This window comes from Anolis sagrei, chromosome Y (genome assembly GCF_037176765.1).
Source record: "Anolis sagrei isolate rAnoSag1 chromosome Y, rAnoSag1.mat, whole genome shotgun sequence".
NCBI classification, from domain to species: Eukaryota; Metazoa; Chordata; class Lepidosauria; order Squamata; family Dactyloidae; genus Anolis; species Anolis sagrei.
This window is the reverse complement of record NC_090035.1, coordinates 76,447,652-76,519,492: the sequence shown is the minus strand read 5'-3', so window position 1 is coordinate 76,519,492 and position 71,841 is coordinate 76,447,652. Positions and strand designations below refer to the sequence as shown.

General features: G+C 42.9%; 2 protein-coding genes and 1 pseudogene across 2 annotated transcripts; 1 reads left to right on the top strand and 2 right to left on the bottom strand.

Annotated features, from left to right (window-relative positions):
• Positions 1 to 6,954: 6,954 nt before the first annotated feature.
• LOC132780549 (adenosine receptor A1 pseudogene) lies at positions 6,955 to 8,007 on the bottom strand (annotated as a pseudogene).
• Positions 8,008 to 21,668: 13,661 nt separating this feature from the next.
• Positions 21,669 to 55,569, top strand: LOC137095193 (meiosis initiator protein-like). Its single transcript, XM_067461571.1, has 13 exons — positions 21,669 to 21,748; positions 22,569 to 22,659; positions 25,508 to 25,607; positions 26,532 to 26,663; positions 30,414 to 30,578; positions 32,479 to 32,590; positions 37,815 to 37,918; positions 40,480 to 40,620; positions 46,568 to 46,644; positions 46,732 to 46,851; positions 47,109 to 47,368; positions 52,754 to 52,843; positions 55,398 to 55,569. The coding sequence occupies exons 1-13, from the start codon at positions 21,669 to 21,671 to the stop codon at positions 55,567 to 55,569; spliced, it is 1,644 nt and encodes a 547-aa protein (XP_067317672.1).
• A 4,595-nt stretch (positions 55,570 to 60,164) lies between these two features.
• Positions 60,165 to 69,059, bottom strand: LOC132780690 (homeobox protein SIX2-like). The gene is made up of 3 exons (XM_060784423.2): positions 68,625 to 69,059; positions 62,918 to 63,081; positions 60,165 to 60,625 (listed from the first exon to the last, which is right to left on the bottom strand). Exons 1-3 carry the CDS (start codon positions 69,006 to 69,008, stop codon positions 60,349 to 60,351), a joined length of 825 nt encoding a protein of 274 aa, XP_060640406.2. The 5' UTR covers positions 69,009 to 69,059; the 3' UTR covers positions 60,165 to 60,348.
• Between the last annotated feature and the right edge of the window lie 2,782 nt (positions 69,060 to 71,841).

Genomic DNA, 71,841 nt, shown 5'->3' with positions numbered 1-71,841 from the left:
ACTAGAGACTTCAGCCAAAGTTCCCCATTGTTCCCATATCTCCGCACTGGAAAAATCCGGATCTTGGCAGGATCGCCAAACATCAATGCTTATTGCAGCCACTCAATGACAATATTTATTTATTTTTATTTTATTTACTTTACTTATATACCGCTGTTCTCAGCCCGAAGGTGACTCACAGCGGTTCACAACAAATAAGAACAGCAAAAATTCAATGCTATAGTGTAAAAACAGTTAACAACCTCACATATTACATAATTAATAAACAATTACTACAATAGCCATTCACTATTCACTGTCGTCTCATTATCAAAAGCATGATCCAGATTCGTCATCCATTATTCCGTTCCAATGTTCATTAACCAATCATTGCACTAATTATTCGAACGCCTGCTCAAACAGCCAGATCTTCACTTTCCTGCCGAATACCATTAGAGATGGTGCTAGTCTAATGTCCGTAGGAAAGGCGTTCCACAGCCGAGGAGCCACCACCGAGAAGGCCCTATCTCTCGTCCCCGCCAGCCGTGCTTGAAAAGCAGGCGGGATCGAGAGCAGGGCCTCCCCGGAAGATCTCAAAGTCCTGGTGGGTTCATTGGCAGAGATGCAGTCGGATAGGTAGCTTGGGCCGGAACCGTTTAGGGCTTTAAAGGCCAACGCCAGCACTTTAAATTGAGCCCGGTAGCAAATCGGTAGCCAGTGGAGTTGCCGCAACAGGGAGGTTATATGCTCCCTGCGCTCCGCTCCTGTTAAAATCATGGCTGCCGAGCGTTGGACTAGTTGGAGCTTCCAACTAGTCCAACGACTAGTCCAATAGAAATGGCTGGCTCGCAGGCCCCAGGACTCGCTGGCCGCATGGACATTTCCTACCTCCATAATCCTGTCAAGAATCCATTGTTTCCCTCTCGTCCCGCCTCCCTCTTTCCTGATTCGTCAGGACGCCGAGGCGGCAGAAGCCCAGTGATTGGCCCAGGTGCTTAGGAGGTGGCCAAGCCTCCTCCCAGCTGTAGAGCGCCAGCCAATCATGGTCGAGCCGGCAGAGGGGCGGGGAATGGGAGATTCAAACCTGGCAACTTTGTTTCTGTATTAAAAAGGCTTTTATTTGTACACATGTTATGCTTAGCTTGGCGAAATATTGCTGTTCTGCATCATTTTCAGCTGAATCGCTAATAAATCATCTCGGTGGCGCTTCTTTCAACCTTGGTGAGATTCTTTTTGGGAACCTAGGGAAAAACAATTATTTTAAAATTGGGCTTCTCTTTGCTCACCATTGTAGCAATCCCTCTTTGGTGGGGCCGCAGGGTCTCTCCTTCAGGGCCAGACCCTTTTAAATTCCTCCATTATTTCAATGGGAGATATCCATGTCTCCAGAACAAAGCGATTGGTCTGCTTCCGTCTCGAAATATGGAGTTTATTTATTTACTACATTTATATACTGCCCCTCTCAGCCCACAGTCAACTCGGAGCGGTTTACAGTCAATATCAAAGACACAAACTACCATTTAAAAACAACCAATTTAAATATAAAACCAAGTAAAACAATCAGTATCAATAGAAACAATGATGGATCTGGACCCAAACTCAATATGCCCAAATGTGAACACCGGTGGAGTTTGGGGAAAATAGACCTTGGCATTTGGGAGTTGTGGTTGCTGGGATTTGTAGTTCACCTGCAATCAAAGAGCATTCTGAACTCCACCAACGATAGAATTGGGGCAAACATCCCACACAGACCCCTATGACCAACAGAAAATACTGTGTTTTCTGACGGTCTTTGGCAATGATGGATCCGGGCCAAACTTGGCATGAATATTCGATATGCCCAAATGTGAACAATAGTGCAGTTTGGGGAAAATAGACCTTGACATTGATTGGCAATGTATGGCCTTGCAGCTTCAAAGCCTGGCTGGTTGCTGCCGGGGGAGTTCCTGCTATATACCTGCGAAACGTGGACTCTCTACAGACATCATACTCAACTCCTGGAATGATTCCATCAGTGTTGCCTCCGAAAAATCCTACAAATCTCTTGGGAAGACAGGCGGACACATTTCAGTGTGCTGGAAGAAGCAAACGCCACCAGCATTGAAGCGATGCTCCTGAGCCACCAACTCTGCTCGACTGGCCACGTTTTTTGAATGCCCCAAGATCACTGTCTCCCAAAACAGTTACTATACTCTAAACTCAAGAATGGGAAACGTAATGTTGGTGGACAGGAAAAGAGATTTAAAGATGGGCTTAAAGCCAATCTTTAAAACTGTGGCAAAGACACCAAGAACTGGGAAGCCCTGGCTCTTGAGTGCTCGAACTGGAGATCAGCTGTGACCAGCAGTGCTGTGGAATTGGAAGAGGCATGAATGGAGGGTGAAAGGGAGAAACGTGCCAAGAGGAAGCCAACCCTCTTGACCGGGACTGTCTTCACGGTGGAAAAACATGCAGATCAAGAATAAGTTTCCACAGCCACCTTTGAACCCACTGCCAAGACACTACAGTTGGAAGACCATCATCCTTGAGCTACAAGGGATCGCCTAAGTAAGTAAGGTTGCCATCCAGGGGGATTCTTTGTTGGGAGGTGTTAGCTGACCCTGATTGATACTTGTCTGGAATTGCCCTGGTTTTTTTAGTGTTGCTCTTTATTTACAGACCTCACAATCTCTGAGGGTGCCTGCCATAGATGTGGGTGAAACGTCAGGAGAGAATGCTGCTGGAAAATGGACAGACAGCTCTGAAAACTCACAGCAACCCAGTGATTCCAGCCATGAAAGCCTTCTAAAACACATGAAACTTTGAATGTTTGGAAAGCCTTGCAGTGACCTCTTGTGGGGAATCTCCGCACAGTTGGTCATGTCGACACCAGTTTAGAAAATTAGTGAGAGGCAAGGGGAGAGTGATAACGATTTATTACTACACTTTCCTACCTCTCAAAAGCAGATTTGGTCCAAACAGTGTCAGATTGTCATTGGAGATCGGGGTGGGATCATTTCATAAAAACATGCCTGCACATATTCAAAATGAGTAATGGACACCCTGCTATTTATTTATCGTGTCAGGGGCAACCAGACAATTGCATTACATTTCTAACAGAACAAAACAAACAAACAGATTAAAAAAAAACACAAAGTTTGCAAGCTTGGTAGTTGATTAAATGTCCTTTGACCAGTATCTAGCCACTTGGAGTGCCCCTGGTGTTGCTGCAAGAAGGTCCTCCATTGTGCATGTTGCAGGGCTCAGGTTGCATTGCAGCAGGTGGCCAGTGGTTTGCTCTTCTCTGCACTCGCATGTTGTGGATTCCACTTTGTGGCCCCATTTCTTAAGGTTGGCTCTGCATCTCGTGGTGCCAGAGCGCAGTCTGTTCAGCGCCTTCCAAGTTGCCCAGTCTTCTGTGTGCCCAGGGGGGAGTCTCTCATTTGGTATCAGCCATGGATTGAGGTTCTGGGTTTGAGCCTGCCACTTTTGGACTCTCGCTTGCTGAGGTGTTCCATCGAGTGTCTCTGTAGATCTTAGAAAACTATTTCTTGATTTAAGTAGTTGACGTGCTGGCTGATACCCAAACAAGGGATGAGCTGGAGATGTCACTGCCTTGGTCCTTTCACTATTGGCTGCTACTTGCTGGTGGATGTCAGGTGGTGCAATGCCGGCTAGACCGTGTAGTGTAGGGCACAGACACCTCGTGATAATGCGGCATGTCTCATTAAGAGCCACATCCACTGTTTTAGCGTGGTGAGATGTGTTCCACACTGGGCATGCGTACTCAGCAGCAAAGTAGCATAGCACAAGGGCAGATGTCTTCACTGTGTCTGGTTGTGATTCCCAGGTTGTGCCAATCAGCTTTCGTATGATATTTTTTCTAGCACCCACTTTTTGCTTGATGTTCAGGCAGTGCTTCTTGTAGGTCAGAGCACCGTCCAGAGTGACTCCCAGGTATTTGGGTGCGCTACAATGCTCCAGTGGGATTCCTTCCCAGGTAATCTTCAGAGCTCGGGATGCTTGTCTGTTCTTAAGGTGAAAAGCACATGTCTGTGTTTTAGATGGATTAGGGATCAGCTGGATTTCCCTGTAATAGGCAGTAAGAGCACCTAGAGCTTCGGAGAGCTTCTGTTCAACCATCTCAAAGCTCCCTGCTTGAGTGGTAATGGCACCCTGCTGATATTGAACCTCTTCTCCAACTTAAACAAATCCCATATTGAAGATGAAACAGAAGGATTTTCCCCAGAACCTGATCCTGCAGCCAATTCATAAGTAAACAGTTATAACCAGTAGTAAAGGACAGCTGAATTTCACAATATGCAGGCTTGGCAATCAGGAAATATCTGTTAAGTCTGTAATCTACCTAAATAGCAAATGCATGTACAGAATTAGCATACTGGCCACATTTATAAATGACATGATGCACACACGATAACAAAGGGGCTTTTCAAAGCAGTTGTTCCCAACCTGTGGTCCGTCGACCGCCAGTGGTCCGCAATAACTAAAATATGGCCTCACCTGTTGCACCTCAGCAGGAGTTCACCTTGCACAAGCACTCACCAGGAAGCCAAACGTAGTAATAAACAGTTTATTGATAGAACACACAGTAAAAGAGAAAAAAATCCAAATATGTGAAGAAAGAAGTAAAAACAAGAGAGAGATAAATCTCCAGTGCAACGGTTAAAACATGAACATGAGTCCAAGATAGATGGAACAAAACATGAGCTTGATTAATCTATGAAACAAGGAACAAAACGTGAGCTTGAATCCGTGGGTAAAATCCCCAAGACTGGTAGCAAAACTTGACTAAGAAACTTGGCTTGAATCCATAACAGGATCAGGAACAAGGCAGGAGCTTTTCACTCTATTTGTGACGTTGCTTGATCTGAAATCTATGAGTTTCCTTTCCCTAATTAAGGATAGCAATGCATGAAGGCATCCCGTTGGCCTTGAGAAGCCTGTCTGTGCCTCTCTTTTCCAGGAATCAGCTTGGATCCCCCACAGGAATCAGCTTGGATTCTCTGTCTAACCCCACTCCCTTATGTCAGGAGTCAATTTCTGACGGCATGAAGACATCACAAATTCCCTCCGTGACATCCTGACTGAATCATCCTGGCTGACTCAATTCTCTCTCTGTGACATTTTGAAGTCAGCAGAGGGCGCTGGAAACCTTGTATTGGAACTTCGTGAAGCAACAAGCTCTAATAAGGAAACTGAGAAGAGGGGGGAGATGGGCAGGAAAGGTGTATAAAAGGAAGTGGTGGTGGGAAAAAGTCAGTAGTGTCTTTCTTTGCTGCAGAGATATAAGCAATATATCAATTTCAAAGCAAAACCGGCTTGTGAGTGGTTATTTAATATTGCTATATAGATCCTACAGTCTTACACCTTCATCGGGTGAACTCATGTCCTCCTCCCTTCTCTGCCTGTCAGCTTCTAAAACAGTTTCATTTTCACAGAGAATTAACATCTAATTCCAAATCCCCCTCCATTCCCCCAACTGGGGAATCACCATCCTGTTCCAACATCCCCTCTGTCTGAGCACCTCCAAAAGCATCAGGACTTGCAGGCTCTGCACCCCCAAACCCCACATTATCATCATCATCAGCTGGCTGAACTACAACATAACTGTTACTACACCGTTGCAATAGTCGCAACTGGTCTCACAAAACCCTCATATAGTGCCAAGGATTATCAAATATGGTTTTCTGTGGGCAAGCAGATAGCGACTATTGGATCGCATATGTTCTGTATCGGAAACTAGAGCTGATGTGGTCTATCCAATACAATTTTCTGAATCGGCATCCCAAATAACCAAACTGAATCTAAAGTTAACCAAAAACTGATTCATAACCTTTTTGGTACTAATGTTGGAGAGTGGTCCCTTGTCAAAGTGGCTCCTGGACAAAGTAGTCCCTGTTCAAGTGGTCCTTAAACAAACTGGTCCCTGGTCAAAGTGGTCCTTGGTCAAGTGGTCCCTGGTCAAGTGGTCCCTGGTCAAGTGGTCCCTGGACAAAGTGGTCCCTGGTCAAGTGGTCCCTGGACAAAGTGGGACCTGGTCAATGTGGTCCCTGGACAAAGTGGACCCTGGTCAAGTGGTCCCTGGACAAAATAGTCCCTGGACAAACTGGTCCCTAGTCAAAGTGGTTCCTGGTCAAGTGGGCCCTGGTCAAAGTGGGCCCTGGACAAAGTGGGCCCTGGACAAAGTGGTCCCTGTTCAAAGTGGTCCCTGGTCAAAGTGGTCCCTGGTGAAGTGGTCCCTGGTCAAAGTGGTCCCTGGTCAAGTGGTCCCTGGACAAAGTGGTCCCTGGTCAAATGGTCCCTGGTCAAAGTGGTCCCTGGTCAAGTGGGCCCTGAACAAAGTGGGCTCTGGTCATGTGGTCCCTGGACATGTGGTCCCTGTTCAAAGTGGTTCCTGGTCAAAGTGGACCCTGGTCAAGTGCTGCCTGGACAAAGTAGTACCTGGTTAAGTGGTCCCTGGTCTAGTCGTCCCTGGACAAAGTGGGCCCTGGTCAAAGTGGGCCCTGGAGAAAGTGGGCCCTTTTCAAGTGGTCCTTGGTCAAAGTGGTCCCTGGTCAATGGGCCCCTGATTTAAAAAAATGTTGGAACTACTCTTTTGAAGCATCTTATCCAGTCTATATAAAAGGAAAAAGCTTTCCAACCCTCAACAAGGCAACATCCCAAAGAAGTAATACCAGGCTACCTAAATGAGGAAGGAGAGAGTCCTTCCATAGGAAATTGACCTTTCCACGTGTGCAGGAAATTGACCTTTCCACGTGTGCAGAAGCAAAATCAAATTTTCAAGAACACGAGGGAAGCGTGCAGATTCACTCAAGGCACCCGGCCTTACTTGTTGCAGATTTGGGATTATCTATCTGTCTGTTGCATTTTAACAATATCTTGATGAGCTCCATTTGACCTCCAGTGAAGTCCATCCCCACTGTTAGGACTTTGGGTTCCCTCAACTGGAAACTTACATCCAGACATCATGGAAAGTCAGTTTCCCGGCAGAGAGGTATTCCGAAAGATTGGGCTCTCTGATGCGTTGGACGGGATGGTCTCGGATCCCGAAAGCACCCCCACGGTGGTGGACAGACAGATGCAAGACCAGGCGCTTTCGAAGGCTTTCCGGAAGGATCTCATGCGGAAGACGTAGATCACGGGGTTGATGGTAGAATTGACGTGGGAGAGAATGATGGTGGCCAACACAACCTGGCTGGGGATGTAGCAGGAGGGACAGACGAGCATGATGGTGTTGAGGATGTGGACTGGGAACCAACAGGCGATGAAGCAGAAGACCACAATGAAGAGCGAGGTGGCCGTCTGCAGCTCCTTGCGGACGATGATGCGCCGCCGCTCTTGAGCGCTGACGTCCACCTCTCCTTCGGCCACCTTCCGGATCTGGCGCTTGACCTCCAAGAAGATCCGTCCATACAGCACCATCATGACCGACAAAGGGGCCAGCATGCAGGCCATGAAGTTGAAGTAGACCATGTACGTGTTCTTGATGATGCTGTTGAATAAGCATTCCCCACTGGCCGGCAATGGGTTGTGCCACCCCATCAGGGGCAGGAGACCAATCACGATGGCCAGGACCCAGCAAGCCAAGATCACCAAAAGAGAGTTGCGAGGACTCATCAAGGACTTGTACTGGAAAGGCCTCAGGATAGAGATGTACCTCTCCACGGCGATGGCCAACAGGCCAAAGACGGAGGCTTGCGTGAACACCAACAGCGTGCAGAGCATCCAGAGGCACAGTTGTGGCCTGTGGCGCGGCAAACCCAACTCAGTGAACTGAGCGCAAGGGATGGCTACGGCCCCCACCAGTAAGTCCGCCATGGCCAAGGAGACTAGGAAGTAGTTGGTGACGACGGCACGTAGCTTCCGGTTCTGCAAGATGACGCCGCAGATGAAAAGATTGCCCACAATGGAGAGCAGGGACGTCAAGTTCTCGCAGAGGAAGTAGGGGATGTTGAGGACCGGAGACGAAGTCACGTTGGACGCTTGGAAGCAGAGGTTCTTGGAGGATGAATTGTCAAAGTCTTCCATTATGGGATGTTGGCCATCTTGTTAGGAGGAACCTTCTTCTCCTGTGGGCTTCATTCCTTTGGAGATTGCCAACACATTATCCCCTGATCGTGGGGATGTTCCAGAATCTGTGGAATAAGATGGGACAATTTCATGGTTGTATAGAAGAGATTTCAGCAGGTTAGCTAGTTGCATGGCAAGTAGTTCCTGCTACAATTTCCACTAATGTACAACTCTTCAAATTGCAAGAATAGCCTCCAGTTCTCTGTTTAGAAATACTACTTTTTTAGCTTCATAAGAAGATAGAAAATGGGTCTTAATGTAAAATAAAACAACTGTAGTTCACATTTGATCAGCCCACACACTGCCTTGCCAGAGAAAGAAAATATGCCACGCAGGTGAACAATAAAGAACAAGTAGTTTACTCTTTGTCATTCAGAACAACATATGTACAATGTGATCAGTTGCATCCACTCACATAATGTCCTGTTATGGGAGATCTAAAATATCTTCCTTTGTCCATGTGGATAAATTCATTCAGCAGCTCATGAAGCAAGAGTACACCTGAATAATAATAATAATAATAATAATAATAATAATAATAATAATAATAATAAATTTTATTTATACCCCACCAACATCTCCCCAAGGGGACTCCGGGCAGCCAAGCCCAGCAGTTACAACAAAGCACCCAACCCATCTAAAACACAGACATGTGCATTTCATCTCAAGAACAGACAAGCATCCCGAGCTCTGAAGATCGCCTGGGAAGGAATCCCACTGGAGCATTGCAGCACACCCAAATACCTGGGAGTCACTCTGGACCGTGCTCTGACCTACAAGAAGCACTGCCTGAACATCAAGCAAAAAGTGGGTGCTAGAAACAATATCATACAAAAGCTGACTGGCACAACCTGGGGATCACAACCAGACACAGTGGAGACATCTGCCCTTGCGCTATGCTGCTCTGCTGCTAAGTATGCATGCCCAGTGTGGAACACATCTCACCACACTAAAACAGTGGATGTGGCTCTTAATGAGACATGCTGCATTATCACGGGGTGCCTGCACCCTACACCACTGGAGAAATTACACTGCTTAGCTGGTATTGCACCACCTGACATCCGCCGGGAAGTAGCAGTAGTGAAAGGACCAAGGCAGAGACATCTCCAGCTCATCCCCTGTTTGGGTATCAGCCAGCACATCAACGACTTAAATCTAGAAATAGTTTTCTAAGATCTACAGAGACACTCGCCGGAACACCTCAGCAACTGAGAGTCCAAAAGTGGCAGGCTCAAACCCAGAACCTCAACCAATGGCTGATACCAAATGATAGACTCTCCGCTGGGCGACTTGGAAGGTGCTGAACAGACTGCGCTCTGGCACCATGAGATGCAGAGCCAACCTTCTGAAATGGGACCACAAAGTCGAATCCTCGACATGCGAGTGCGGAGAAGAGCAAACCACTGACCACCTGCTGCAATGCAACCTGAGCCCTGCCACGTGCACAAGGGAGGACCTCTTTGCAGCAACACCAGAAGGACTCCAAGTGGCCAGATACTGGTCAAAGGACATTTAATCAACTACCAAACTCACAAATTTTGTATTTTTCTGTTTTGTTTTGTTTTGTTTTGTTTTGTTTGCTCTGTTCTGTTAGAAATGTAATATAATCGACTGGTTGCACTGACACGATAAATAAATAAATAAATAAATAAATGAACAACAAAGCAAATATACAAACATACGATAATACATCAAATAAAAATATAATAAAAATACTCAATATGCCCAAATGTGGACACTGGTGGAGTTTGGGGAAAACAGACCTTGATATTTGGGAGTTGTAGTTGCTGGGATTTATAGTTCACCTACAATCAAAGAGCATTTGATTATCTCACCAATGAGGGTATTGGGCCAAACTTCCCACACAGAATCCCCATGACCAACAGAAAATAATGTGTTTTTTTATTATTGTCATTGGTGACCCCTCTGACCTCCTTCGCAACGCCTCCAAGGGTCCCGACCCAAAGGTTGAGAGACATAGGCTTAACGGCTTATAGATCGAAGGAGATTCTGCAAGTTTAGTTTCTGACTGTCCAAATTTGGAATGAAAGTCATCAAAATCCAAGTGAGATGGAAGCAAAACTTGGATGGATGGATGGGTAGGTAGGTAGCTAGGAAAAGGTAAAGATTTTCCCCCGACATTAAGTCCAGTCGTGTCTGACTCTGGGGGTTGGTGCTCATCTCCATTTCTAAGCCAAAGAACCGGCATTGTCCATAGACACCTCAAGGTTATGTCGGCATGACTACATGGAGCGCCATTACCTTCCCACTGGAGCAGTACCTATTCATCTACTCACATTTCCATGTTTTTAAATTGAAGCTGGGCAGACAGCGAAAGCTCACGCTGCTTCCCAGATTCAAACCTGCGACCTTTTGGTCAACAAGGTCAGTAGCTCAGCAGTTTAACCCACTGTGCCACCGGGGGCTCTGATAGATAGATAGATAGATAGATAGATAGAGATAGAGATAGATAGATATTACAGCTCCCATCAGCCCCCCCAACAGCGTGACCAATGGGAGATTCATCCCACTTCATATCACCTTCTTCCAAGTCTTGAAAACCACAAACGCGTGCCTTGGAAAATGGTGCTATTGATGTGCAAGTCTTGCATAAAGTATCCCTGACTCACCTGTCGGGTCGACTTTCCGAGTCACCTGTTTCTTTTCTCGCTCCTCGTCCTGAAAAACATGAGGCCAGGGCCAAACGTGTACCTGTCTCCCCCAAATCTGCATCTCCTGCAACCTGAGCCGACCGCCCCATCTGTGCCTCGCCTGGTGCCGCTTCCGTCTTCTTATGTTTATAAAAACTAGATCTGATAAGTGGCAGTTGGCATACAAAAGCACCTGCTTCACCCATGGAAAGGTATGAACAAAAGACCGAACAGCAAAGAGAGAAAGAGAATATGTTTACATGGCTGCAGCACAAAATGGGGTGCAAAGAGAAGGGCACTCGAGACATGTATTTGGGGTTGCCCAGGGCAAAAAGGTCTGGTAGATTTCAATGACATTTCTCCATTTCGGTCAAGGTGAGGTAGGAACACCTAGAAGTTGGGGTTCTAGATCAGGCATTGGTAAACTTTGACCCTCCAGATGTTTTGGACTTCAACTTCCACAATTCCTAACAGCCGGTAGGCTGTTAGGAATTGTGGGAGTTGAAGTCCAAAACATCTGGAGGGCCAAAGTTTGCCCATGTTTGTTCTAGATGCAACAAAGGGAAGATATCATGGAGAGTTTTAAAAAGTTACTTTTTGGGAGGAGTAACACCCTTAAACTGCATTGGATAGACCACATCAGCTCTAGTCTTTGATCGCATTTGATAGACTACATCAGCTCTAGTTTCTGATTGCATTGGATAGACCACATCAGCTCTAGGTTCTGATCGCATTGGATAGACCACATCAGCTCTAGTTTCTGATTGCATTGGATAGACCACATCAGCTCTAGTTTCTGATTGCATTGGATAGACCACATCAGCTCTAGTTTCTGATTGCATTGGACACACCACATTAGCCGTAGTTTCTGATTGATTGGATACACCACATCAGCTCTAGTTTCTGATCGCATTGGGTAGACCACATCAGCTCTAGTTTCTAATTTAATTGGATTGACCACATTAGCTGTAGTTTCTGATTGATTGGATAGACCACATCAGCTCTAGTTTCTGACTGCATTGGATAGACCATATTAGCTCTAGTCTTTAATCGCATTCGATAGCCCACATAAGCTCTAGTTTCTGGTTGTATTGGGTAGACCACATCAGCTCTAGTTTCTGTTTGTATTGGGTAGACCACATCAGCTCTAGTTTCTGTTTGCATTGGATAGAGCACATGGGAAGTTTTGCCCAAATCCATTGTTGGTGGAGTTCAGAATGCTCTTTGATTGTAGGTGAACTCTAAGTCCCATCAACTACAACTTCCAAATGCCAGGGTCCATTTTCCCCAAACTCCACCAGGGTTCACATTTGGGCATATTGAGTATTCAAGCCAAGTGTGGCTCAGATCCATCATTGTTTGAGTCTACAGTGCTCTTTGGAGGTAGGTGAACTACAACTCCAAAACTCAAGGTCAATGCCCACCAAACTATTCCAGTATTTTTTTGTTGCTCATGGGAGTTCTCTGTGCCACATTTGGTTCAATTCCATTGTTGGTGGAGTTCAGAATGCTCTTTGATTGTAGGTGAACTATAAATCCCAGCAACTACAACTCCCAAATATTAAGGCCTATTTCGCCCAAACTCCACCAGTGTTCACATTTGGGCATATTGAGTATTCGCACCAAGTTTGGCCCAGATCCATCATTGTTTGAGTCCACAGTACTCTCTGGATGTAGGTGAACTACAACTCCAAAACTCAAGGTCAATGCCCACCAAACTCTTCCAGTATTTTTTTGTTGCTTATGGGAGTTCTGTGTGCCAAATTTGGTTTGATTCCATTGTTGGTGGAGTTCAGAATGATATTTGATTACGGGTGAACTATAAATCCCAGCAACCACAACTCCCAAATGTCAAGGCCTCTTTTCCCCAAACTCCACCAGTGTTCACATTTGGGCATATTATTATTATTATTATTATTATTATTATTATTATTGAGTATATATGAGTATTCAAGCCAAATTTGGTTCAGATCCATCATTGTTTGATGCTTTCTGGATGTAGGAGAACTACAACTCCAAAACTCAAGGTCAATGCCCACCAAACTCTTCCAGTATTTTTTGTTGCTCATGGGAGTTCTCTGTGTCACATTTGGTTCAACTCCATTGTTGGTGGAGTTCAGAATGCTCTTTGAATGTAGGTGAACTATAAATCCCAGCAACTACAACTCCCAAATGACAAAATCAATCCCACCAGTATTCAAATTTGGGTCTATGTATCGGGTATTTGTGCCAAATTTGGTCCAGTGAATGAAAATACATCCTGCATATCAGATATTTACATGACGATTCATAACAGGAGCAAAAATCCTATGTTTATTTTTGTTTCTAGTTTTTCAGGGAACTTTGTTGAACACTCAGCAAGCAGGAGTCCAATTCCGAATACGAAAGACACGAAATGGTGCCCTTGTTGTCCCTTTCCATGCCTCCTTGGTTTGGCTCCCATTCTCTTGCCAATTTATTCATTTTGAGCAGCTTAACGGGTTTAATGAGCCGTCAGTTCCATAAAAGCTTTGCACAATGGCTTTGGGGTTTTTTCTCTCTCTCCCTCCTTCCTTCCCTCCCTTGTCAAGCACATCTCCAGATAAGAGATTTATAGCCTGGCTTGACGTAAAAGTCAATATTTTATTTATATTAAAGGAAAATAAAGTTAAGAGGGATCGGTTTACTGACCTTTCCAGCCTGGAGAAACCAATATGTTCTTCGGATATTGGGGTGGGGTGGTCAATGTTTTTTTGTGGTGGGGCTCCTGTGCTTTTAATGCAGGGGTTCTCGACCTTCCTGATGCCGCGACCCCTTAATAGAGTTCCTCATGTTGTGTTGACCCCCAAACATAACATTATTTTCATTGCTACTCCATAACTGTAATTTTGCTACTGTTGTGAAGTGTAACATATATATCTGATATGCAAGATGTATTTTCATTCACTGGACCAAATTGGGCACAAATACCCGATACACCCAAATCTGAATACTGGTGGGGTTAGGGGGGATTGATTATGTCATTTGTAAGTTGTAGTTGCTGGGATTTATAGTTCACCGACAATCAAAGATCTGGACCAAACTTGGTACGGAACTCAATATGCCCAAATGTGAACACTAGTGGAGTTTGGGGAAAATAGAGCTTAACATTTAGAAGTTGTAGTTGCTGGGATTTATAGTTCACCTACAATCAAATAGCATTCTGAACTCCACCAAAGTTTGGAATTGAACCAAACTTGGAACACAGAACTCCCATGACCAAGAGAAAATACTGGAAGGTTTTGGTGGGCATTGACCTTGAGTTTTGGAGTTGTAGTTCACCTACATCCAGAGAGCACTGTGGACTCAAAACACTGATGGATCTCGATCAAACTTGGCACAAGTACACAACATGTCCAATTGTGAACACTGGTGAAGTTTGGAGAAAATAGAGCTTAACATTTGGGAGTTGAAGTTGCTGGGATTTATAGTTCACCTACAATCAAAGAGCATTCTGAACTCCACCAACAATGGAATTGAACCAAACTTGGCACACAGAACTCCCATGACCAACAGAATTCAAGGCATTGACCTTGAGTTTTGGAGTTGTAGTTCACCTACATCCAGAGAGCACTGTGGACTCAAAACAATGATAGATCAGGACCAAACTCAGCACAAATACTCAATATGGCCAATGTGAACACTGGTGGAGTTTGGGGAAAATAGACCGTGACATTTAGGAGTTGTAATTTCTGGGATTTATAGTTCATCTACAATCAAAGAGCATTCCGAACTCCACCAACGATAGAATTGAAACGAACTTGGCACACAGAACTCCCATGACCGACAGAAAATACTGGAAGGGTTTGGTGGGCATTGACCTTGAATTTTGGAGTTGTAGTTTACCTACATCTAGAGAGCACTGTGGACTGAAACAATGATGGATCTGGACCACACTTGGTACGGAAACTCAATATGCCCAATTGTGAACACTGGTGAAGTTTGGGGAAATTAGAGCTTGACATCTGGGAGTTGTAGTTGCTGGGATTTATAGTGCACCTACCATCAAAGAGTATGCTGAATCCCACCAATGATAGAATTAGGCCAAACTAATTATACTACAGTATATTATATTATAAAACAATATACTATAAAATATTATAGTATATTGGGTTGTTGTAGGTTTTTCGGGCTAAATGGCCATGTTCTAGAAGCATTCTCTCCTGACGTTTTGCCTGCATCTATGGCAAGCATCCTCAGAGGTTGTGAGGATGCTTGCCATACATGCAGGCGAAATGTCAGGAGAGAATGCTTCTAGAACATGGCCATTTAGCCCGAAAAACCTACAACAACCCAGTGATTCCAGACATGGAAGTCTTCGACAATATATTATAGTATATTATACAGTATTATGTTATACAATATTATTATACTAGGGATTTTAGCTTTACAATAACTTATTATAATTTCTCCCAACTCCTATGAAAAGTTGCCAACTTTCCAAAACCTTTTTTTGTTTGCTTCTTTATAGCAGGCTATTTGACCAACTGTATTTTTCTTTCCAGGTTAAAAGAATGTTTTATTTATTTATTTATTTAAGACATGTATATGCCGCCCTTCTCACCCCGAAGGGGACTCAGGGCAGCTATATATATATATATATACACACACACACATATATACATACACAATATATTATATTATTAGCATAGTATATATATATATACACACACACATACACATATATACATACATAGTACAATATCAGTATTATATATTACTATATTGTACTATACCCTTATATTGTAATATTATTAGTAATATTACATGTAATATAAAATATATTATATTATTATATTGTATTACATTATAATATTATATGTATATACAATATAAAATAAAATAAAATAGGTTTAATTTACTCCCTGCAAGTCCTATAATAATTGTACTATAAAAATTATATTATTAGCATAGTACAATATCAGTATTATATATTACTATATTGTACTATACCCTTATATTGTAATATTATTAGTGATATTACATGTAATATAAAATATATAATTAGATTATTAGTAGTAGTATTACATTGTTATATTGTAATATTATTAGTGATATTACATGTAATATAAAATATATAATTATAATATTATTCTATTGTATTACATTATAATATTATATGTATATACAATATATTATATCATAAAATAGGTTTAATTTACTGCCTGCAATTCCTAGGAAGGAGGCTGTTAGAGAAACATGAACCAAACTATTAAAACCATTATATTGTAATATGATTAGTAATATTACATGTAATATAAAATATATAAATATATTATTAGTAGTAGTATTATATTGTATTACATTATAATATTATATGTATATACAATATATTATATAATAAAATAGGTTTAATTTACTTAATATATTTTATATATACAATATATAATTATATTATTATTAGTAGTATTATTATATTGTATTGCATTATAATATTATATGTATATACAATATATTATATAATAAAATAGGTTTAATTTACTCCCTGCAATTCCTAGGAAGCAGGCTGTTAGAGAAACATGAACCAAACTATTAAAACTTTGGAAAAGTAGCTGGCAAATCAATACACTCTTTCTTCCCCCCTCCCTCCCCTGTTTCCAAGATAATGTCGCTTCTGAGCATGCGCGGGAGGGAGACTTGGAATGTCGCTTCTGAGCATGCGCGGGAGGGAGACTTGGATGGTCGCTTCTGAGCATGCGCGGGAGGGAGACTTCAGAATGTTGTTGAGGATTCCTTTTTTACTGCCATTCTGCTTTGCCTTCTATTGATGTAGTAAGCAGCCAATCAGGACGCCCGGTCGCCCCGCAGTCCCCGCCCCCTTTGTTATAAATAGGCTTCCCTTTGGAATGGCGCCTTGAGTAGGAGAAGCTCGTGCTGCTTGTGCTTTGCTCAGCCTTTAGTTTGTTTGAAACTCAAGCAAAGGTATCCCTATGAGGGGATTGGGTGACTTGACTTCAAAATCCACCACTTTATGCCTTTTTATTCCAGTTATTTCAATTTGGGAAGCAAATGAGATTCCCCTCAGATTTAGGAATCTAATTGCCTCACATTGTGAAGAAAATGCAGGCCGCAAAGCCCTCCATTTTGAAGCAGAGGCTCAAAATGCATCCATTTTCGCATTAAATTTCAATAAACTCTGCTTTTTTGTTCTCTTCGGCACATCATATTAAATCTTTAAGGAATAAATGCATCATTTCAAATTATTTTGGACCATTTAACTCTCTCTTCGGCGCATAATATCCCGTCTTTAAGGCATAAATGCATAGAATCAAGGAGTTGGAAGAGACCTCACGGGCCATCCAGTCCAACCCCATTCTGCCAAGAAGCAGGAATATTGCATTCAAATCACCCCTGACAGATGGCCATCCAGCCTCTGTTTAAAAGCTTCCAAAGGAGGAGCCTCCACCACACTCCGGGGCAGAGAGTTCCACTGCTGAACGGCTCTCACAGTCAGGAAGTTCTTCCTCATGTCCTTTCTTGTAGTTTGAAGCCATTGTTCCTTGTCCTAGTCTCCAAGGAAGCAGTAAACAAGCTTGCTCCCTCCTCCTTGTGGCTTCCTCTCACATATTTATACATGGCTATCATATCTCCTCTCATCCTTCTCTTCTTCAGGCTAAACATGCCCAGCTCCTTAAGCCGCTCCTCATAGGGCTTGTTCTCCAGACCCTTTAGTCTCCAGGGAAGCAGTAAACAAGCTTGCTCCCTCCTCCCTGTGGCTTCCTCTCACATACTTATACATGGCTATCATATCTCCTCTCAGCCTTCTCTTCTTCAGGCTAAACATGCCCAGCTCCTTAAGCCGCTCCTCATAGGGCTTGTTCTCCAGACCCTTTAGTCTCCAGGGAAGCATAAAACAAGCTTGCTCCCTCCTCCTCCCTGTGACTTCCTCTCACATATTTATACATGGCTATCATATCTCCTCTCAGCCTTCTCTTCTTCAGGCTGAACATGCCCAGTTCCTTAAGCCGCTCTTCATAGGGCTTGTTCTTCAGACCCTTGATCATTTTAGTCGCCCTCCTCTATTTAACTCATTCCTTTCAAGCCTTATAGCAGCCTGCAATAATAATAGGATTTTTTTTCGTATTCCTTTTTTCCATATTGGAGATTATATATAAATATAATATAATATATAATGTTCGTTTGTGGACTTAACTCGAAAACCACTGGACGAATTGACACCAAACTTGGACACAATACACCTCTCAGGCCAACGAGTGACTATCACGCATAAAAACACTGAAAAACACAGCAAAAGAACCTTAAAAAGTCATTTTTTTAAAAAAAAATACATTACAATGAATGCGCAAAACCACATATATACACACATACACACATACAAAACACATATACACAGACTGGGCCACAGCAACGCGTGGCAGGGGACGGCTAGAGACTAGGACGCAAAACAATGGCTTCAAACTCCAAGAGAGGAGATTCCATCTGAACATGAGGAAGAACTTCCTGACTGTGAGAGCTGTTCAGCAGTGGAACTCTCTGCCTCGGAGTGTGGTGGAGGCTCCTTCTTTGGAGGCTTTTAAACAGAGGCTGGATGGCCATCTGTCAGGGGTGATTTGAATACAATATTCCTACTTCTTGGCAGAATGGGGTTGGACTGGATGGCCCATGAGGTCTCTTCCAACTCTTTGATTCTATGAATCTATCTATCTATCTATATAGATAGATAGATATATAGATATAGATAGATATAGATAGATTAGATAGATTAGATAGATAGATAGAGATAGATTAGATAGATAGATAGATAGATAGATAGATATAGATATAGATAGATAGATAGATTAGATAGAGATAGATACTAGATAGATAGATAGATTAGATAGATAGAGTAGATAGATAGGTTAGATAGATTAGAATAGATAGATAGATAGATAGATAGAGAGATAGATAGAGATATTAGATAGATAGATATGGTGAAGCCATTGTATTTCTTTTGTAGTTTCGGCTTGCGTTTCAGAAAATGGCAGTTTTCGTAGGAATTACGCATCACAAATTCCCCCCAAAAAAACCCAACCTTCGATTGGCTCCATCCTCCACATTTTTGGTCATTTGTGACTAAAATTTCCTGACAGACTAAAGCGTAAATTGGGAAAAAAGGGCTTTTAAGTGTCCTCTAAGAAGACTTTCAAGCCACTTCAATGATATCAAAACCTATTTGAAAGCACTGAAAAAACCTGGATCGGGAAAAATAAAAGAAACAAATAAATCAGAATAAGATTTGAGTTACCACTGGAATTGAAATTGTGGTACATTTTATTGGGCTTCATTTCCCCCTGAATTAAGCACCTCAAAGATAGATAGATAGATAGATACATACATACACACACTAGCCGTTCCCTGCCACACGTTGCTGTGGCCCAGTCTGTTGATCTGGAAAATAAAGTAATGAGAAAGTGTTGGTTTCTCATTACATATTCCCAAATATGAACACAGATGGAGTTTGGAAGAAATAGGCCTTGACATTTGGGAGTTGTCGTTGCTGGGATTTATAGTTCACCTACAATCAAAGTGTTGGTTTCTCATTACACAATTTCTTTGTGCTTGTGGGTAAACAGTATTTCTTGCTGTTTCTTTGTCAGTGTTGATGTGGAAATAGTCTGGTTTGCCTACTCTGGAACAGGCAACATATCATTGTCCTTCTTTAGGGGTCCCTTTCAGATCTATGATACTATATCTCTCTGTGTGTGAATCATATCTATCTATCTATCTATCTATCTATCTATCTATCTATCTATCTATCTATCTATAATGTCTTGATACTTGTGGGTAAACAGTATTTCTTGCTGTTTCTTTGTCAGTGTTGATGTGGAGATTGTCTGGTTTGCCTACTCTAGAACATGCAAGATATAATTGCCCATCTTTAGGGGTCCCTTTCAAATCTATTATACTATATCTCTCTCTGTGTGTGAATCATATCTATCTGTCTGTCTACCTACCTACCTATCTATCTATCTATCTATCTATCTATATCTATGTCTGGATGGCTCTTTGTCAGGAGGGCTTTGATTATGTTTTCTTGCCCTGATGAAGGGAGTTGGATTGGATGGCCTTAAGTATTTTCTCTTCATCATGGGGGTTCTGTGTTGAAAGTTTGCCCCGATTCTGTCATTCGTGGGGTTCAGAATGCTCTTTGATTGTAGGTGAACTGTGAATCCCAGTAACTATAACTCCCAAATGTCAAGGCCTATTTCTTCCAAACTCCATCTGTGTTTATAATTGGGCGTATGGAGTATTTGTGCAAAATTTGGTCTAGATCCTTCATTGTTTGAGTCCACAGTGCTCTCTGGATGTAGGTGAACTACAACTCCAAAACTCAAGGTCAATGCCCACCAAACCTTTCCAGTATTTTCTGTTCATCATGGGAGTTCTGTGTGCCAAGTTTGGTTCAATTCCATTGCTGGTGGTGTGCCAGGTTTGGCCCAATTCTATCATTGGTGGAGTTCAAACGCTTTCTGATTGTACGTGAACTATAAATCCCAGTGACTATAACTCCCAAATGTCAAGGCCTATTTCTTCCAAACTCCATCTGTGTTTATAATTGGGCATATGGAGTATTTGTGCCAAATTTGGTCCAGACCCATCATTATTTGATGCTTTCTGGATGTAGGTGAACTATAAATCCTAGCAACTACAACTCCCAAATGTCAAGATTCTATTTCCGTCAAACTCCATCTGTGTTCATGTTTGGACGTATGGAATATTCGTGCCAAGTTTGGTCCAGATCCATCATTGTTTGACTCCACAGTGTAGGTGAACAGCAACTCCCAAACTCAAGGTCAATGCCCACCAAACCCTTCTAGTGTTTTCTGTTGTTCATGGGAGTCCTGTGTGCCTCGTTTTGTTCAATTCCATCATTGATGGAGTTCAGAATGCTCTTTGAGTGTAGGTGAACTGTGAATCCCAGTGAATACAACTCCCAAATGTCAAGGTCTGTTTCCCCCAAACTCCATCTGTGTTCATATTTGGACATATGGAATATTCGTGCCCAGTTTGGTCCAGATCCATCATTGTTTGAGTCCACAGTGTAGGTGAACTACAACTCCCAAACTCAAGGCCAATGCCCACCAAACCCTTCTAGTATTTTCTGTTGTTCATGGGAGTCCTGTGTGCCATGTTTGGTTCAATTCTATCATTGGTGGAGTTCAGAATGCTCTTTGATTGTAGGGGAACTATAAATCCCAGCAACTACAGCTCCCAAATGACAAAATCAATTCTTTTTTTAGTGGTGGTCACTCCTTGGGTTAGTAGGTGCCTTGTGGCCAAATTTGTCAGGAATTCATCCAGTGATTTTGAATTATGTTAATCCCTCAAACAAACATTGCATACACAAACACACACATATATGAGAGAGAGAATATTTTAAAATACAGCTAAAATATATATCCTTTCCACAAGGCAAGATGGATGCTCTGTAGTACAATCATTCAAGGCACACACACATATATATAGTAGAGTCTCACTTATCCAACCTTCACTTATCCAACATTCTATATTATCCAACGTAGTCTAGGGTGTCTGTTTTGTGCTAAATAAATAAACACAGTGATTACTACATAATGTTACCATGTATTGAACTTCTTTTTCTGTCAATTTGCCATTGCCTATAATGGGACTTGACCATCCTTTGGGGCCTACCAGCTTTTTTGAGATTGCAATCCATAGCAAGATCCCAAAAACCAGGCCCTGACCATACAATAATGGCCAATTCTTTCCATTTTTGTGGCTGAAGAAGTCCTTAAGGTCTGTTTTGAGGTTCCGCTAGAGATCTATGTTCATACACAGCGAAACGTCTTTCTCTCAGCTCCCTCCATAAAGGAAGCCTTGCCTCCATTGCCTCTCTATCCCCTTGCCCCCCCTTTCTTTTGTTAAGTCTACTGCGCGCACATATATGAGCCAGGAACGAGCCTCTTTCTCTTTTGTCTTCTCTGACAGATGTGGGACCAAACGGGCCACGCTTGTTCGGAGGAATTGCGAGCGAAGAGCAAGAATTTAAAGCACAATTCGGATGACAGGTGAGATTGATAAAGGACCCAACAACTCAGAACCACATATATATATATAAAACTGGGATGGAAGTGAGCATGATCTCCAATAATCTATTATTATTGGTTGCTGTGAGCTTTTCGGACTGTATGGCTATGTTCCAGAAGCATTCTCTCCTGACGTTTCTCCTGGATCTATGGCAGGCATCCTCAGAGGTTGTGAGGTCCGTTGGAAACTAGGCAAGTGGGGTTTATATATCTGGGGAATATCCAGAGTGTTGCTATGAGTTTTCCAGACTGTATGGCTATGTTCCAGAAGCATTCTCTCCTGACGTTTCGCCCACATCTATGGCAGGCATCCTCAGAGGTTGTGAGGTCTGTTGGAAACTAGGCAAGTGGGGTTTATATATCTGTGGTATAATGTCCTGGGTGGGAGAAATATCTTTTGTCTGTTGGAGGCAAGTGTGAATGTTGCAATTGGCCACCTTGATTAGCACTGAATAGCCTTGCAGCTTCAAGGCTTGGCTGCTTCCTGCCTGGGGGAATCCTTTGTTGGGAGGTGATTAGCTGGTCCTGTTGATTAGCATTGAATAGCCTTGCAGCTTCAATAATAATAATAATAATATTGAATAATATAATAATAGGCCATTATGTGCCAAGGTGGTCAGTTGAAACATTCACACCTAGCTCCAGCAGAGAAAGGAGGAATATAAATATTGTAAATAAATAAATAAGCATATATACATACATGGACTTTTTTATATATTTAAAATTTTGCAGCTGACTTCAACAGGAAGATCCTAACTATAACCCCACACCTTATTTTTTCTTCTTTTTCTGCTGTCATCAGAAATAAACGCAATGCCATTGCCAACACACTTAAAGAATTGGCTCAGATGTTGCCCATCCCCTTGCGGACTGGCTGCAAGAGGCTGACGAAGGTATTGTGCCGCAGAATGTGTTGTTGTGAACCAAGTTCAAAATGCAAAAGTCATGTGTATTCCATTAACACATCAGGAGAGAGGAGAGAGCCTCTTCTGGTTTGGGCCAATTAAGAATTGTTTCCATCTTGGTCACATTCAGATGCTGCCACATGTTTCCCGGTTTATAATATTATTCGGTACAACTTGTCCATGTGGTGCATCCAATTTTGCATCAATAACAACATTTGGGGGGGGGGGGATCTGTTCCTAGTTTGAAAGTGTAATTTCCTGTTTAATTGTGTGGTCCTTACTTTTCTACTTCAGAAACTTTGTTTTTTGTGGCTGCCACAAGCTATGTTGAGACTGGCCGACAGTTTGCTACCGGGCACAATTCAAAGTACTGGCTTTAGCCTATAAAGCCCTAAACCAGTGGTTCTCAACCTGGGGTCCCCAGATGTTTTTGGCCTACAACTCCCAGAAATCCCAGCCAGTTTACCAGCTGTTAGGATTTCTGGGAGTTGAAGGCCAAAAACATCTGGGGACCCCAGGTTGAGAACCACTGCGGCCTAAACGGTTCCGGCCCAGCTTATCTATCCAAACGCATCTCTCCCTATGAACTTCCAGGAAGTTGTGATCGTCCTCTTGATCCCACCTGCTTCACAAGCATGTCTGGTAGGGTCGAGAGACAGGGCCTTGTCTGTGGTGGCCCCTTGGCTGTGGAACTCCCTCCCTAGGGATATTCGATTGGCCCCCTCCCTCCTGACCTTTCAAAAAAGGGTGAAAACTTGGCTCTTTGAGCAAGTGTTTGGAACCTCAGCATGACAGGATAAACTCAAATCGGAAATATTATTATTTATTTATTTATTTATTTACTTCACTCTTCTCAGCCATCAGGTGACTCAGAGCGGTTAACAACCAGTATGAACAACACAGTACAAAATCATTAATCATTTAAAACAGTAATATCAATTAATTAACATCAGAACATCAATACAACAATACAGGAAAACAACAATCCATTACGTCTCATCAATAGAATCAGCATCCGATTTCGTTGTCCATTAATCCATATTCCAGTAATCAATCAATTGTACTGCCTGTTCGAAGAGCCAGGTCTTCACTCTCTTCCTGAATGCCAATAAGGAGGAGGCCGATCTAATGTCTGTAGGAAGGGCGTTCCACAGCCGGGGGGCCACCACTGACAAGGCCCTGTCTCTCGTCCCCGCCAGGCGTGCTTGTGAAGCCGGCGGGAATCGAGAACAGGGCCTCCCCAGGCGATCTTAACGTCCTAACTGATTCATAGGAGGAGATGTGTTCGGACAGATATGAACTAGGAACGGCTAAGACGACAGAACGGTTGAGGATTTGAACAAGAAGACATGTTGTTGTTCATTCGTTCAGTTGTTTCTGACTCTTCATGACTTCATGGACCAGTCCACGTCAGAGCTCCCTGTCGGTCGTCACCACCCCCAGCTCCTTCAAGGTCAATCCAGTCACTTCAAGGATACCATCCATCCATTTTGCCCTTGGTCAGCCCCTCTTCCTTTTTCCTTCCATTCAAGAAGACATCGTTTTTATAATTTTTATTGTTTATTGCTTTTATGGTTTTTAAATGTATTGTGATTTATTTATTTGTTTTTGCTTTTTACTGATGTATATATTTTTAGATATGGCATCTAACTGTTGCTGATTTGTAAGCCACCCTGAGTTGCCTTTGGGCTGATATGGGTGGGATAAAAATGGCATAAATAAATAAATAAATAAATAATTTATGAGATATTCATTGAAAGTGGTTGAGACTCTATGAGATATTCATTGAAAAACTAGAGCAAACAGTGCTACAGGATATCCCTTCCACACAAACAAGTTTTTGTAAACCGCCTCGAGTTGCCTTCGGGCTGAGAGGGGCTGTTCTGTCACCGCTGGTGCTAAAATTAAATGCTTCTAAGAGAGGATGCAAGGCTTGCGTCCAGCGGGAAGCCCGGGGCCCCGAGAAGGAACCTTTAGAGGAACTTTCCCTACTAAGCAGGCTTTAGGAGAGCTAAGCTTAAATACAACAGTCTTTATTAATGAACAAGCAGGAATTGTACGATTTCTAAATAGTCTATTGGCTCTTGTGGTCTTGTTTACAGGAAACAGGCACTATCTTCAAGAAACTTTGTTTAACAGAAAAATTCCTCTTTAAAGCTCCTCCCAGGCTGCTGTGAACTTAAACCTAACTAGTTTGAGTCTGCTACAAGCTGAACTGCATCTCAGAACCGAACAGACGTACCATCAGGATTGAAATCACTTAGCTGAAGATGGAGAGCTGTTATTCCCTCCAGAGGTCCTCAGGGCTGTGAAGCTGTTCCTTGGAACCCTTTGGGAATCCGTAGAGGCCTTTAATCTGTTCTCCCCCAGGAACTCTTAAAAGACGAAGCTTTTGCACAGGAGGAACGCATCCTCTGCCTTGGCTTCCCTTTCTGTAACTAACTGAAAAATGGCCCTTTCCCTCCAAAAAGCAAAAAAGGGGGCGGGACCAGGGATCCTAACTATAATTGGCAGGTGGCTTACCCTATAAATGCAAATTATAACAGGAAACCCCCTGCTGCAAAATCCCAAGCATGAGATTGCACACAACATTTAAACACAGCAAATAAATCTGGAGCTCCTGGAACAGCCATTCCAGAACAGGGGCGATATACAAATATAGTAAATAAATAAATTTTGCAGTTTGATAAACATTTTCTGTGGTTTTTATGATAAAACCAATTAGGAAATGACATTTATAACCCAGGAACAAAAAATGTGTTATATAGTGTAACAATTTACATGATTCCTCTTGCTCTTCCCTCTGTTTTGTTTTGTATTATTCAACTTGAAACAGAAGGAAGTTCTTCTCCGGGTCCTCCGCTACATTGAGCACTTGCAGGCAAACATCGATACTGCCAAATCCCTGCTCCAAGCCAAGTCTGATGAACCAAAAGGTAATGTAGTGTTGTAGTTCAGCCTTTGATCATGTCTTCACCTCATGTCACCGCAGATTCTGGGCCTGCAAGTCAGCAGAAGATTTTAAGCCCTGAAACTGTGCACTCTCTGTTTCCAGTATCTGATGAAGGCCACATTCCAGAAAGGGGCCCAGATATGGGTGGGAAGACGTTTGCTAGGAAAGCAAGGTCAGAGTCAGAAATGGGCTCAGAGCAGTGTTTCTCAACCTTCCTAATGCTGCGACTCCTTAATTCAGTTCCTGATGGTGAGCCTTTTTCTTGGCCCATTTCTCCCTTTCTCCCTTAATTTGTGCCTCTTCGAATTCTGCAGCACTGCTGGTCACAGCTGACTTCCAGTTAGAGTGCTCAAGGGCCAGGGCTTCCCAGTTCTCAGCGTCTATGCATACCATACCAGTGATATGAACCATACCAGTGATATGAATAAACAGAAAGGAGACATAGAATCATAGAATCATAGAATCAAAGAGTTGGAAGAGACCTCATGGGCCATCCAGTCCAACCCCATTCTGCCAAGAAGCAGGAATATTGCATTCAAATCACCCCTGACAGATGGCCATCCAGCCTCTGTTTAAAAGCTTCCAAAGAAGGAGCCTCCACCACACTCTGGGGCAGAGAGTTCCACTGCTGAACAGCTCTCACAGTCAGGAAGTTCTTCCTCGTGTTCAGATGGAATCTCCTCGTAGTTTAAAGCCGTTGTTCTGCATCCTAGTCTCCATGGAAGCAGAAAACAAGCTTGCTCCCTCCTCTCTGTGGCTTCCTCTCACATATTTATACATGGGAAGAAGTAGACAGTTAGTGACAGTATTTGGTGTGGCAGAGAAATCTATGAAAATGAAGACTTCTCAAAAGAAATTGATGTGCAGGAAATGTACAATCAGGTCTTCTTTTCTTTTCTTTTTCAAGCAAAAGAGACTGAGCTGGTGGTGATACCGACCACAAAGAGAAGACGAAGGGAAGCCACGCCACTGGCAAAGAAAACGAAGTCCTCCAATGTTTGCAAGAAACCCAGGAAGAGGAAACGCAGCCACAGAACAGGTTGGGAGAAGGAGTCTGTGGACACAAGGTTCTGCAACCACTTCTGTGATGGATTGCATTTATTGCTTCTGGGACAGGGGATAGTTCTGGAGCAGTTCAGACAAGTAATGATGAGTTTAAAAGGATACCTAGATCTGTAAACCCTTGTAAAGATTAAACTTGGGGGCATTTGAACTAAGCAAAATGAGAGCCCCAAATGTTAAAACAAGGCAGTTGAGTGGGTTGCTGTGAGTTTTCCGGGCTGTCTGGCCATGTTCCAGAAGCATTCCCTCCTGAGGTTTTGCCCACATCTATGGCAGGCATCCTCAGAGGTTGCCTGTGAGGTCTTTTGGACACTAGGAAAATGGGGTTTATATATCTGTGGAATAATGTCCAGGGTGAGAGAAAGAACTCTTGTCTGTTTGAGGCAAGTGTGATTGTTGCAATTGACCACCTTGATTAACATTTAATGGCCTTGCAACTTCAAAGCCTGGCTGGTTGCTGCAGTCTCATTTCAAAAGGGAGGAGAAAATGACATTCTTGGAGCTGTGTTGTCGAAGGGTTTCATGGCTGGAATCACCGAGTTGCTGTGAGTTTTTGTGCTGTCTGGCCATGTTCCAGAAGTTCCAGGGTGGGAGAAATAACTTTTGTCTTTCTGAGTCAAGTGTGAATGTTGCAATTAACATTGAAAAGCCTTGCAGCTTCAAAGCCTGGCTGCTTCCTGCCTGGGGGAATTTTTTGTTGGGAGGTGTTAAAATGGTAAAGGTAGTCCCCTGACATTAAGTCCAATCATGTCTGACTCTGGGGTGTGGTGCTCATTTCCATTTCTAAGCCGAAGAGCCAGCGTTGTCCATAGACACCTCCAAGGTCATGTGCCCGGCATGACTGCATGGAGCGCCGTTACCTTCCCGTCGAAGCGGTACCTATTGATCTACTCACATTTGCATGTTTTCGAACTGCTAGGTTGGCAGAAGCTAGGGCTGACAGCAGAAGCTCACGCCGCTCCTCGGAATCGAACCTGCGACCTTTCGATCAACAAGCTCAGCAGCTCAGTGCTTTAACCCACTGCGTCACCGGGGAGGTGTTAGCTTGCCCTGATTGCTTCCAGTCTGGAATTTCCCTGTTTACCAAGTGTTGTTCTTTAATTACTGTCATGATTTTAGAGTTTTTTAAAATACTGATAGCCAGATTGTGTTCATTTTCATGGTTCCTCCTTTCTGTTAAAATTGTTCACATGCCTGTGTATTTCAATGGTTTCTCTGTGTAGTCTGACATGGTGGTCCAGCATTTCTCAAATGATCTGCTGTGTCCAGGTTGGTTCATTGGGTGCTCTGCTATGGCTGACTTCTCTGGTTGGATTAGTCTGTACTGCCTTTCATGTTCCTTGATTTGTGTCTGGGCAATGTTGCTGCGTTTGGAGGTTCCTATGTAGACTTGTCCATAGCTGCATGGTATATGATCGACTCCTGCAGAGGGGAGAGGATCCCTCTTGTCCTTCGCTGAACGTAGCAGTTGTTGGATTTTCTTGATGGGTCTGTAGACCTCACTACCTCTGAGGATGCTTGCCATAGATGCAGGCGAAACGTCAGGAGAGAATGCCTCTAGAACATGGCCATATAGCCCGAAAAAACCTACAACTACCCAGTCTGTAGATAGTTTGTATGTTGTGTTTCCTCATCAGCTTCCGTATGCGGCCAGTGGTTCTCTTGATGTTTGGCAAGAGCACTTTTCCTCCGGGTGGATCTTTGTCTTGACTCTTGTGGTTTGTTCTCTGTCTTGCAGCTCTTCTGATGTCTGAGGTGGAGTCTCCATTGGCCTGCAGAGCCCAGTTGAGGTGGTTCAGTTCATCTTGGAGGAGGTGGACTTCGTAGATTCTTTTTGCACGCTCTGCCAGGGCTTTAATTATGCTTCTTTTTTTGCCTTGGGTGATGGTTGGAGATTTTATGTACAGTAGGTATCTATCTATTGGGAGTCCCCGGTGGCACAGTGGGTTAAAGCACTGAGCTGCTGAGCTTGTTGACCAAAAGGTCGCAGGTTCAATTTCGGGGAGCGGCATGAGCTTCTGCTGTCAGCCCAAGCTTCTGCCAACCTTGCAGTCCGAAAACATGAAAATGTGAGTAGATCAATAGGTGCCGCTCTGGCGGGAAGGTAACAGCGCTCTATGCAGTCATGCTGGCCACATGATCTTGGAGGTGTCTATGGACAATGCTGGCTCTTCGGCTTAGAAATGGAAATGAGCACCACACCCCAGAGTCGGACACAACTGGACTTAATGTCAGGGGAAAACCTTTACCTTTACCTAGGTATCTATCTGTGTGTGTAGGTTAAACTGTGTGGCCCAATTGTTGATTTAATTTATGGATGACTAGGACATCTAGAAATTGCATTTTTCTTTCATTTTATTTTTCCGTGGTAAACTGGATGTTTGGGTGGATGCTGTTGAGGTGCTCCAGGAACTTGTTTAGTTCTTCTTCTCCATAGCTCCAAATGATGATGGTGTCATCCACAAATCTGGACCATATAAGTGGGCTTTTGGGGCTTGTTCCTCAGAGTGTTCCATGTAGAAATTTGCATGAGAGTGCTTCCCGTGGCTACTCCATTTTTCTGTTCATACAATTCATTGTCCCACTGGAAGTAGCTTGTGGTGAGGCAATGGTGAAACAGGGCGGTGAGGTCTTCTGGGAAATTCTGGTTGATTGGTGTGATGGTGTCTGCTACCGGGACCTTGGTAAATAGAGACACCACATTGAAGCTGATCAGTATGTCATTGGTGTTGAGCTTGAGGTTGCTGATTTTTTCTATGAACACAGTTGAGTTTTTTTCATGTTTTTGGCATATTTATTTATCGTGTCAGGAGCAACCAGACATTTGTATTACATTTTTAAAAAGCAAACAAACAAACAAGCAAACAGACAAAACACATAGTTTGCAAGCTTGGTAGTTGATTAAATGTCCTTTGACCAGTATCTGGCCACTTGGAGTGCCTCTGGTGTTGCTTCAAGAAGGTCCTCCATTGTGCATGTAGCAGGGCTCAGGTTGCATTGCAGCAGGTGGTCAGTGGTTTGCTCCTCTCCACACTCGCATGTCAAGGATTCCACTTCGTAGCCCCATTTCTTACGGTTGGCTCTGCATCTCGTGGTGCCAGAGCGTAGTCTGTTCAGCGCCTTCCAAGTCGCCCAGGTTTCTGTGTGCCCAGGGGGGAGTCTCTCATTGGGTATCAGCCATTGATTGAGGTTCTGGGTTTGAGCCTACCACTTTTGGACTCTCGCTTGCTGGGGTGTTCCAGCGAGTGTCTCTGTAGATCTTAGAAAACTATGTCTTGATTTAAGTCGTTGACGTGCTGGCTGATACCCAAACAAGGGATGGGCTGGAGATGTCACTGCTTTGGTCCTTTCACTATTGGCTGCTACTTCCCGGCGGATGTCAGGTGGTGCAATGCTGGCTAGACAGTCTAGTTTCTCCAGTGGTGTAGGGCGCAGACACCCCGTGATAATGTCTCATTAAGAGCCACATCCACTGTTTTAGCGTGGTGAGATGTTTTCCACACTGGGCATGCATACTCAGCAGCAGAGGAGCATAGTGCAAGGGCAGATGTCTTCACTGTGTCTGGTTGTGATCCCCAGGTTGTGCCAGTCAGCTTTCATATGATATTGTTTCTTGCTTGATATTCAGGCAGTGCTTCTTGTAGGATGTTTTTGGTATGATGGAGAAGGAATGTTTTGGCCTTTAAGGTTCCTGCTGAAACCTGCTGCATTCTGTTTGGTTTTGCAGAACGGCAAGGGGGCAACAAGAGAGCATGCAAGCGCCTTACTCTGGAGACTGACAACATCCATTCCCACGTTGATGTAAACCGGGAGGGGAAACTGCCCTCTCAGAAGCCATCTTCTTTGTTTCCTGGAGTCCAAGCTGTAGTATCCAACTCTCACCTGCCTTTAGGTAATACCTTTCGGAACATTATTAAAACTGTGCCATCTTCAATCCTTCCAACGTACTTTTTGTAAACCTCTCTGAAAAATAAAACAACAGGAGAATGTGAACTCAAAGTTATCCATATATATTCGAGTATAAGCCGACCCGAATATAAGCCGAGCCACTTTATTTTTCCATAAAAAAACTGGGAAAATGGATTGACTCGAGTATAAGCCGAGGGTGAGAAATGCAACAGCTAGGGGTAAATTTCAAAATGAAAATAGATACTAATAAAATTACATTAATTGATGCATCAGTAGGTTAAATGTTTTTGAATATTTACATAAAACTGTAATTTAAGATTAATAGCAACAACAACAACAGAGTAAAATAATAAATAACCTTGACTCGAGTATAAGCCGAGTAAGACTTTTTTAGCCTAAAACAAGGGTTGAAAAACTAGACTTCTACCTGAGTATATACAGTAAGTTCCTTTATGTTAGCTCGAGTGTATCATTTAATATATTGGGAGAAGGAAAAGTAGTGGAAAGCCTCTTTCCATTAAGAAAAAAGAAATGCAGTGCCATTCGCTGGGCTGTGTTGATTTAATTTATTTTTATTTCGTATCAAAAGCATTGCATAAATTAGTACAAAGCCGATAAAAATAGAAGGATCGCAGGTGGCTAAATATCTTTTGACCAAAAACGGGCAACAGCAATGGCATTGTCTGTAGCCTCCAACAATTCTTCCTCCGTACATGAGGCAGGGCATAGTGGACAAGCATACAGATGCAGAGTTGTCTGTTCTGCTCCACAGTCACACAAGGTGTTGGATTCTTTTAGGTTAGTGTTTCTCAACCTGGGGGTCAGGACCCCTGAGGGGGTCGTGAGAGGGTGTCAAAGGGGTCGCCAAAGACCATCAGAAAACATAGTATTTTCTGTTGGTCATTGGGATTCTGTGTGGGAAGTTTGACCCAATTCTATTGTTGGTCGAGTACAAAATGTTCTTTGATTGTAGGTGAACTATAAATCCCAATAACTACAACTCCCAAATGTCAAGGTCTGTTTTCCCCAGACTCCACCAGTGTTCACATTTGGGCATATTGAGTATTCGTGCCAAGTTTGGTCCAGATCCATCATTGCATGAATCCACAGCACTCCTCTGGATATAGGTGAACTACAACTCCCAAACTCAAGGTCAATGCCCACAAAAACCTTCCAGTGTTTTCTAATAATCATGAGAGTTCTGTGCGTCAAGTATGATTTAAACCCATTGCTGGTGGAGTTCAGAATGCTCTTTGATTATAAGTGAACTATAAATCCCAGCAACTACAACTCCCAAATTACAAAATCATTCTGCCCTCAACCCCACTAGCATTCACATTTGGACATATTGGGTATTTGTGCTCAGTTTAGTCCAGTGAATGAAAATCCATCCTGCATATTGGATGTTTACATTACGATTTATAACAGTAGTAAAATGACAGGTATCAAGTAGCAACGAAAACAATATTATGGTTGGGGGTCACCACAACATAGGGAACTGCATTAAGGGGTCACGGCATTAGCAAGGCTGAGAACCACTGTTTTAGGTAGTGCCATTTTGCTAGGTTGTCTTTTGTTCTGCCCACACCACTTCTGAGTCTGTTCAGGGACTTCCAAGTTGCCCATTCTTGGTTTGCCCCTGGAGGAAGACCCTCGTGGTTAAAAGCACCAGTTTCCCTCTCTGGCCTGGCAGTTCCTATCTTCCTTCAGTACCCACTTCAAAAAGGCAATGACCCTAAATATAAGGCTCTCTAGGCAAAGTTCTCTCTGTGCTGTTTTCTTCTTTTACTTGGCTGTAATAAAACATGCTTTCTGCAGCTCTGAGGACATAAATGAGGTCCTGAAATCACTTTTCCCCTTTTCTTTTTGACTCTCATTGGTAGAACCGAACTTGGATAGCAACCAACAGGAAAGCAAAAAGGTCGAGAATGCTTTTCTGTATGCCTTTGATGAGCAGTACCAATACACTGGGGAACCTGGACATTCAGTGACGAGGTAAGAGAGTAGCAAAACTGGCATATCTTGGCAAAGGATTTCCATGGGACTCTTGCTTTAAGACCACAAGAAGTGAAATATGGTCTGCGGCCTCACTGTTATTGCACCGTTCAACAAGAGCGACTGGTCTCGGGAAGCCCTCTTATAGTGCTGAGGCTTATTAAATATGGTTTTCTGTGGGCGAGCAGATGGCGACTACTGGATGGCATATGTTCTGTATCAGAAACTAGAGCAGATGTGGTCTATCCTGTCAGAGTTCAGATGATGCCCAACGGAAGGAATGCTAGATCAGCAGACACTGAGTTTCAAAAGAAACTTTGAGTTACAAAAGCTTTGAGTTACAAAAGAAACTAAGTTTACTAAGCATACACATCAGACACGTCTTACTACAGCGAGCTACAATCAAGAACTAGTCAAAATGAAAGCTTCTGCACATCTGCTTATCTCTCTTGCTGAGACTGGCTACTCCCTTCTGTTCCCAGCAAGAGCAAACCTTATCTTACTTTTCTCAAGTTCACTTAATCACAGCCTCATAGTGTAAACATTCTGCACAGCATTTCTAATTCACAGTAGCATCCATCTTGGCAATACATAGAAGCGCATTTAAAACACATACATAACTAAATTAATCCTGACATATCCAATGCAGTTTTCTGGTTCAGCACCCCAAATCACCAAACCGAATCTAAAGTTGACCAAAAACTAATTTGTAACCCTTTTGGTACCAATGTTGGAGAGTGGTCCCTGGTCAAAAAAAGGTTAGGAACCACTGCTTTAAGAGATCTCTTATCTGGAATATATTTTTAATATTGTTTGTGAGATTTGAATGGAGAAACTGCCTGGAAACTACAAGGGTTAGCATTATCCTTGGTTGGGTGGCTGAAAAAGTGGATCTCAGAAAGCCAGTCTCGCCTTTTGACTAAGATCAAGTGTAGTATCTTCTTAGTTTAATACCTGACATGTCCTTATTTATTCATTCATTCATTCATTCATTCATTTATTTACTAGCCGTCCCCTGCCATGCTGTGGCCCAGTCTGTATATATGTGTGTTTGCGTATATATATGTGGGTGTACATATGTGTGTATATATTTGTGTATGCATGTGTTTATATGTGTATATGCATATTGTGTATATGTGTGTGCATGTCTATATGCATATTTGTGTGTATATGTATATGTGTGCATGTGTATATGTATATATGTGGCACAGCTGGCTGAGTGTCAGCTGCATTAAGATCACTACTGACTGAAAGGTCAGGAGTTCGAAGCCCGCCTGGGTTGGAGTGAGTATCCGACCAATTTGTGTAGCTTGCTGTCGACCTTTGCAGCCCGAAATACAGTTGCATCTGTCAAGTAGGAAATTTAGGTACCGCCTATGCGGGGAGGCTAATTTAACTAATTTACGATGCCATAAAAATTTCCAGCAAGCCTGAAAAGAATGAGGAAGTACTTCATCAGTGTCACAAATGGATGGTGAAGCGACAGCTCCCCTGGTGGCCAGAATACCCTCATGAAAAAGCTGGAATGTTAAATTGCCTCTGAGTGTCTGTCTATATATGTTGTGTGTCTATGGCATTGAATGTTTGCCATGTATATGCACATTGTAATCTGCCCTGAGTCCCATGCGAGGTGAGAAGGGCGGAATATAAATACTGTAAATAAAATAATAAATAAATAAGTGGTTGGAGGGTCGTCACAAGTCAGAAACGACTCAAAGGGACACAGTAACGCAATTCCAATCACTGAGAGAAGTTTGAGCAGAGACATGACTGCCATGTTTAAATATTTGAAGGGATGTCACAAGGGAGCAGGAGCAGGCTTGTCTTCTGCTGTCTTGGAGACGAGGACTCAATAGAGCCATTGGTTCAAATGACAGGAAAGGAGGTCCCACATGAACATTAGGAAGAATGCAGGAAGAGCTCTCCAACAGTCGAACTCACTGCCTCAGAGTTCAGTGGATGCACCTTCTTTTGAAACTTCTAAGCAGAAGCTGAATGGCCGTCTGTTGGGAGGGCTTAGATTGTGTCTCCCTGTCTGGCAGTTGGCTGGACTGGATGGTCCTTGTAGAACCATAGAATCTTAGAGTTGGAAGAGACCTCATGGGCCATCCAGTCCAACCCCATTCTGCCAAGAAGCAGGAGAATCACATTCAAAGCACCCCCAACAGATGGCCATCCAGCCTCTGTTTAAAAGCCTCCAAAGAAGGAGCCTCCACCACAATCCAGGACAGAGAGTTCCACTGCTGAACAGCTCTCACAGTGAAGAAGTTCTTTCTAATTATTTATTATTATTATTATTAACTTTATTTGTACCCCGCTAGCATCTCCCGAAGGACTCGATGCGGCTTACACGGGCCGAAGCCTCAAAACACAATACAATAGAAAACATAACACAACAATAAACAAAGCAAATCAAAACAATTAAGCAAAATAACAACAATGACAATACATCAATACATCAAGACACTATTAAAACTGGTTCGGCCGGCACAATGGGGTACAGGGTTAAAAGTGCTGAGATGGCAGGAGGAACGTAGGATTAAAAGTGCGGTGTGCAGCAACATTGGTTGTGCTAAAGTGCTTCTAGGACTTGGGATGGGGATTCCTAATCTGCGAAGGCACATCGGAACAGCCAAGTTTTTAGGTTCCTTCTGAAAACTGCTAGAGTAGGGGCCTGACGAAGCTCTTTTGGAAGCGCATTCCAAAGTCGGGGGGCCGCCACAGAGAAAGCCCTGTCCCGTGTCCCCACCAAGCGCGCTTGCGACGTAGGTGGGATCACGAGCAGGGCCTCCCCAGATGACCGGAGCGAGCGTGTGGGTTCGTAGAAGGAGATGCGGTCACGCAGGTAGGGTGGTCCCAAACCGTTCAGGGCTTTGTAGGTGAGCACCTGCACCTTGAATTGGGCTCAGAAAATAAATGGCAGCCAGTGGAGCTCCTTAAACAGAGGGGTAGACCTCTCTTGATAATGAGCTCCAGTTAGCATCCTAGCTAATGTTGAGGTGGAATCTCCTTTCCTGTAGTTTGATGTTCTTGTTCCATCGTGTCCTAGTCTCCAGGTTAGCGGAAAAACAAGCCTGTTCCATCCTCCCTATGACTTCCTCTCATATTTTGATACATGGCCCTCATCATGTCTCCTCTCAGCCTTCTCTTTTTCAGGCTATTATTTATTTACTTTTTTACTTTTTAACTTATTTATTTACGGCCCTTCCCACCCCAAATGGGACTCAGAATGGCTTACAATATATATTTTCATACAATATATTATATTATTAGCATAGTACATGCCCAGCTCTTTAAGCCACTCCTCATAGGGTTTGTTCTCCAGACCCTTGATCATTTCAGTTGTCCTCTGGACATATTCCAGCTTGTCGACATCTCCCTTCATTTGCAGTACCCAGAACTGGATACGGTGTGATTCCAGGTGTGGTCTGACCAAGGCAGAATAGAACAAAGGAGTAGCATGATTTTCTTAGATCTAGGCACTAGACTTTTATTTATGCAGGCCAAAATCCCATTCTGCCAAGAAGTGGGAGAATCACATTCAAAGCACCCCCAACAGATGGCCATCCAGCCTCTGTTTAAAAGCCTCCAAAGAAGGAGCCTCCACCACACTCTGGGACAGAGAGTTCCACTGCTGAACAGCTCTCATAGTGAAGAAGTTCTTCCTAATGTTGAGGTGGAATCTCCTTTCCTGTAGTTTGAAGCTCTTGTTCCATCGTGTCCCAGTCTCCAGGTTAACGGAAAACAAGCCTGTTCCATCCTCCCTATGACTTCCCTTCATATTTTGATACGTGGCCTTCATCATGTCTCCTCTCAGCCTTCTCTTTTTCAGGCTATTATTTATTTATTTATTTACTTATTTACTTATTTATTTATGGCCCTTCTCACCCCAAAGGGGACTCAGAGTGGCTTACAATATATATTTTCATACAATATATTATATTATTAGCATAGTACAATATGGGCTAAACATACCCAGTTCTTTAAGCCGCTCCTCGTAGGGTTTGTTCTCCAGACCCATGATCATTTGAGTTGTCCTCTGGACATATTCCAGCTTGTCGACATCTCCCTTCAATTGCAATACCCAGAACTGGACATGGTGTGATTCCAGGTGTGGGCTGACCAAGGCAGAATAGAACAGAGGAGTAGCATGATTTTCTTGGATCTAGGACAGTGTTTCTCAACCTGGGGGTTGGGACCCCTGAGGGGGGTCGCAAAGGGGTGTCAGAGGGGTTGCCAAAGACCATCAGAAAACACAGTATTTTCTGTTGGTCATGAGGGTTCGGTGTGGGAAGTTTGGCCCAATTCTATCATTGGTGGGGTTCAGAACTCTTCTTGATTGTAGATGAACTATAAATCCCAGTATCTACAACTCCCAAATGTCAAAGTCTATTTTCCCCAAACCCCATCAGTGTTCACATTGGGGCATATTGAGTATCCGTGCCACGTTTGGTCCAGATCCATTATTGCTTGAGCCCACAGTGCTCTCTGGATGTAGGTGAACTACAACTCCCAAACTCAAGGTCAATGCCCACCAAACTCTTCCAGTATTTTCTGTTGATCATGGGAGTTCTCTGTGCCAACTTTGGTTCAATTCCATTGTTGGTGGGGTTAAGAATGCTCTTTGTTTACATGTTAACTATAAATCTCAGAAACTACAACTCCCAAATGACAAAATCAACCCCCCCCCCCCCCAAGCCAACCCCACCAGTATTCAAATTTGGGCATACCGGGTATTTGTGTCAAATTTGCTCCAGTGAATGAAAATACATCCTGCAGATCATTATTTACATGGCGATTCATAATGTTAGGGTTATGGTTGGGGGTCACCACAACATGAGGAACTTTATTAAGGGGTCGCGGCATTAAGAAGGTTGAGAACCACTGATCTAGGCACTAGACTCTTATTTATGCAGGCCAAAATCCCATTGGCTTTTTAACCTGCCGCATGACATTGTTGGCTCATGTTCACCTTCCTTCCCACGAGGACTCCAAGATCTTTTTCGCATATCCTGCTGTCGAGCCAGGCATCGTCCCCCATTCTATATCCTTGCATTTCATTTTTTTCTGCCTAAGTGGAGTATCTTGCATTAGTCCCAGTTGAACTTCATTTTGTTGGTTTTGGCCCATCTCTCTAATCTTAATCGGCTCTATGGTTCTTGTTATGATAGACACCAGTACCATCCTTTGACTAGTTCACTGACCACCTCGATTGTGTTTTCAGTCAGGAGTTGGTGCAATACAATTCCTCTTACGAGGAGGAAGATGAAGAAGGACTCAACCCCAGCCCTTGGCTCTCAGTCCAGTCTCCAGTGTGGATCTCTCATGGTGAGTGCTAGGAACCTTTGTGCAAAAGCCCAAGGAATGGCATAGCTTGAAAGCAGGGCGCTGCAGTCTTGATACGCGACACCTGAAGGAACAGGAGTGCACAGGACAACCTGGGAATGCATGTGCAATCCTGAATGGGTTTATGCAGAATAAAATTCCATTGAATTTCTGATTTATATTTCAGTAAACCACCAGATTAGCTCTGGTTGGATTGAAGAGCTGTAGGCTACCGTATATACTCACCTATAAGCCGACCTGAATATAAGCCGAGGCAGAAAACTGGGAAAAAGTAGTGACTCGAGTATAAGCCGAGGGTGGGAAATGCGGCAGCTATGGGTAAATTTCAAAATAAAAATAGATAAAATAAAATAAATAAATGTGCTTACGTATCCTTCGAATAATAATAGAGTAAAATAATAAATGTAAAATAATAATCATAATAATAGAGTAAAATAATAAAAATGTAATAACAGTAACAACAGAGTAAAATAATAAATGTAATAACAATAGAGTAAAATAATAAAGGTAATAATAAATAGAGTAACATAATAAATGTAATAATAGAGTAAAATAATAAAAGTAATAATAATAAATAGAGAAAAATAATAAATGTAATAATAATAGAGTAAAATAATAAATGTAATCATAACAATAAAGGTAATAATAATAAATAGAGTAAAATAATAAAGATAGTAATAATAAATAGAGTAAAATAATGAATGTAATAATAATAATAAATAGAGAAAAATAATAAATGTAAAAATAATAATAGAGTAAAATAATGAATGTAATAATCATAAATAAGAGTAAAATAATAAATGTAATAAGAATAGAGTAATATAATAAATAGAGTAACATAATAAATGTAATAATAAATAGAGAAAAATAATAAATGTAATAATAATAATAATAATAAAGGTAATAATAATAAATAGAGTAAAATAATGAATGTAATAATAACAATTATAAATAGAGAAAAATAATAAATGTGAAAATAATAATAGAGTAAAATAATGAATGTAATAATCACAAATAAGAGTAAAATAATAAATGTAATAACAATAGAGTAATATAATAAATAGAGTAACATAATAAATGTAATAATAGAGTAAAATAATAAAAGTAAAAATAATAAATAGAGAAAAATAATAAATGTAATAATAATAATAAATAGAGTAAAATAATAAATGTAATAATAATAAATAGAGTAAAATAATGAATGTAATAATAACAATAATAAACAGAAAAAATAATAAATGGAAAAATAATTATAGAGTAAAATAATGAATGTAATAATCATAAATAAGAGTAAAATAATAAATGTAATAACAATAGAGTAAAATAATAAAAGTAATAATAAATAGAGTAACGTAATAAAAGTAATAATAGAGTAAAATAATAAATGTAATAATAATTAATAGAAAAATAATAAATGTAATATAATAGAGTAAAATAATAAATGTAATAATAATAAATAAAGTAAAATAATTAATGCAATAATAACAATAATAAATAGAGAAAAATAATAAATGAAATAATAATAATAAATAGAGTAAAATAATAAATGTAATGAAAATAAAAATACTAGAGTAAAATAATGTAAATGTAATAATAATGATAATAAATAGAGTAAAATAATAAATGTAATAAAAATAATAATGATAACAGAGCAAAATAATAAATAACTTTGACTCGTGTATGAGTGAGACAACACCCTAAGACATGGATGGAAGATGATGTATAATTGTTTTTTAGTATGACGACTGACCACTGTAGTTTTGGATATATTTGTTGTTTTAATGTGTTATTGTAATATGAACTATGATGTTTTTACCGATTGTATGTGTTTTTATGGTTGGAAACCGGTCTGAGTCCCTCAAAAGAGGTGAGAAGGTTGGTATATAAAACTCTGAAATAAAATAAATAAATAAATATAAACTGAGGGGGGCTTTTTCAGCCTAAAAGAAGGGCTGAAATATTCAGCTTATATTCAAGTATATACGGTATATTTCAGAGGAAGGGATTGGCAAAACCACGAAAATGCTGTGAAATTCCCAGAGTCACTCTTAAGTTGCCAGGTGATTTGAAGGCACACGTGTATGCCAAATCTGATTTGGGTCCTTTCCCCCAAATACTGCAAGTATGAACTTCCAGAGCTGCCTTTTAAGACCATGACTCCTGTAAGTCTCCAGCCAATGATGACAGTTTGAGGACTGTGTGAATAGCAGTTCAAAAAGGACTGGAAAAGAAATTCTTTCTGGGCCTGATCCTTCCCCAAGCCCAGAAGGACTGTCCATGAATCCTAGCGCTGTAGGCTCAGTGTCAGGGCTCAATGTCAGGCACAGCCAATATTCCTTGCCTAAGAAAACCCTATGAAATTCATAAGACTCTCCATAAGTTGACAGTCGACTTGGAAACTCAGTCACACACGCATACATGTGGCCTAAATATGGATGAGAAGCAAACAATTTATGCTGTTGATTGGGATTGCACCCTTGTGCTATCCAACATTCTCATCTGCATACAAAGCAACACAATCAATGACGCTCTTCTCTTATCAGGGAGCTTGCAGCTGCATTCGCCTGGGACCGGGGCCCCAAACACTTGTTCCGATTTGGGGCTCAGCCCTTCACTTTTCTCCTCTCCGGCTCGGCTGCTCCCCAGGCACATCCTCCATGGCGGACAGGAGGAACTTTCCCCAGGTAAAAGAGCAGGAAGGTACAATCATCGGTTATGCCAGATGGTCTCATACCTAATGTATGTCTCTTCCCCCGTGACAGGAGCATCCAAGTGTAAAACACCTGTTTTAAATAGTTTTTTTAAAGACGGTCCCCTTCCTCCTCTCCTTTAAAGTGGAGACTCACTTTTTGTTGTGGTTCAGTCTGAGCCTGAGCTTGCTGAGCCTGAGTTTCCTTAGGACGAGGAGGATGATGGGTTACAGATTTCTGAACATGTTCCGGTTAATGAGGCAGTTGAAGCAGACAGTGTTGATTCTGAAGAACAGACGGCATTTCTGTTTCCCAGAGAAAGGAATGTGGTTTTAGGTAAAGATCGTGCAACTCCGCAGGTCCAGGTGGAGGCTCCTTCTGGGAGCTCAGGGCCTCTTGGTTCCCAGGGTGACCAGGCCCAAGATAACGAGGTATCCAACCTTGAAGAAAGTGGAGATTTGATTAGACAGGACCGTTTGCAAATTATGAGTTCGGAGAAGCGCACGCCTTGCCAACAAGCGTGAAGCTAGAGGTCAACGTAATACCTTCATGTTGGGGAAACTTATTTAATGATCTGGTCGAAGGGCATTCTCTTGTCAGTCCAATGTTGCTCTTACCCTGTTAATTGTTGGGGTTCAGCCTGTGTGTGAACCTGAACCTGATTCTTTAATCGTATTTCCTGATGCCAATGAAGATGTAAATTCTGAGGTCAATGTAGAAGATGACGGTTTGTGTAGTGAAACTCCTGCAGGCTTGGAAAGCGAAAGTTCCCATGAGAATGTTTCAGAGCCAAGCGGTGAACTTTCATTCCCTTTTTCTTCCAATCTCCGGAGAATCTGACACCTGGTCTTTCTAAGGAGGATAGGAGAGGGCAGATTTGGCAGAGCAGGGGGGAATCTCAAAGTGTACGAAGGTCAGCTAGATTGAAACAAATGCAAACAAAGCCTTCTGGCGTGTCACGTAATAGATTTCTTGGCCTTAAGTACCTCACGTCTGGAAGCCAACGCAGACCAGGCATAGTTCCAGATTCAAGCATCATCCTTGGCAGGTCTCCTGATTCCAGTGGCCTTATTCCTAAGAGGCTTCCTAGTTGCTTCAAGTACGGTTAGTGGATTGCTAACAAGTTGCAGGATTTAGCAGTGTTACTGTGGGTTTTTGATCTTGTTCATGGACATTTCTTGTTGCTGATTTTTACTGTGGCTTTTTACTTTGCATATTTCCTCTATTTTTGTACTCATCTTTCTTCAATAAAAAAAGGATTGTTTTTCCTGAAGTCAAGTGTTGTGGATTGTGTCTGAGGGTCCAGTTTCCTGCTCTGGGTTGCAACATTAACTTCTGTGGAAATACCTTGGCTTTTGCGGAAAGCTTCTGGCTCTTTGGGACTTTGATTTTGATCCTGATTTTTGGAGATCTTGTCTTGCCACCATGGACTCTTGTTTAACCAATGCTAAAGGACTGTGCTTCATGTTATTTGCCTTTGGAACTTGGGAACTTTGCATTTAAGACTCTGTTTTGCCTATTGAACTTTACATCGTTATTTCTCTGTTTTGATTTTGCTTTTTCTCAATAAACTACAAAACCTACAGCCTTGGTGTGTGGTGGTGTCTTGAGCAAGGTGAATTTATCCTGAGTTGCGACACTTTTGCTCATTACTTTACTTACTTAGGCGATCCTTTGTTGTCTGATTAAGATGATCCTCCAAGTGCCGTATACTGGCGGTGGGTCTGTAGGTGACTGTGGAGCCCCATTCTTGACCTGCACATTCTCCCACAGTGAGGTCATCGGTTTTCAGGTGGAAGGTGATCCTGGTTGGGGTTGGCTTGATGCGCCTTCCTCTTGGCACATTTCTCTCTTTCACTCTCTATTCATGCCTCTTCAAATTCTACAGCACTGCTGGTCACAGCTGACCTCCAGCTGAAGCGCTCAAGGGCCAGGGCTTCCCAGTTCTCGGTGTCTATGCCACAGTTTTTGAGGTTGGCTTTGAGCCCATCTTTAAACCTCTTTCTCTGCCCACCAACATTCAATTTTCCATTCTTGAGTTCAGAGCAGAGCAACTACTTTGGGAGATGGTGATCGGGCATTTGGACAACATGGCCAGTCCAGCGGAGTTGATGACGGAGGAGCATCGCTTCAATGCTGGTGGTCTTTGCTGGTGGTCCAAGTGTAAAACTGTGTTTTAAATAGTTTTTTTAAAGAGGATCCCCTCCCTCCTCTCCTTTAAAAAGCTACTAAAGACTCACTTTTGCTCATTAGCATATGGAGAAGAGGAGGAGGATGAGATGATGTGAGATCACTACTGGACCTCTGGTTGAGAACTAGTATTGTATCTGGGCTCGGTCAGCTGTCATCACCAGCCACATAGTCAACCCATAGGAATTGAATTGCTTTTATAATTGTTTAACTGTATTTTGATCATTATTATGGCATCGAATCTCTGCCGACTGTGAACCGCCTTGAGTTGCCTCTGGGTGAGAAAGGCGGTATACGAATGCGGTAAGTAAGTAAATAAATAAGTATGATTTTGTGATATTTGGTTGGCTTCTGTAAATCAAAATAGATGTTTTATGTATATATACAGAGAGAGAGAGACTATAAATATAGTTAATAATAATAATAATAATAATAATAATAATAATATATTTTGTTTGATTAGGTTTTGTTTAATTTTTCCTCCTCTTGCTCCTCCTCCTCCTCAAAGGGACACTCTTTAAATCTTGAAGCATGGTTCTCATGTTCCCTCCCTAGCTTCTCTTCTCCAGCTAAACATCCCCCAGGAAGATAGGAGGAAGGAAAAAAGGAAGAAAGAGTGGAAGGGAGTAAATGGAGGGAAGGGAGGGAAAAGGAAGGAAAGACAGAAGGGAAAGGAAGGGAAGGGAAGGGAAGGAAGGAGAAAGAAAGAGAGGGAAGGAGGGAGAAAAGAAGGAAGGAAAAACAAAAGAGAAGGAAGGAGAAAGAGAGAGGGCAGGAGGGAGGAAAGACTGAAAAAAGGAGGAAAGGGTGAAAGGGAAGGAAGAATAGAAGGTGAAAGAGGGAGGGAAGGAAGGAGGGGAAGGGTGGAAGGAAGGGAGGGGAGGGAGGAAAGAGAGAAGGAAGGAAAGAGACAAGGGAAGGAAGGAAGGAGAAAGGGAGAGAGAGAGAGAGAGGGCAGGAGGGAGGAAAGACTGAAGAAAAGAAGGACAAAAGGGTGAAAGGGAAAGAAGAATAGAAGGTGAAAGAGGGAGGGAAGGAAGGAGTGGAAGGGTGGAAGGAAGGGAGGGAGGAAAGAGAGAAGGAAGGAAAGATATTTTATTTATTTATTTATCGTGTCATCAGCAACCATTGTTTTACAATTCTAACAGAGCAAAACAAACACAGAGATTAAAATGAAAAAGAAAAAGAAGAAGAAAAAAAAAACCACACAGATTTTGTAAATTTGGTATTTGGTTAAATGTCCTTTGACCAGTATCTGGCCACTTGGAGTGCCTCTGGGGTTGCCGCAAGAAGGTCCTCCATCGTGCATGTGGCAGGGCTCAGGGTGCATTGCAGCAGGTGGTCAGTGGTTTGTTCTTCTCCGCACTCGCATGCCGAGGATTCCACCCTGTAGCCCCATTTCTTAAGATTGGCTCTGCATCTCGTGGTGCCAGAGCGCAATCTGTTCAGCGCCTTCCAAGTCGCCCAGTCTTCTGAGTGCCCAGGGGGGAGTCTCTCATCTGGTATCACCCATGAATTGAGGTGCTGGGTTTGGGCCTGCCACTTTTGGACTCTCGCTTGCTGGGGTGTTCCAGCGAGTGTCTCTGTAGTTCTAAGAAAGCTATGTCTTGATTTAAGTCGTTGACGTGCTGGCTGATACCCAAACAGGGGATGAGCTGGAGATGTCTCTGCCTTGGTCCTTTCACTATTGGCTGCTACTTCCCGGCGGATGTCAGGTGGTGCAATACCGGCTAAGCAGTGTAATTTCTCCAGTGGTGTGGGTCGCAGACACCCCGTGATAATGCGGCATGTCTCATTAAGAGCCACATCCACTGTTTTAGTGTGATGAGATGTGTTCCACACTGGGCATGCATACTCAGCAGCAGAGTAGCATAGCGCAAGGGCAGATGTCTTCACTGTGTCTGGTTGTGATCCCCAGGTTGTGCCAGTCAGCTTTCGTATGATGTTGTTTCTAGCGCCCACTTTTTGTTTGATGTTCAGGCAGTGCTTCTTGTAGGTCAGAGCACGGTCCAAAGTGACTCCCAGGTATTTGGGTGCGCTGCAATGCTCCAGTGGGATTCCTTCCCAGGTAATCCTCAGAGCTCGGGATGCTTGTCTGTTCTTAAGGTGAAAGGCGCATGTCTGTGTTTTAGATGCATTAGGGATCAGATGGTTTTCCCTGTAATAGGCAGTAAGGGCACCTAGAGCTTCGGAGAGCTTCTGTTCTACCATCTCAAAGCTCCCTGCTTGAGCAGTAATGGCACGATCGTCAGCATAGATGAAACTCTCTGTCCCTTCTGGCAGTGGCTGGTCATTTGTGTAGATGTTGAACATGGATGGAGCAAGCACGCTCCCCTGAGGCAGGCCGTTCTTCTGTTTCCGCCATCTGCTTCTCTGGCCCTGGAACTCAACAAAAAAGCTCCTGTTTTGTAGCAGGTTTCCTATCAGGCGGGTGAGGTGGTAGTCCTTTGTGATATTATACATTTTTCTCAGGAGGAGGCGGTGGTTCACAGTATCATAGGCTGCTGACAAGTCTATGAAGACAGCTCCTGTGATCTGCTGCCTTTCAAAGCCATCTTCTATGTGCTGGGTCAGGTTCAGCACTTGTGATGTGCAGCTTTTGCCTTTTCTGAAGCCAGCTTGCTGTGGGATCAGACAGGGGTCTATATTTTCCATAATTCTATGCAAAATAAGTCTCTCCAGAACTTTGTAGAGGTGGCACAACAGGGAGATTGGTCTGTAGCTTTTTGGGTCATTACGGTCTTTGCCTGGCTTCAAGATGGCGATGACTCTTGCTTTCCTCCAGATTTTGGGGATCTGACAGGATGCAGTGCAGTTGTTCATCAGCTCCAGCAGCCAGCGCCTTGCTTTTGGACCAAAGTTCTTGATTTGTTCCATCCGTAGATCATCCAAGCCAGGAAGGAAAGATACAAGGGAGGGAAGGAAGGAGAAAGAGAGAGAGGGCAGGAGGGAGGAAAGACTGAAGAAAAGAAGGACAAAAGGGAGAAAGGGAAGGAAGAATAGAAGGTGAAAGAGGGAGGGAAGGAAGGAGGGGAAAGGTGGAAGGAAGGGAGGGGAGGGAGGAAAGAGAGAAGGAAGGAAAGAGACAAGGGAAGGAAGGAAGGAGAAAGAGAGAGAGAGGCAGGAGGGAGGAAAGACTGAAGAAAAGAAGGACAAAAGGGTGAAAGGGAAAGAAGAATAGGTGAAAGAGGGAGGGAAGGAAGGAGGGGAAGGGTGGAAGGAAGGGAGGAAAGGGAGAGAGGAAAGAGAGAAGGAAGGAAAGAGACAAGGGAAGGAAGGAAGGAGAAAGAGAGAGAGAGGGCAGGAGGGAGAAAAGACTGAAGAAAAGAAGGACAAAAGGGTGAAAGGGAAAGAAGAATAGAAGGTGAAAGAGGGAGGGAAGGAAGGAGGGGAAGGGTGGAAGGAAGGGAGGGAGGAAAGAGAAAAGGGAAGGAACGAAGGAAGGAGAAAGAGAGAGAGGGAAGGAGGAAGGAAAGAGAGAAAGAAGAAAGATAGGATGGTGTGAGAAAAGAACCCAAGTGGCTACATCCAGCCCCGGGCCTTGGTTTACCCATAGCTGATCTAAAGGTTTGGCACACAACATAATGAGAAACTAACACTAGGAATGGCAATTAATGAGTCAATAATAACAGCCAGTCCACAGATACCAACAACGGTGTGCTTCCAAAAACAAGAGGATCCCTTGCCCCTAGCAATTCAAAAACTGTTTGTCTCTCTTTAATGGATCCCTATCCTCCCTATTTCCTTGCAGTGTTGTTTGAAGATGTCTATCTATCCCCTCAGTCCAGTCATTATCCTCTGACCCTTTCGGGAACCCTCCTGAGGAAGGTAAATCTGTTCTGCCCTTCTCTCATTATTACACCTCTGCCATGTTTCTCTTTTGCTAGAAGATATCTCTTCCTTTGCCTCTTGCAGTCCGCCTTTACGCTGGATCACTGCTACCTTTCCTGCAGCGAAATGGAGGAAAGCAGCCCCAGCCCTGCCTCAAGAATGAATGAGATGCCAACCCCATGGCAGAAATACTTCTTTCAAAAGGTGGGAAGAAAGTGTGGTGATTGTGCAAGAGGTGTTGTTTTCCTCTTCCAGCTTGTGCTGGGTCTATTTTATTTTCCTTTTTCAATGTCGTAAGATTTTTAGGAAAGTCCAAAGTCCAAGACACTTGAAGGGCCAAAGTTTAGCCATGCCTATGAGTCTAGACTTCTAACGCGTTTGGGTTTCTGAGGAGGCAGTTTTGCATGCTTGTCTTCTGTACTGAGTTGCTTGCGCCTATTCCCATCTTGTCTTCTTTGGAGGCTGCCAACTTCACGTCTGAATACCCCGTCACCTCCAGCGATGAGAACAGTGACAGCGCCTGGGTGCCTTGCAAGAGGGTCAGGAAGCCATCGCAAGCATCCTCTCACAAAAAGAAGAAGAAGAAGAAAGGGGTGAAGAAGCAGAGGCTCCGGGCCGGAGCCTGTGAGAAGCGCAGCGGAACCTCCCCTCTGAAGTTGAAGAAGAAATGTGTGAACGGGTTTATCATGTTCTGCCGCCTGAACCGCAAGCACTACATCAGGTGAGAAAGGCTGAAGTCCCCTCCGATCAATATATAGCAGGCCTGAGCAAACTTGGGCCCTCTAGGTGTTTTGGAATTCAACTCCCACAATTCCTAACAGCTGATAGGCTCCCTGATAATCAACAAGGCCAAACTTATTATAATACATTTAATAATAATAATAATAATTTGGCAGCCCAACAATAAGCCATTTGAACCAGTGCCATCCAAGCCAGAATAGAAAAGTTTATTTATTTATTTATTTATTTTATTTGTCGTGTCAGAGCAACCAGTTCATCATATTACATTTCTAACAGAACAAAGCAAACAAAACTTGTGAGTTTGGTAGTTGGTTAAATGTCCTTTGACCAGTATCTGGCCACTTGGAGTGCTTTTGGCGTTGCTGCAAGAAGGTCCTCCATGGTGCATGTGGCAGGGCTCAGGTTGCATTGCAGCAGGTGGTCAGTGGTTTGCTCCTCTCCACACTCGCATGTCGAGGACTCCACCCTGTAGCCCCATTTCTGAAGGTTGGCTCTGCATCTCATGGTGCCAGAGCGCAGTCTGTTCAGCACCTTCCAAGTCGCCCAGTCTTCTGTGTGCCCAGGGGGGAGTCTCTCATTTAGTATCAGCCATTGGTTGAAGTTCTGGGTTTGAGCCTGCCACTTTTTTTTTTACACTCAGGGTAAAAAAATAGCAATATTTATTTGCATTTCTTTTTCACTTTAATGGGTGTTTTGTGCCCCTGTATATCAAAGGCCTGACTGTATATAAAATTAATCCTTTGGGGGGAGGGGGGGGGGGAGAAGCATATATAACTAACATATGTATGACCTGCAAAATATAAAGGGTTGTCATGTAATGAGCTTTCATCTGTTGTTCCCTCTTAGAGCCACAAGTCGATTGAGGTTATATATATTGCACTGTAGTTATTGTTAGCTGCCTTGGGTCTTTTTAAAAAGAGAGATAAGGTGGGGGTAGAAATAATAATGCTAATAATAATAATAATAATAATAATAATAATAATATAATGGATCCCAAGTGTCTAGGACTATGTGATGTATCAGCGAATAATGCATGCAGATCCCAGTAGGGTGGCCTTTTGCAGCTGACAGATGGTAATTTTGTCAGCGCTGATTGTGTTTAAGTGCAGACCAAGGTCTTTAGGCACTGCACCCAGTGTGTCATCCAATACAACAACCAGCCTAGTGATCTTGTTTGCTTTGTACTAATCTAGTTATGTTTCTAATGATGATGATGATGATGATAATGACAGAGTTTTGGAGCATAATACTCCTGACCTCACAATCGTGTTAAAAAGCAAAATATGGATCGTCGATGTCATAATCCCAGGTGATAGCGGGATTGAAGAGAAACAACTGGAAAGGCTGACACGATCCGAGGATTTAAAGATTGAACTGCAAAGACTCTGGCTCAAGCCAGTCAAGGTGGTCCCAGTGGTGATCGGCACACTGGGTGCAGTGCCTCAAGACCTTAGTCTGCACTTAAACACAATCGGCACTGACAAAATTACCATCTGCCAGCTGCAGAAGGCCACCTTACTGGGATCTGCAAGCATTATTCACCGATACACACATAGCCCTAGACACTTGGGAAGTGTCCGACGTGTGATCCAATTCAACAGCCAGCAGAGTGTCTGCTGTGGACTCATCTTGTTGTGTTTCAAATAATAATAATAATAATAATAATAAAAAAATTAATAACATTAATTTGAAATTACCAAAAGCTAATTAATCATTTATTAATCAAGTTATAAAATCAAATATAATCTTGGTAGTAACCTTTAAAGGTAATCCATTGTTCTGACCTCCTTAGGAGGAATACCCTATATGGCTGAGCTATATATATAAGTGGGCACAGCTGATATTTGCTTCTGTCGCCTGCACGTGTCTTTATTACAGCGTTAAAATCTGAAATCTTGTTTGAAAGCCTCCAGTTCTAGGAAGCCTCCTGCCTTTGTCGCAGAGAGTCTCTTCACGTGTGCTTCTCCTCCTGCATTGAATTCCCTCCTCTATGAAAAACGAGATAGAGGCGATTTTATCAAATGCGCTGTATCCAGGGAGCAGACAAAGAAGCCAGCATGACAAGCTGTGCCTCGAGCGCAACCATTCCTTAAGCAAACACGGACCTGTTTGTAATCCAATCCCCAGCAGTTGCTTTTCATTATAAATTACTAGGAAAGTTGGATATAATTTTAAATCCCGAGACCTGTGGCTTGAAAAGGGATATGTGTGTGTGTGTGTTTTTCCATGTCAGGGGCGACTTGAGAAACTGCTCAGATGTTTTACCATCCTGTGGGGTGCTTCTCTCAGTCCCTGCATGAGAAGCTGAAGCTGACAGATGGGAGCTCACCCTGCTCCCCAGATTCGAATCGCCGACCTTTTGGTCAGCAGTCCTACCAGCACAAGGGTGGAGCCCCCAGTGGCGCAGTGGGTCAGTCCTTGTGCCGGCAGGACTTCAGTCCTTGTGCCGGCAGGACTGAAGACTGACAGGTCACAGGTTCAAATCCAGGGAGAGGTGGATGAGCTCCCTCTAACAGCTCCAGCTCCTCATGCGGGGACATGAGAGAAGCCTCCCACAAGGATGATAAAACATCAAATCATCCTGGCGTCCCCTGGGCAACGTCCTTGCAGACGGCCAATTCTCTCACAACAGGAGCTCCTGACACACACACACACACACACAAAAAAAAGCACAAGGGTTTAACCCAGGAGTCCACAAACTTTTTAAACAGAGGGCCAGGTCACAGTCCCTCAAACTGTTGGAGGGCCGGATTATAATTTGAAAAAAAACAACATGAATTCCTATGCACACTGCACATATCTTATTTGCAGTGCAAGAATCACTTAAAATAATACAATAATTAAAATGAAGAACAATTTTAACAATTATAAACTTATTAGTATTTCAATGGGAAGTATGTGCCTGCTTTTGGCTGATGAGATGGGGTTGTTGTTGTTGTCGTTGTTGTAGTAGTGTGCTTTCAAGTCATTTCAGACTTAGGTTGACCCTGAGCGAGGGCCAGGCAAATGACCTTGGAGGGCCGTATCCAGCCCCTGGGCCTTAGTTTGAGGACCCCTGGTTTAACCCATTGCACCACCGGAGATGCCTGGGATGTGTGCTGAGATTAGGTTTCATTCACTTTTTTGTTTACTATGGGTTATAAAACATTGCTTTTCATGGCAGCAGATGGTTGGTGTGGCAGGGAGTTGCCACAGCAACTTTGTTCTCTCAGGGTCTTTCCACACAGACATATGACCCAGAGTATCAAGGCTGATAACTCACAATATCTGCTTTGAATTGGGTTGTCTGAGTCCACACTGCCATATAATCCAGTTCAATGTGGATTTTATACAGCTATATGGAAAGCGCCTCCAAAGCTCTATTTTTTATTATTATTATTATTATTATTATTATTATTATTATATTTATATCCCGCCTTTCTCACTCCTGAGGGGACTCAAGGCGGTTTACAACATACTAATGGCAAAAATTCAATGCCAACATACAGTATTTATTTATTTACGGCATTTGTATGCCACCCTTCTCATCCCGAAGGGGACTCAGAGGCGTTTACAAGTTTTTTGGGCATGTCAGGAGCGACTTGAGAAACTGCAAGTTCTTTTCTGGTGTGAGGGAATTGGCCGTCTACAAGGACGTTGCCCAGGGGATGCCAGGATGTTTTGATGTTTTACCATCCTTGTGGGAGGATTCTCTCATGTCCCCACATGAGGAGCTGGAGCTGATAGAGGGAGCTCATCCATGCTCTCCCCAGATTTGAACCTGCGACCTGTCGGTCTTCAGTTCTGCTGACACAGGGGTTTAACCCACTGCGCCACTGGGGGTTTACAAGTTATATGTACATACAATATATTATATTATTAGCATAGCACAATATTGGGTTGAGGTAAAGGCTTTCCCCTGACAGTCTGACTCTGGTGGTTGGTGTTCATCTCTGTTTCTAAGCCAAAGAGCTGGCATTGTCTGTAGACACCTCCAAGGTCATGTGGCCAGCATGACTTGCATGGAGCGCCGTTACCTCTGCGCCAGAGTGATACCTATGGATCTACTCACATTTGCATGTTTTTGAATTGCTAGGTTAGCAGAAGCTGGGGCTGACAGTGGGAGCTTTCGGTCAACAAGTTCAGCAGCTCAGTGCTTTAACCCACTGTGCCACCAGGGGCTCCTAGCACAGTATTAGTATTATATATAACTATATTGTATTTTACCACTGTACTGTAATATTATTAGTAATATTACATGTAATATGAAATATAAAATTATTATATTGTATTATTATTAGTATTATATCCCCTCAGAGGTGAGAAAAGCAGTATATAAATGCAGTAAATAATAATAATAATAATAATAATAATAATAATACATTAGGTGGTAAAATAATAATAATAATAATAATAATAATAATACATTAGGTAGTAAAATTAGGTGCCTCTGCTTATATTCAGGACAGCTTATACTCGAGTATATACGGTATATCACAGTCCAGCAGAGGTGTTGGACTAATGCTGGATCTACACTTCCGTATAATCCAATATCTGATTCCTGATGATCTGCTTTGAACTGGATTATATGAGTCTATACTGCCATATCATTCAGTTCAGCGCCGATAATCTGGATCCAGAAACTGGATTATATGGCAGTGTAATTGGGGCAGAAGTCTGAAACTTAATCATAAGACTGTGTCAGCTCCCAAATACATTGTTATTATGGGTTGTTGTAGGTTTTTCCGGGCTATATGGCTATTATTATTATTATTATTATTATTATTATTATGTATATAATAATAATGCAGTCATGATCTTGGAGGTGTCTATGGACAACGCCGACTCTTTGGCTTGGAAATGGAGATGAGCTCCATACCCCAGAGTCGGACACTACGGGACTTAGTGTCAATGGAAAACCTTTACCTTTATATAATAATAATAATAATAATAATACGAAATCCAGCATATATATATATATATATATTGTTTGCTGTGTCATACTGTGTTTTTGTATCAGTAAAATAATAATAATACGTTATAATATTATCAATATTCTATGTGTATACAATATAATATATTATTACCACATTACCACAGCACAATATTAGAATTATATATTACTGTATTGTACTATACCACTAAACAGCACACAAAGAAATAATAATAAATAATTACTACATATAACTATGAACTTAAAATCAATTAAAACCAGTAAACATAAGACATACATAAAATTGACCGACTTAGGAATTGTGGGAGTTGAAGTCCAAAACCGCTGGAGGGCCCAAGTTTGCCTATGCCTGCTTTAAAGGGACAAAGGCACACTCCTTATGAGTTTTAATGACCAAATCAGTGTGTGTTCCTTTTGTTTTTGTGCTGGCAGGGCTTATCCAGGTATGGCTTCCACAGCGGCAACTAGAGAATTGGCCCAGCTGTGGCGCTTGATGACGAAACAGGAGCGGAGGCCATATTGGTAGGTCTAGTCTTAGTCCAAAGAGTCCCTTGTCTTGGAAGTACTGTTTACAAGCAACATAGTGAGCTACGTTATGCAGACTTCATGACTTGTGGATTTGATCAAAATGTTCTCTTTTTGAATCTCTAGGTCGGTGGTTCTCAACCTGTTGGCCCAAGCCTGGTATAGATACATGCTGGAGGACCTAGAGCAGTGTTTCTCAATCTGGCGGGGGGGGGGGGGTCGCGAGGGGGTGTTAGAGGGGTCACCAAAGACCATCAGAAAACACAGTATATTCTGTTGGTCATGGAGGTTCTGCGTTGGGAAATTTGACCCAATTCTATCATTGGTGGGCTTCAGAATGCTCTTTGATTGCAGGTGAACTATAAATTCCAGCAACTACAACTCCCAAATGTCAAGGTCTATTTTGCCCAAACTCCACATTTGGGCATATTGAGTACTCATGCCAAGTTTGGTCCAGATACATCATGGTTTGAGATCACAGTGCTCTCTGGATGTAGGTGAACTACAGCTCCCAAACTCAAGGTCAACACCCACCAAACACTTCCAGTGTTTTCTGTTGGTCATGAGAGTTATGTGTGCAAAGTCTGGTTCAATGGCATCGTTGGTGGAGTTCAGAATGCTCTTTTAATTTTAATGAACCATAAATCCCAGCAACTACAACTCCCAAATGACAAAATCACCCCCCCCCCCATCCCACCAGTATTCAAATTTGGGTGTATTGGGTATTTGTGCCAAATTTGTTCCAGTAAATGAAAATACATCTTACATATCAGATATTTACATTATGATTCATCACATTAGCAAAATTACAGTTATGAAGTCGCAACAAAAATAATGTGGTGGTTGGGGGTCACCACAACATGAGGAACTGTATTAAGAGGTCGCGGCATTACGAAGGTTGAGAACCACTGACCTAGATATTCCGTGAGAGGTGATCTCTCAGGGTAAGATATTAGCAATATTTATTTGCATTTCTTTTTCACTTTCATGGGTGTCTTGTGCCCCTGTATATCAAAGGCTTGACTGTATATCAAATTAATCCTTTTGGAGAAGGGGAAGCATATATAACTCACATATGTGTGACCTGCAAACTATAAAAGGTTGTCATGTAATGAGTTTCGTCTGTTGTTCCCTCTTAGAGCCACAAGTCGATTGAGGTTATATATATTGTACTGCAGTGATTGTTAGCTGCCTTGGGTCTTTTTAAAAAGAGAGATAAGGTGGGGGTAGAAATAATAATGCTAATAATAATAATAATAATAATAATAATAATAATAATAATGGATTGCAAGTGTCTAGGGGGCTGGATACGGCCCTCCAAAGTCATTTACCCAGCCCTCACTCAGGGTCAACCTAAGTCTGAAATGACTTGAAAGCACACAACAACAATAACAATCCTATCTCATCAGCCAAAAGCAGGCCCACACTTCCCATTGAAATACTAATATGTTTATGTTTGTTAACATTGTTCTTCATTTTAATTGTTTTTTGCACTACAAACAAAATATGTGCTGTGTACATGGGAAGTCATTTTTTTCAAATTATAATATGGCCCTCCAACAGTTTGAGGGACTGTGACCTGGCCCTCTGTTTAAAGCGTTTGAGGACCCCTGGTCTAGGACTATGTGATGTATCGGTGAATAATGCATGCAGATCTCAGTAGGATGGCCTTTTGCAGCTGACAGATGGTAATTTTGTCAGCGCCGATTGTGTTTAAGTGCAGGCCAAGGTCTTTAGGCACTACACCCAGTGTGTGATCCAATACAACAACCAGCATAGTGATCTTGTTTGCTGTGTACTAATCTTGTTGTGATAATAATAATAATAATAATAATAATAATAATAATAATAATAATAATAATACAGAGTTTTGGAGCACAATATTCCTGATCTCACGATTGTGTTAAAAAACAAAGTATGGATCGTCGATGTTGCAATCGTAGGCGACAGCAGGATTGAAGAGAAATAACTGGAAAGGCTGATACGATATGAGGAATTAAAGATCAAACTGCAAAGATTCTCGTACAAACCAGTCAAGGTGGTCCCAGTGGTAATCGGCACACTGTGTGCAGTGCCTAAAGACCTTGGTCTGCACTTAAACACAATCGGCACTTACAAAATTACCATCTGCCAGCTGCAGAAGGCCACCTTACTGGGATCTGCATGCATTATTCACCGTTCCACATACAGCTATGTGGAACGGGCCTAAGATGCACCTTATTTTTAAAGATGTTTACGTTGGGGAAAATGTGAGCCTTAGAACTGAAGAACTGCAGTTATAATAAGCAATTCTATTCATACTGTGGCTTTCTAAAACCAGGCTGTCAAAGTGATCCAGGTAATATGTAGCTGTCTGTAGCCCTTTATCATTACCTGGGAAGCTGCTTGGTGAACCTACCTGGCGTGCTACCTTTCATTATCTTGTTTTATTGTTTAATAATGGCAGCCGCTTGGCCGTGTGGCATGTCTAGTGCAGCCTGACATTTGCAGATAGCTGTCCGAATGAAAGGACAGGCGAAATGATAACCTTGTTGCCTGTTTCCCCTCCCAGCCTGAAAGCCCGGAGATTCAGCCGCATCAACAACCGCATTGTGAGGGAAGACTTCTCCAGCGGGGAGGAGGAGCCGGAGTCCCCTAAGCCCCTCCATGTGTTGCTGGCTGAGAAATCCCTCCCCGGCGCTCAGGTCTTTGGAGATTTGTCCTTGCTGGATCTTATTCCGTAACTCTTGGTACCTTTGTGGTTATGGCACACATCCATCCACTGGAAAAAATGGCACTTATCTTTGGTCTGTTAGCAATAATGACTTAAGTTTACACAGTAATGAGTTTGCAAGTTTCCCCTTCATGTTCAGGGCAGTAATGTAATGGGTAGATGCTTTATGCCTCTCATAATACCTCTGTTCTTTGCCAATTTTTTCAATTGTTTACCAGCATCTCTTACCTGTGTGTTATTTCTTACTGTATCTCCAGTTTCCAGACATTAGTTGCTGAGACCTTCTAGGCATGAGCAATCCTTGGTTCTAAAGTACTTACAAAACCAGGGGGCACTGGTTCTTTGTTTCTAAAGTGTTTCTAAAGCTGGTGATTTGCTTCTAAAGTGTTTCTAAAGCTGGTGATTTGCTTCTAAAGTGTTTCTAAAGGTGGTGCTTTGCTTCTAAAGTGTTTCTAAAGCTGGTGATTTGCTTCTAAAGTGTTTCTAAAGCTGGTGCTTTGCTTCTAAAGTGTTTCTAAAGCTGGTGATTTGCTTCTAAAGTGTTTCTAAAGCTGGTGCTTTGATTCTAAAGTGTTGCGAAAGTTCTGGAGGTGAAAATTTCAGAACTCTAACAAAACTTTCAAAATTTAATTATTTTGTTATTGGCTATTTTTATGACAGAACCAATTAGGAACTGGCACCTATAGCGAAATTTTGAAAGTTTTGTTAGAGTTCTGAAATTTTCACCACCAGAACTTTAGAAACACTTTAGAAGCAAAGCACCGGCTTTAGCAACACTTTAGAAGCAAAGCACCAGCGCCTCCTTGTTTTGTAAATCCTTTAGAACCAGAACCATGGATTGCCTGTGCCTATTCTTTACTCCTAGTTTGCCTGCTTGCTACTCTACATTTTTTATCTCTGTTTACCATCACCCAGGTTTACTGTCTAGCGTTTGAAGTCATGAGGCTTGCCGCTGTAAAGGCAAATCCATGAGGCTGGCTGATAGAAAAAGGCTGGCTTGGTTAAAATCCTTCTATTTTTGATGTTTTAAAGTGTTTCTAAAGCTGGTTCTTTGCTTCTAAAGTGTTGCGAAAGTTCTGGTGGTGAAAATTTCAGAACTCTTAACAAAACTTTCAAAATTCAATTATTTTGTTATTGGCTGTTTTTACGACAGAACCAATTAGGAACTGCCACTTATAACAAAATTTTGAAAGTTTTGTTAGAGTTCTGAAATTTTCACCACCAGAACTTTAGAAACACTTTAGAAGCAAAGCACCAGCACCCCCTAGTTTTGTAAATACTTTAGAACCAGAACCATGGATTGCCCCTGCCAGTTCTTTACTCCTAGTTTGCCTCCTTGCTACCCTACATTTTTTTCTCTGTTTACCATCACCCAGATTTACTGTTTGGTGATGAGGCTTGCCGCTGTAAAGACAAATCTGTGAGGCTGGCTGATAGAAAAAGGCTGGCTTGGTTGAGATCATTCTGTTTTTGATGTTTTAAAGTCTTTCTAAAGCTGGTTCTTTGCTTCTAAAGTGTTGCGAAAGTTCTGGTGGTGAAAATTTCAGAATTCTAACAAAAAATTTCAAAATTTCATTATAAGGGCAGTGCTTTCTTTGAGAGCACTGTGCCAGTTGAGTCTAAGTTTAAAAAGGAAATTTATTTTCTCCATCGTTGTTCCTGTGAAATACACACCTATAGTATTTCCTGCGCATGCGCAGAAAATACTGTATATTTGAATTTCACAGGTGACCACTTGGAGAAACATGCTTACAGGTAAGCAACTATTACTTTGTAATCCATTCCCTGTCTTTCTAACCATGGCTTACCTAAAAAGTAGTCCCGTAGGATAGAAAAGTGAGTGACTATATATATATATGTATATGTATATGTATATATATTCTCAAAGCTTTTAGCTTGTCTTTCCCATTAGCTAAGCTTTTACCATAGGTCTTCTCGTTTGCAGCCCAGCTGGTTTAGTTGCAGGTTCTTTAGCCCAAATTGCTATTTTTTGGGATCCACGTTGACGTGGAAAATTTGATGCTTTTGTTATCAATTAAGTTGCTTTATGTGTATTTTTCAGTGTTCAGAATTTGCTCTGGTTAGCATTGCATCTAGTTAGCATTGCATCTCCATCTAACGTTATATGCGCTGGAAAGTCAAAGGACTTTGAGAAGAAAGAGTGAGGTAGAGTTGATCCTTAGTTCAATGGATTTGGAAGAAATAGTGAGCTTACAAGAATGTTCAACCCTGAGAAGTCAGAAGGTGAAGCAAGGTAGAATGATCAAGGTATCTCTAGACAGCGTGCATCTGGTTGGTATGTACCTTGCAAGGTGAAGACATCCGTATCTATTTTCCCTTTATCCATCTCTTAAATTATTGCCTGCCTTTACGTTTGCAATCTGTTTGCGTTCGAAAATTCTGTTCCAGGATCGAGTGGAATCATCCCAACGTTGTATTTATCTATTTATGTATTTATTGGTCGTCTTTCGGCAACACTATTTATATTTCAAATGAATTTTAAAAAATAAATTTTAACCTATGAATATAGAATGTTTACAGAGCCATATATCTCTCGGTTACAAATCTTTAACTAGGGTATGTGTGGTTTCCGGGCTATCTGGCCGTGTTCTAGTAGCATTTTCTCCTGACGTTTTGCCTGCATCTGTGGATGGCATCTTCAGAGGATCTGATGGTGGTAAAGCAAGTGGAGTGTATATACCTGTGGAATGTCGAGGGTGGGAGGAAAAAAACATTGTCTGTTGTACCATTGTAAACATTGTCTGTTGTAACATTGTCTGTTGTACCATTGTCTGTTGTACCATTGCAATTAGCAAGCCAGATTTGCATGTGTTGAGTGGGATTCACCCATTAGCATGTGAGAAGGGCATCTGCATGGAAGTAACTTGGTCTTTGTTCCCTTTGAATCATTTGCTGCCTAGAGTTTTCATGAAAAGGAACACAATTTGGGTTGCTGTGAGTTTTCGGGGCTGCATGTTCCAGAAGCATTCTCTCCTGATGTTTTGCCCACATCTATGGCAGGCATCCTCAGAGGCTGAGGAGTCTGTTGGAAACTAGGCAAATGGGGTTTATATATCTGTGGAATAATGTCCAGGGTGGGAGAAAGAACTCTTGTCTGCTGGAAGGAAGTGTGAATATTGATTAGCATTGAATGGCCTTGCAGCTTCAATGCCATTGAAATCCACGAGAATGTGGACAATTTCAACAGAAAGGAGAAAACAATGGAAATGAACAATATCTGGCTACCAGTATTTAAGAAACTCTAAAATCAGGACAGTAAATAAAGAGTAATATTAAAAAAAGGGGGGATTCCAGACAAGAATCAATCAGGGCCAGCTAACACCCTCCCAATAAAGGATTCCCCCAGGCAGCAGGCAGCCAGGCTTTGAAGCTGCAAGGCCATTCAGTGCTACTCAAGGTGTTTCTTTTCATATCAGGAGCAACTTGAGAAACTGCAAGTCGCATCTGGTGTGTGAGAATTGGCCATCTACAATGGCATTGCCCAGGGGACACCCAGATGTTTTGATGTTTTACCATCCTTGTGGGAGGCTTCTCTCGTGTCCCTGCATGGGGAGCTGGAGGTGTCAGAGGGAGCTCATCTGCACTCTGTCTGAATTCGAATCTCTGACCTGTCAGACAGCAGTCCTGCCAATACAAAGGTTTAACCCACTGCGCCACTGGGGGCTCCTTATCAAGGTGGCCATTTGCAACATTCACACCTGCCTCAAGCAGACAAGAGTTCTTTCTCCCAACCTGTGCATCCCACAAATATACAAACCCCACTTGCCTAGTTTCCAACAGATCCCTCAACCTCTGAGGATGCCAAGGCTGAGAGGAGATATGATAGCCACGTATAAATATGTGAGAGGAAGCCACAGGGAGGAGGAGGGAGCAAGCTTGTTTTCTGCTTCCCTGGAGACCAGAACGTAATGGAGCAATGGCTTCAAACTACAAGAGAGGAGATTCCATCTGAACATGAAGAAGAACTTCCTGACTGTGAGAGCCATTCAGCAGTGGAACTCTCTGCCCCGGAGTGTGGTGGAGGCGCCTTCTTTGGAAGCTTTTAAACAGAGGCTGGATTGCCATCTGTTAGGGGTGATTTGAATGCAACATTCCTGCTTCTTGACAGCGGGTTGGACTGGATGGCCCATGAGGTCTCTTCCAACTCTTTGATTCTATGATAGATGTGGTTGACACGTCAGGAGAGAATGCTTCTGGAACATGGCCAGACAGTCTGGAAAACTCACAGCAACCCAGTGATTCCAGCCATGAAAGTCTTTGTGAACACAATTTGACTACAATGATAGAAAAACACTAGAATCAAAACAGTGACTAAGAAACACCACCCAGACACAGGAAGTCTCCAGACAACAAGCAATCAAGGGCTTACCCTGACAAAGGATGCCTCTAGACAGCAAACAATTCAAAGGGAACAAAGGCCAGGCTACTTCCATGCTTGCTAATTGCACCTTTTACACGTGTATAGCAAACAATAGTTCTTTCCTCCCACCCTGGATATATCATAGGTATATATATACTCCACTTGCTTGACTATTATCAGATTCTCTGAAGATGCCAGCTACAGATGCAGGCAAAACATCAGAAGAAAATGCTGCTAGAACACAACCGTACAGCCTGGAAACCACACAACACCCCATTGATTCCGGTCGTGAAAGCCTTCGACAATACAAATCTTTAACTGCAATCATGATGGTGGAAAGTATGAAAACGCATCTGTTGGCAAGGCATGCAGGGGAACAAGGGCTGTGGCTTCCACGCTGAACTCTTTTCAGGATCCCAGGTCGACAAAAGGAGAGGCAAGGGAGCCCAGGAAGCTGTTCTGGTGGGACTGGTGCTGCAGGAAATCCATCCTTTGGCCCCCAGGGTGAATGCCTTGCCCCATTGGAGCTGAGAAAGGCAAGCTGGGGTAGAACAGAGCAGGGCTGGATCCTTGTGCCGTCGGGCTGTCGATGGGAGAGTTCTCGTCCTCAGAGCTGGAGATCAGAAAGTGTCTCTCTCGTGGCAGGCCTCGTCCTTCCTTCCGAGAACCTCCATCACTGTTATCCCTGCGGGAAGGAACAAGAGCGACAAGAAGCAAAAGAACATGGCAAAAATCCCCAGATTTTGAAGTGTTCAGGATATCGGTCCTGTAGAACAGCGTTTCTCAACCCTTGGGGGGGTCATGAGGGGGTGTCAGAGGGGTCTCCAAAGACCATCAGACAACACAGTATTTTCTGTTGGTCATGGGGGTTCTGTGTGGGACGTTTGGCCCAATTCTATCGTTGGTGGAGTTCAGAATGCTCTTTGATTGTAGGTGAACTATACATCCCAGCAACTACAACTCCCAAATGTCAAGGTCTATTTTCCCCAAACTCCACCAGTGTTCACATTTGTGCATATTGAGTTTTCGTGCCAAGTTTGGTCCAGATCCATCATTGTTCTCCACAGTAGTTGTAGTTTACCTACAGTCCACAGTGTACTCTGGATGTAGGTAAATTACAACTCCGAAACTCAAGGTCAATGTCCATTGACCCCTTCCAGTATTTTCCGTTGGTCATGGGAGTTCTGTGTGCCAGGTTTGGTTCAATTCCATCGTTGGTGGAGTTCAGAATGCTCTTCGATTGTAGGTGAACTATAAATCCCAGCAACTATAAGTCCCAAATGTCAAGGTCTATTTTCCCCAAACTCCACCAGTGTTCACATTTTGAGTATTCGTGCCAAGTTTGGTCCAGATCCATCATTTTTGAGTCCGCAGTGGTCTCTGGATGTAGGTAAACTACAACTCCAAAACTCAAGGTCAATGCGCACCAAACCCTTCTAGTGTTTTCTGTTAGTCATGGGGGTTCTGTGTGGTAAGTCTGCCCCAAATCTATTGTTGGTGGAGTTCAGAATGCTCTTTGATTGTAGGTGAACTATACATCCCAGCAACTACATCTCCCAAATGTCAAGGTCTATTTTCCCCAAATTTCATCAGTGTTTACATTTGGGTATGTTGAGTTTCCATACCAAGTGATCCAGATACATCATTGATTTCAGAGTGCTCTCTGGATGTAGGTGAACTATAGCTCCAAAACTCAAGGTCAATACCCACCAAACCCTTCCAGTATTTTCTAATGGTCATGGGAGTTCTGTGTACCAAGTTTGGTTCAATTCCATCATTGGTGGGGTTCGGAATGATATTTGATTGTAGGTGAACTATAAATCCCAGCAACTACAACTCCCAAATGTCAAGGTCTATTTTCCCCAAACTCCACCAGTGTTCACATTTGGACATATTGAGTATTCGTGCCAAGTATGGTCCAGATCCATAATTGTTTGAGTCCACAGTGCTCTCTGGATGTAGGTAAACTACAACTCCAAAAGGTCAATGCCCGTCAAAGCCTTCCAGTATTTTCTGTTGGTCATGGGAATTCTGTGTGCCAAGTTTGGTCCAATTCCAAACTTTGGTGGAGTTCAGAATGCTCTTTGATTATAAGTAAACTATAAATCCCAGCAATTATAACTCCCAAATGACAAGGTCTATTTCCCCCAAATTCCACCAGTGTTCACATTTGGACATATTGAGTATTCGTGCCAAGTATGATCCAGATCCATAATTGTTTGAGTCCACAGTGCTCTCTGGATTTAGGTAAACTACAACTCCAAAAGGTCAATGCCCGTCAAACCCTTCCGGTATTTTCTGTTGGTCATGGGAATTCTGTGTGCCAAGTTTGGTCCAATTCCAAACTTTGGTGGAGTTCAGAATGTTCTTTGATTGTAGGTGAACTATAAATCCCTACAACTCCAAAAGATCAATGCCCATCAAACCCTTCCAGTATTTTCTGTTGGTCATGGGAGTTCTGTGTGCCAAGTTTGGTTCAATTCCAAACTTTGGTGGAGCTCAGAATGCTCTTTGATTGTAGGTGAACTATAAATCCCCGCAACTACAACTCCCAAATGACAAAATCCATCCCCCAACCCCACCAGTATTCAAATTTGGATGTATTCGGTATTTGTGCCAAATGTGGTCCAGTGAATGAAAATACATCCTGCATATCAGATATTTACATTATGATTCATAACAGTAGCAAAATTACAGTTATGAAGTAGCAACAAAAATAATGCTATGGTTGGATGTCATCACAACTTGAGGAACTGTGATAAGGGGTCGCGCCATTAGGAAGGTTGAGAAAATGTAGAGCAAGTGGTCCTCCAGGCATGGGCAAACTTTGGCCCTCCCAAACACCTGGAGGGCCAAAGTTTGCCCATGCCTAACTAGGTGTAGAAGCCCCTCAGACATCTATGCACCAAAGGTTTGGGTTTGTTGCTTCAGGAAAACCCCATAGATTCCATTCCACTCCCAAACTGGCCTTCCTCACCTTTCCTTGGTCTCGGCCGCCCTGTCTCTTTGGCGTCGGTTCTTGAACCAGTTGCTGACCTGCGTGGTGGTCAGCCCCGTGGCTTCCGACAACTCCCTCTTCTCCCGAGGAGACGGGTAGGGATTGTGGAAGTACCATTCCCGCAACACACTCCGGGACTTTTCCTGGAATAAAGGAGCCAGAGTCAGGAAAGAAATGGAAACCAAAGGCAAAATGTCTGCTTTGTTGGAAGAATATAAACAACATTTCACAAAATTCCCTGCTCTGCCAAGTTAAAGTATCATAAGCATCCCTTCTGCAATCATATTTCTTCCCCAGTGTCCTGAAGTCTTTAGTCATTTCTCAGTTCTGTCTTTCGAATATTCTGCAGATAGGTGGCTTCCTTTGGTTGCAGTAGTAGGGCAAGTCACCTGTCCATCATCGTTAAGTTTAGGTTCCGCCCCTTGCTCAGGGCAATTGGGAAGGGAAGGGAGCCATTTTTTAGTTAGTCTCAGTAAGGAAAGCTAATGTACAAGACGTGTGCAAGCTTCTCCTGTACAAAAGCTTCAACCCTTAAGACTTTCCGGGGGAGAACAGTCTTAAGAGTCTCCAAAGATTTCCAGGGAAACAGCCCTAAAGACCAAAGAACTCCAGCTGGAGAATCTACTAGCCTTACTGGTAGGTCCACTCGACGTTCGAGACTCAATTCAACCCAGTAGTGGAGCCCACATCAGTAAGAATTAAGATTACAGTCAACCTGGGAGAAGTTAAAAAAGGGGATTTTCCTTTAAAGCAAAGAATTAGTTACTGAAGACAATTGCCTGTCCTTCGTGGACAAGATTAGGAAGCCACCAGTTGCATAAAAGCCTGGAATCATTTGTTTAACTTTCTGAAGACAAGAGAAGTTTATGTTTGATTGTTCATTAATAAAGGACTTTGTTATACTTCACAAGCCATCTAAAGTTCATTTGTGGTGGAAAACCTCTGAGAACTTCTCTTTGGGGGCCCCTGGCTTCCCGCTAGGATCAAGTCGCATGTCCTATTTAAAGACAATTATTTACAGGCCCAGCGCACAACAGAACACCAAGGCTGAAGTTAAAATTGCTGGAAGAAACATGAACAACCTTAGATATGCAGATGATACCACTTTGATGGCTGAAAGCAAGGAGGAGCTGAGGAGCCTTCTAATCAAGGTGGAAAGAAGAAAGTGCAAAAGCTGGGTTACAGTTAAACATAAAAAAAACCAAGATTATGGCAACAAGAATGATTGACAACTGGGAAATAGAGGGAGAAAACATAGAGGCCGTGACAGACTTTGTATTTCTAGGCATGAAGATGAGTCCAGACGCAGACTGGAGCCAGGAAATCAGAAGATATTTCTTTCTTGGGAGGAGAGCAATGACCCATCTCGATCAAAGAGTGAAGAGTAGAGACATCACACTGGCAACGAACGTCCGCATAGTTGAAGCAATGGTATTCTCTATAGTAACCTATGGATTCGGGAGATGGACTACAAGGAAGGCTGAGCGAAGGAAGAGAGATACTTTTGAACTCTGGTGTTAGAGGAAAATTCTGAGAGTGCCTTGGACCGTGAGAAGATCCAACCAGTCCATCCTCCAGGAAATAAAGCCTGACTGCTCATTGGAAGGAAGGATAGTAGAGGCCAAGATGAAGTACTTTGGCCGCATCATGAGAAGACAGGAAAGCTTAGAGAAGACAATTATGCTGGGGAAAATGGAAGGAAAAAGGAAGAGGGGCCAACCAAGGGCAAGGTGGATGGATGATAGGTATCCTTGAAATGACTGGCTTGAACTTGAAGGAGCTGGGGTGGCCACAGCTGACAGGGAGCTCTGGCGTGGGGTGGTCCAGGAGGCCACCAAGACTCGGAAGCAACTGAACTAATGAACAACGAAAAGAATGTAACAAACATTGATTTTCCCCCTGTTCCTGGTTTGAAAGTGTTATTTCCTGTTTAACTGTGTGGTCCTTACTTTGCAAGTAGTTGTTATACCCAGGAACTTCATTTTTGTGGCTGCCACAAACTATATTGAATGGGTTGAGACTCTATGAGATATTCATTGAAAAACTATAGCAAAATGTGCCACAGGATGTCCCGCAAAAACAAAGTTTTTGCAGTTTAATAAATGTTTTCCATGTTTGTTTTTTTTAAATGATAGATCTAATTAGGAAATGACTTTTATAACCCGGGGACAAAAATTGTGTGATATAGTGTTATTTTTTCCTGGACATTTTCTGGGTTTATGAGCTGCTTTGAGTCTACTCTTAAAGAGTAGAAAATGGGAGAAGAGGAAGGAGAAAAAGAAAAAGTAGAAGAAGAGAAGGAAGAGGAAGAAGAGGAGGAGAAGGAAGAGGAAGAAGAGGAGGAGGAAGAAGAAGAGAAGGAAGAGGAAGAGGAAGAAAAAGAGTAGAAGGAAGAGGAAGAAGAGGAAGAGAATGGGGAGGAAGAAGAAAAGGAAGAGGAAGTAGAGGAGAAGGAAGAAGAGAAGGAAGAGGAAGAAGAGGTGGAGGAAGAGGAGGAGGAGGAGGAGGAGGAGGAAGAGGAAGAGAAGGAAAAGGAAATAGAGGAAGAGAATGGGGAGGAAGAAGAGAAGGAAGAGGAAGAAGAGGAGGAAGAAGAAGAGAATGGGGAGGAAGAAGATGAAGAAGACAAAGAATGGGGAGGAAGAAGAAAAGGAAGAGGAAGTAGAGGAGAAGGAAGAAGAGAAGGAGGAGGAGGAGGAGGAGGAGGAGGAGGAGGAGGAGGAGGAGGAGGAGGAGGAGGAAGAGAAGGAAAAGGAAAAAGAGGAAGAAAATGAGGAGGAAGAAGTGAAGGAAGAGGAAGAAGAGGAGGAAGAGGAAGAGGAAGAAGAAGAGAATGGGGAGGAAGAAGATGAAGAAGACAAAGAGAATGGGGAGGAAGAAGAAAAGGAAGAGGAAGTAGAGAAGGAAGAAGAGAAGGAAGAGGAGGAAGAGGAAGAGAAGGAAAAGGAAAAAGAGGAAGAAAATGGGGAGGAAGAAGAGAAGGAAGAAGAAGAGGAAGAGAATGGGGAGGAAGAAGACGAAGAAGACGAAGAGAATGGGGAGGAAGAAGAGGAGGAAGAGGAAGAGAATGGGGAGGAAGAAGACGAAGAAGACGAAGAGAATGGGGAGGAAGAAGAGAAGGAAGAGGAGGAAGAGAAAGAGAATGGGGAGGAAGAAGACGAAGAAGATGAAGAAAATGGGGAGGAAGAAGAGAAGGAAGAGGAGGAAGAGGGAGAGGAGGAGGAGGAAGAGAAGGAAGAGGAAGAAGAGGAGAAGGAAGAAGAGAAGGAAGAGGAAGAGAAGGAAGGAAGAGGAAGAAGAGCAGGAAGAGGAAGAGGAAGAGAATAACACACATATATAGAGTTTGGATTAAATGTTGTAACATAGCCAGCAGAGGGCAATATATCCTTTTTCTTTCTAAATGTGCTCCTAAAATGATTTATTATTAATAGCTTCTTTCTCAGCAGAGGTTGAACTTCTGTTCAGTAACAGTGAAGAGGCTGAGCACCTCTTATCCCGAGTTCTGACACCCGAAATCCTCCCAAACCCAAAATGGTCCACCTGGGTGGCTGAGACAGTAACCATCTTTCTGATGGTTCAATGTAGGCAGAATATCTTTCATGTCCACAACATTGTATATAATCACTGTCAGGCTATTTATACTACATGGTGTATAATGTGAAGCATACATTAATTTTGTCTTTAGAATTGGGTCCGATCTCCGAGATATCTCGTTGTGTTCATGTATGCAAATACAAGTACTGCAAAATTGCCCACCCACCCCCAAATTTGAAATCTAATGCACTTCTGATCCCAAGTATTTCAGGTAAGGGATACTCAACCTGTAATGTATTTTTGTAGGGACAAACAGCAGCCTCTTTTAGGAAATGTATTTGCTTGTTTTCAACTTTCCACTGTGTCTCTTGCTTCTCTGCTGAACTTTTGATTGTTCCTTCCCATCCACATAAAGTGAGACAGTGATACAGGGTGAATTTCTGCCTCATACAAATCAAACCATTGGTTCATCTAAATCAGTACTATTGAGAGTATCCCACTGGCAAGCCATTCTACAGGACGGCAGGCAAGCTCCTTGCCAAGCCCTTGCGAGGGATGCCACACAAAGCATATGCTTTTCTAATAAGGTTTGTTTTTGTTGCTGTTGTTGTGCATCTCCAAGTCATTTCTGATTTATGGTGATCCAACCCTGGGGATTTCTTGGCAAGATTAATACAAGGGAGGGTTGCCTTTGCCTTCCTCTGAGGCTGAAGAGAGTGACTTGCCCAGAGTCACTCATTGGGTTTGAGTAGCCAAGCTGGAATGTGTCCAGAGGAGGGCAACTAAAATGATCAAGGATCTGGAGAACAAGTCCTATGAGGAGCAGCTTAAGGAGTTGGACATGTTTAGCCTGAAGAAGAGAAGGATGAGAGGAGATATGACAGCCATGTATAAATATGTGTGAGGAAGCCACAGGGAGGAGGGAGCAAGCATGTTTACTGCTTCCATGGAACAATGGCTTCAAACTACAAGAGAGGAGATTCCATCTGAACATGAGGAAGAACTTCCTGACTGAGAGCCGTTCAGCAGTGGAACTCTCTTCCCCGGAGTGTGGTGGAGGCTCCTTCTTTGGAAGCTTTTAAACAGAGGCTGGATGGCCATCTGTCAGGGGTGATTTGAATGCAATATTCCTGCTTCTTGGCAGGGGGTTGGACTGGATGGCCCATGAGGTCTCTTCCAACTCTTTGATTCTATGATTCTATGAAATGTTGGTTCTCAGAATCTTAGTCCAATGCTCAGAGTAATCACATTGTCTCTGTTCAACTAGAATACAAATCTACTGGAAACAGGCAATGAGCAATGTTCAATTTGTATATATGTGTGTGAAAGTCAAGTGAGCATGAAATTAATATCATCCAACACTTGACAGTTGGAAACCAGGACTTGTGTGTCCAAACAACATCAGAGTGTGGCCAAGATGACCAAAAGTATCAATGATAAATAACTCATAAGCTAGAAAAAGTTGCAGCAGTTTGCTATTGCCTGAGCCTGTTGGGAAGGGAAAGATCCCATCTCCTACTTGAGTCAATGGAGCACAAACAAGTTTTGAAGGAAGCCGAGGGTGAAAGAAGAAATTGGGAGAAGAAATCAACATTTTAGAAGCAGCCGGAAAAGTGGGATAGCAGAAGACCTCACCTGGAATAACTCTGTATCCACTTCTGGTGGGTACCACAGAAGGATATGGACGAGCTAGAACGTGTCCAGAGAAGGACAACCAGAATGGTCAAAAGTCTGGAAGCCAAACCTTATGAGGAACAGCTTAGGGACCTTGAGATGTTTAGCTTGAAGAAAGGTCTCAGAGGGGACAAGATAGCCATGCTTAAATATCTGAAAGGAGGTCACGTTGAGGAAGAGGCAAGGTTGTTTTCTGCAACTCTGTTGACTAGGAGCAATGGATTGAATTTACGGGACAAGAGGTTCCACCTAAACATTAAGAAGAACTTCCTGATGGTCAGATGCTGCCTTGGAGGCTAGTGGAGTCTGGCAGTGTTTAGCCAGAAGCTGGATGACCAACTGTCAGCTTGGCTTTTGTTGTATTTTCCTGCATGACAGGGTGTTGGATTGGATGGGAATGGGGTCCCTTCCAACTCTTCTAAAGTGGGGGAATTGGGACTCTTCCATGCAGGACACTTTGGGGGTACAAAAGCCTTACCTTGAAGCAGTAACTGGTCTCCTCTCCATCCCAGATGGTCCGTGGAAGAGGGAACTTACGGCGGACCCTGTATTTCCCCACTGCCCCCAGCGGCCTTCCGCGCAGCTTCTCAGCTTCCACGTAGTGAGCCTTGAGCCACAGTTGCTGCAGCTTGGGGTGGTTGTGCGGAGAGAATTGGTAGCTCTCCAGGATGTTGTAGAGCTCCCTGAAGTTTCCCCAGTGGAAGGCCACCACGGCTTTGGCCTTCAGGACACTCTCATTCTTGTGGAGGCGTTCGCAGGCCGGCAGCGACCAGAGGAACCGGCCCAAGCGCTCGATGTTCCCCCCTTGCTGCAAGACCTCGCAGACGCAGGCCACTTGCTCCTGGGTGAAGCCAAAATTCATGGCTGAGAGAGAAGGAAGCCGGTGACCCGTTCTGAGACGATGAAGAAGAGCCTCCCAACACAAACCTGGCCCAGGTGGCTTTCGCAAACCTGAGTACGAAAGATGATGCCCTCCTCGCAGGCAAGGGGGATTTTACTTCTTTGAAAGAGGAAACCAGGAGCAGTGGGAGAGTCTGCCTCTTTGAGAGAGGAAACCAACTCCGTCCCACTAAGGTAGAGAAGATGAGCAGGAGGCAAGTCAGGCACGCACCAGATTTGTCTCCGGCGTGGCCATGGCAAACTCACACTTCATTCCTCTTTTCCTCCAGTCCGCTTCTACTTCTTGGTGTCAGGACTCTCTTTCTCTCTTCTGTCTGTGTCTCCGGACTCCAGAGACAGTCGCCCTGGGTAGATGTCTGGGGGGTATCGGTTACAGGCCCGGCCCACGCAGACTGCAGCTGCGGAGAGCCATTGGCCAACTGTACAAGAAGGGCGAGAGAAAGAGAAATCTTTTCCACCATCCTCACCCCCTTGGATGGCAAACCTTTGTGTGGAGGGGTTATCAAGTTATCGAAATGTGAGATGCCCTCTATTTGGGATCAAGGGGAGATGGAAGCAAACGTGGATTGTTTTGTCGCATCTGTTTAGGATCAAACTTTCTGCATTGAAACTTCACTTGTGGTTCTTGTCTTATTGAGCAAAAGGGCAAAGCCAAACATTGCCTTGCAGTCACCGAAAAAGGATGGTAAAACATCAAAACATTCTGGCATCCCCTGGGCAACGTCCTTGCAGACGGCCAATTCTCTCACACCCGAAGCAACTTGCAGTTTCTCAAGTCGTTCCTGACACGAAAAAAAACAAACCAACCCCCCCCCTCGAAAATCTTGGACCACTTAGAATCATAGAGTTGGAAGAGACCTCATGGGCCATCCAGTCCAACCCCCTGCCAAGAAGCAGGAATATTGCATTCAAAGCACCCCTGACAGATGGCCATTCAGCCTCTGTTTAAAAGTCTCCAAAGAAGGAGCCTCCACCACACTCTGGGGCAGAGAGTTCCACTGCTGAACAGCTCTCACAGTCAGGAAGTTCTTCTTATTGCCTTTCTTAAACTTGGTTATAGAGACATCAAGAAGATTGGACTCTAATGCTGAAGATGAATGGGTTCGATTCTCACTCAGTCATGGAAACCTGGGCAACTTTGGGCAAATCACACAGATAGGATCAGAAATGATCTAAAACCACACAACAATAGAGTCATAATCAGCACAGTTTTCTATTTTATTTCTAAACCCACAAGGACCAGATATTAACTGCAAGCCATCTTTAGTAAACTATTGCTTATCTACTAACAGCATAACAGGTTTTCGAACTATGTCAAATTTATTTGAATTTTTTTTCCCTCCAGGAAAGAGGAAAGAAATTCTATTTGTCGGTTGTTGTTGTTTTTTTTCATATATCACTTTAAGAATAAATTGTTTTAGCTTAGGGAATGGAAAAAATATTCAAAACTCTTTGGGAAATGGTTAGCAAATGTGTTTCTTAAGTTTTGGAAAACCATGGCAAGGAGGATCCGAGATGGGCGAGAACCTTCTAGTTTGAGACTTAAAATACTGCCATATGAGGGAGTTTGGAAGTGGTTTATTTACGAGGGGTATTTTTTAAGTAAGGTCCGTTTTGTTGTAGATACTAGTAGTTCGCGCGCATACCGCAACGAGCACGTGCGTCGTGTACCGGCATGCCTCGGGAACAACTGTGCTCCGTTTCCGCTCTGTAGCTCACCTGTACAGTTCTGTTCTGTGCTTTAAAAATGTTTAAGACTATCAACTCACCCTCCGCATGTGAGGTTCGCTCAGTGATACGGTTTTTGTCAGCAAAGAACCTGCCTGCTGCAGAAATTCATCGACAGATTTGTGAAGTGTACGGTGATACTGTTATGAGTGAAAGCAAAGTGCGTAAGTGGGTACGACAATTCAAAGATGGCCGTGACAACGTCCATGATGAGGACCGCTCTGGTCACCCTTCTTTGATTACAGACAATTTGGTGGCTTTTGGTGGCGGCAAGTTTTTATGGAGAGGGTATTTTAAAATTGGTTCAGAGGTATGATAAGTGTTTGAACAAACTTGGCAACTATGTCGAAAAATAGAGAGAAAGTATGTACTTTCTGAAAATAAATTTACTTTTTTGAAATAAACTTTCGTTGTGTACTTACGTTCAAACGGACCTTACATAAAAAATACCCCTTGTATATGGTCAGTGTAGACTCATATGATGCAGTTTGTTGCAGGAGAGTTTTATGTTATTATTTTCCTCGGTGTATTATTGGAAGGGAAAAAAATGCCGGGACAAAATCTGGGACTTTTCAGAACAAAACTTGGGACTTCTCAGTCAATCTGGATGCGTCCATAATATGGACGTGTTCTTTTCCCCTGCGGCTGGTGAATCCCCATAAAGAAAACACTGATGATTTCCCTTTGTTCTCCTTGCTTCTGCCAGGTGACAGAACAGCTCCCTTCCCCAACCTGAGCCCCTTCCCTTTCCGTCTCTTTCTCTTCCCATGTGGAGATCAGGTTTCCCCCACCAACCTGGCCGCCATTCCAGAGACAAATAACCTGCTGCAGGACAAAATAACAAGGGACCTTGTGTGTCTGCAAGATCCCACATTCGGCGAGGGAAGGCTGGAGAGAGATGTTTTGTTTTAGAAAGCTCCCAGCGGAGAGAGAAAAGCCCAAAAGCTTCTTGGTGCGAAGGTAGAAGGACCACAACCTCTCCATCACTGCAGGAGCTGTTCATGAAGGTGGTAGACTCTCCTGCACTGGAGGTATGGCTACCAGTACCTACCAGTTTGGATTTTGTG

Bases quoted from the DNA above. Each gene is read 5' to 3' on its own strand.
- LOC137095193 (XM_067461571.1), top strand. From the start codon at position 21,669: ATGTGGGACCAAACGGGCCACGCTTGTTCGGAGGAATTGCGAGCGAAG. The intron at 37,919-40,479 runs GTGAGTGCTAGG...TTCTCTTATCAG, and splicing joins TCCAGTGTGGATCTCTCATG to GGAGCTTGCAGCTGCATTCG. The intron at 52,844-55,397 runs GTAGGTCTAGTC...TTCCCCTCCCAG, and splicing joins CAGGAGCGGAGGCCATATTG to CCTGAAAGCCCGGAGATTCA.
- LOC132780690 (XM_060784423.2), bottom strand. From the start codon at position 69,008: ATGAATTTTGGCTTCACCCAGGAGCAAGTGGCCTGCGTCTGCGAGGTC. The intron at 63,082-68,624 runs GTAAGGCTTTTG...CCTTTATTCCAG, and splicing joins AGACCAGTTACTGCTTCAAG to GAAAAGTCCCGGAGTGTGTT. The intron at 60,626-62,917 runs GTGAGGAAGGCC...TCCTTCCCGCAG, and splicing joins GCGGCCGAGACCAAGGAAAG to GGATAACAGTGATGGAGGTT.